This window comes from Toxorhynchites rutilus, chromosome 1 (genome assembly GCF_029784135.1).
Source record: "Toxorhynchites rutilus septentrionalis strain SRP chromosome 1, ASM2978413v1, whole genome shotgun sequence".
In the NCBI taxonomy this organism is placed as follows: domain Eukaryota; kingdom Metazoa; phylum Arthropoda; class Insecta; order Diptera; family Culicidae; genus Toxorhynchites; species Toxorhynchites rutilus.
Window position 1 is genome coordinate 105,357,151 of NC_073744.1, and position 72,089 is coordinate 105,429,239.

General features: G+C 41.7%; 3 protein-coding genes across 4 annotated transcripts; 2 read left to right on the plus strand and 1 right to left on the minus strand.

The window, feature by feature from the left end:
- Positions 1 to 16,202: 16,202 nt before the first annotated feature.
- Positions 16,203 to 40,710, minus strand: LOC129762451 (cytochrome P450 315a1, mitochondrial). The gene is made up of 9 exons (XM_055760707.1): positions 40,390 to 40,710; positions 39,745 to 40,041; positions 39,412 to 39,618; positions 39,152 to 39,345; positions 20,097 to 20,303; positions 19,902 to 20,038; positions 16,725 to 16,937; positions 16,445 to 16,660; positions 16,203 to 16,385 (listed from the first exon to the last, which is right to left on the minus strand). Exons 2-9 carry the CDS (start codon positions 39,897 to 39,899, stop codon positions 16,269 to 16,271), a joined length of 1,446 nt encoding a protein of 481 aa, XP_055616682.1. The 5' UTR covers positions 39,900 to 40,041; positions 40,390 to 40,710; the 3' UTR covers positions 16,203 to 16,268.
- On the plus strand, positions 32,652 to 34,226 carry LOC129762454 (uncharacterized). 2 transcript variants are annotated; one of them, XM_055760709.1, is made up of 4 exons: positions 32,652 to 33,124; positions 33,182 to 33,294; positions 33,356 to 33,631; positions 33,687 to 34,226. In XM_055760709.1, exons 1-4 carry the CDS (start codon positions 33,009 to 33,011, stop codon positions 33,755 to 33,757), a joined length of 576 nt encoding a protein of 191 aa, XP_055616684.1. In that variant the 5' UTR covers positions 32,652 to 33,008; the 3' UTR covers positions 33,758 to 34,226. The 2 variants fall into 2 exon arrangements, with proteins under 2 accessions (XP_055616684.1, XP_055616685.1); XM_055760710.1 differs by having other exon boundaries at positions 33,356 to 33,627.
- Positions 40,711 to 48,150: 7,440 nt separating the features above from the next.
- LOC129761269 (uncharacterized protein K02A2.6-like) lies at positions 48,151 to 49,326 on the plus strand. The gene has a single exon (XM_055758982.1). The coding sequence runs from the start codon at positions 48,151 to 48,153 to the stop codon at positions 49,324 to 49,326; it is 1,176 nt and encodes a 391-aa protein (XP_055614957.1).
- Positions 49,327 to 72,089: the final 22,763 nt, after the last annotated feature.

Genomic DNA, 72,089 nt, shown 5'->3' on the forward strand with positions numbered 1-72,089 from the left:
TAGACTACGCTCGTAACGAAAGGGGTAAGGCTTTGAGAATCAACTCATTGTCGTTTGCTCAAAAGATACCCCTCTAGGAGTCAGTTTTAAGGAAATTAGCGACGCACATGTTGCACCGTACGTTTGCTAAAAATGATTCGCTTGGCGGCGGCAGCGCTAATTCGGTTTACTTGGTTTGTCGTCGGCTGTTCTTGATATTCTCGGGAAATTACAATCTGTTAAGTTTTACCAATCTCATAGTTCTAATAAGTTCTCGACTCTGTTCCCTCACTGTCATGAAATTTTGAAGTATATTATAGATACATTTAATGAAATTTATCATTCATCGTGAAGAATCGTATTGTCTGTTTCGTCTGAAATGATTTCAGGGCAAAAGTACTTATGCAATCATGAAAAACGCTGACGTATACAATTTTTTTTTTATTTATTTTTTATTAAATCGTTTATTTTTACAGGCTCAGTTACATAAGTTTAAAGGAGCCAAACTCCTGACTGTATTGTTGCAAGTATATATAAACATTTTTCCTTAATTCTAATGTTAATGGTGTAGAAAACCGATTACTCGCGGTCTACTCGAGTTTAGAAGGGTGACATATTTTCTTCAGGAAAAGGAAGGGATAAAAGGATATGTTGACAATGTTCATTCTCACATTCACACTCACATTCATTACACTCAATTCTTAAGCCTATCTTATATCTAATATGTTTTTACATTTCACCTTATTCTATTGTTAATAAGAAGGGATTTGATTTCTCGCGAAGGAAAAGGAAAAGGAGAATATAAGGATATAAGGACAATCAGACACGAAGATCGATAACTTTTAGGAAGACATATATTTGGGACATGTAATCAAGGTCTAAACCAGCCAACACCTCTCTCACCGGCACATTGGGATGCCTTCCTCTAGCCCGAAGAGAGTTTTCTAAATTCGATCTGGCAACAAGATACTCCTCGCACGACCAAACAACGTGTTCGACGTCGTGGTAACCTTAGCCGCAGGCACAGATATTGCTGTCGGCAAGATCAAAACGAAAGAGTAGCGCGTTTAACGAACAGTGATTGGACATGAGTCGGGAGAAGGTGCGAATAAAGTCCCGACTCAAGTCCAGACTTTTGAACCATGGTTTGAGGCTAACCTTAGGGATAATTGAGTGGAGCCACCGGCCCAATTCATTTTCGTTCCATTTGCGTTGCCAGTTAACGATGGTATTTTTACGAACTAAAGAATAAAATTCATTGAAGGCGATTTGACGCTGATAAATTTCGCCTTCAATTGCACCTACCTTTGCTAATGAGTCAGCCCTCTCATTACCCGGAATTGAGCAATGTGAAGGGACCCAGATAAAGGTAATGACATAACAGCGTCTGGTTAAAGCACTCAAAATTTCTCGTATTCTCTCAAGGAAGTACGGCGAGTGCTTTTCCGGCCTCACTGAACGGATAGCTTCGACAGAGCTAAGACTATCCGTTACAATGTAATAGTGTTCAACAGGTCGTGAGGCGACGCTGTCCAGCGCCCAGTGTATTGCTGCCAATTCAGCAATATACACTGAGCAAGGATTCTGAAGACTGTGGGAGGTGCTAAAAAATTCGTTGAACACTCCAAATCCTGTGGACTCATTCATAGAGGACCCATCAGTGAAGTACATATTATCACAATTGATACGCCCATACTTTGCATTGAAGATCGTAGGAACGATCCCCGATCGATGATAATCTGGAATCCCATGGATTTTCTCCTTCATGAACAGATAAAAAAATACAGAGGAATTGATGTAGTCAGGAAAACAAACACGGTTGGGAATATACAAAGAAGGATCAACCTGCATGGAGATGAATTCATGATATGAAGTCATGAATCCAGAATGAAAATTTAGACCGATCAGCTGCTCAAAATTTCCGATCACCAATGGGTTCATAACCTTACACCGGATGAGGAACCGAAGAGATATTAAATTGAAGCGATCTTTTAGTGGGAGTACGCCTGCCAAAACCTCGAGGCTCATGGTATGCGTTGAGGGCATACATCCCAACGCAATACGGAGACAAAGATACTGAATTCGCTCGAGTTTAATGAGGTGTGTTTTGGCAGCTGATTGAAAACAGAAACTGCCATACTCCATCACTGAGAGAATAGTTGTTCGATACAACATAATAAGATCTTCGGGATTGGCTCCCCACCAGGTGCCGGTAATTGTACGGAGAAAGTTTATTCTTTGTTGACATTTTTTACTCAGATACCTAATATGGGCCCCCCAAGTACAAGATACTTGAATGACATAGCATGAGTGATCGATTTACCCAAAAGTTGAAGCTTTGGTTTTGCTGGTCTATGCTTCCTAGAAAAAACCACAATCTCTGTTTTCTCCGTGGAGAACTCGATCCCTAGCCCAATGGCCCAGGTTGAAAAATTGTTCAAAGTATCTTGTAAGGGTCCTTGCAGGTCGGATTCGTTTGATCCTACGACAGACACCACTCCATCATCTGCAAGTTGTCTTAGGCTGCAATTTTGTGTAAGGCAATTGTCGATGTCGCTTACATAGAAGTTGTACAAAAGGGGGCTTAAACATGAGCCCTGGGGGAGGCCCATGTAAGAGAACCGACTTACTGCCGAATCTCCGTGAGAAAAGTTCAAATGTTTCTCACAAAGCAAGTTATATAACATATTATTCAATAGAGGCGGCAGACCCCGAGAGTGTAATTTGTCTGACAAAACCTCTATTGAAACAGAATCAAAGGCCCCCTTTATGTCCAAGAATACTGAAGCCATTTGTTTTTTTCCGGCGTAAGCCATTTGAATTTCTGAAGAAAGCAACGCAAGACAATCATTCGTCCCCTTGCCCCTGCGGAACCCATATTGTGTATCTGAGAGTAAGCCATTCGTTTCAACCCAACGATCAAGGCGAAACAAGATAATTTTCTCCAACAATTTCCGTATACAAGACAGCATTGCTATTGGGCGGTACGAATTGAAGTCGGACGCGGGCTTTCCGGGTTTTTGAATAGCTATAACTCGTACTTGTCTCCAATCATCTGGAACAATATTATGCTCCATAAACCGATTGAATAAATTCAACAAGCGATGTTTCGCCACATCAGGGAGGTTTTTCAGTAAGTTGAACTTAATTCTATCCGATCCCGGCGCAGAATTGTTACATGAAAGGAGAGCAAGAGAGAATTCTACCATCGAAAACTCGGAATCAAGATCGCACCTATCTTGTGAAATATCTCGAACAATTTTTTGTACAGGAACGGAATCGGGACATACCTTCCGTGCAAAATTTAAAATCCATCGATGTGAATATTCCTCGCTTTCATTCGTTGAAGAGCGATTTCTCATGTTTCGAGCCACTTTCCATAATTTTTTCATTGACGTTTCTCGTGACAGACCTCCCACGAAATTTCGCCAATAAGCACGTTTTTTCCCTATGATCAAGTTTTTAAATTGATTTTCAAGGGATAAATACGTTTGTAAATTCTCAATGGTTCCACTTTTCCGAAAAGCTGTAAATGCATTCGATTTATCCTGATAAAGCTTGGAACATTGGCTATCCCACCATGGATTGGGAGGCCTTCGACGAATAGTGGAACCTGGGTGGATGGGTTTCGTTTGAGCGCGAACCGCGCTGTCATAGATCAAACGAGAAAGGAAGTTATACTCCTCCAATGGAGGTAAAGCATCTTTGGAATTGATGGCTAGAGCAATCGCGTCCGCATATATTTTCCAGTCGATGTGTCTTGTGAGGTCATATGCCATGTTCATAGATTCAGAAGAATTCGACCCAATGGTGATGGAAATTTCGATTGGCAAGTGATCACTACCGTTGGGATCCTGGATGACATTCCACTTGCAATCTAACGATAGTGAATTCGAGCAAAGCGAAAGGTCAAGAGCACTTGGGTTAGCAGGAGGTTTAGGTACACGTGTTGTTTCCCCAGTGTTCAAAACGGTCATATTGAAGCTGTTACAAAGGTCATATATCAACGATGAACGATTGTCGTAGTACTGTTCCCCCCAGGCAGTTCCGTGAGTGTTGAAGTCTCCCAAGATCAATCGTGGCTCAGGAAGGAGTGAGCACATGTCAACAAGTTGCTTGCGGCTAACCGCAGATCTCGGAGGCCAATACAAGCTGACTATACAAAGGTCTTTGCCTCTGATGTTTGTATGACAGGCAACAGCTTCGATCCCTCCAATAGGTGGAAGGTCAATTCTAAAAAAAGAGTGACACTTATTGATCCCCAATAGTATCCCTCCGTATCTGTCATCGCGGTCCAAGCGTATTATATTAAAATCGTGGAAAGAGAGATCATTTTGAGAAGAGAGCCAGGTTTCGGACAGTGCAAAAACATCACAATTGACTTTATGAATTAGAAATTTGAATGTATCCAATTTAGGGATAAGACTACGACAATTCCACTGTAAAACAGTGATATCTCCGACCTCTCTATTTAAATTAGACATCAAGAGAGGTAATCATTGCAAGGAGGGGCCATGTTTGCATCAATTGTTGCAAAATTGTCTTCAATACTGGAAGCATTGAGATGACAATGGTTCTGATGGAGTCGGAAACATTAAAACACTTGAAGATTTGATCCAAAAGGTCAGACAACTTTATAAATCCCGATTGGGAAGTTGAGCTGGACGGAAAAATAGGGACAGTTGGGGTTTTTGGTGTCCCCTCGAGTGCTGGGTCGTTCGAAGATGAACTATTCCCACGGAAACCAGGAGGAACCTGATTTTGCTTGTCCGCTGCACTCGATTTTTTAAGCAAGCTAACAGGGGGTATCACCGGAGGGACTTGTCCTTGAGCTTTGGGAGTGGTCACATTTTTGCGCCGGGGATTCCCTTTGGAAATAACCGTTGTGCCCCCGCTAGCTGTGTCCGCTTCTATTTCGTCAACTGGCAACGTAGCGAAAACATTATGTGTGTTGATTGGTTGTTGCTCTTGAGCCAGTGGAGAAGCGCCCTTCAAAATTTCCGCAAAAGTGCGCTTCGAGCGTTCCTTCAAAGAGCGCTTCTGTTTATCCCAGCGACTCTTGTAAGTTTCACAAGCTGAGAGCTCATGTGGGGATCCCCCGCAATATGGACATTTATGCTCACTCGCACTGCAGGATTTCCCCTCATGTTGCTTTCCGCAAGTGGCACAGCGCTCCTTGTTGGCGCAATAATCTGCTGTATGACCAACTGACTTGCATTTGTTGCAAGTCATGGGCTTTGGCACGAAGAGTCGCACTGGAAGCTTTAATTTATCCACCATAACGTAGTCAGGGAGGGCGGAACCAGCAAAAGTTACTTGAAACGAGTCGGACGGCGTGAATTTTTTTTCTTCCCCATTCTGGGAAACTTTTCCTAGTTGCTGGCAGTCCAAAATTTTAATTTGCTTCAAAGGGAGCTGTTTAAATCTGCCATCTCCCTCTTTTATTATTTCGCTCGTCAGACCCGTTTCTGTAATCACCCCCGCAATTTCTACGTTATGGCAGGGCACATATACGCGATATTCTATTACAAAACGATTGTCGACAACAATATCGTTAGCGTGCTTCCGATTAGCCACGACAACACGCAGTTTGTTCGGTCTAACCTTTCTAATTTCGACCACGGAGGAATAATATCTTGCCAGATCTTTAGAAATTTGAATGACATTTAGTGATTTTCCTTTTGGTTTGGGCCGGAAGAAAACAACCCATGGGCCAGATCCAGGTGAATCTTCTGGATAGACCTTGACACGAGGAGAGGAAACAACTGAGGGGGAGGACGAGGTCGATTGTTGAGCGGGATCAGGAACAGTAGGGCTGGGAGGCAAGTTCGGGAGTTGATCGGAAGCGGGAGCAGGAGATTGAGGGGGTGAAGAGGAAAGGTTTGCAAATTTTCTTGAGGGGGGCTTGTTTAGGTGACTTAACTCTCCCTCTAAAGAGACATCCGAGGGGGGAACGCGTTTAAGCGACTTTCCAGCTCCCGTAGATATGGAGGGGTAGACAGTGGATTCAATCTCCATGTCAACGGTTCCTTCTTCATCTGCCATTTAATGTGGCAGATGTACACTTTTTAGTTAATTTTTCAAATTTTTTTTTGTTTTTTTTTCTTAACCTAATAAAATTATTTATACTTATAATGCACACCACACCAGTGCGGATAATCTCCAACGCGTATCAATCCTTCGGTGCAGCTGAACCGGTGTATCGCACCACAGCACGATAATGGTGTCGATGACGAGAGGCGATAAATTCACCAGCACACAGCACACAGCGCCCGCGCTGCAGGCCTTCTTCCTCCTGCTTGTTGTGTCCGCTTCGATGCAATCCAGTTACAATCTAGGGAATCCCGTTATTGCGCACAATCACTTGACCAGTCACGAGAATAACGGTATCACTTCAACGATACACGATCACGAAATATATGCGTCCGGCGGCTTCGAACTTAGGAAGACGAATGTACAATTTATTGTTACCAAACAAAACACCAACAGAATGCAAAAGATACTGAAATACTGTCGTCGGCTACTGAGCGATACTATGCTCACGACATCACTGCAATGCGACCTATTTTGCGCACGTAATCACTGTGGTGACACCGGCAGTTAGGCGCTAGTTTGCGCACATAACCACTGTGGTTACGCCGGACGACAAAGTGTTAATGAATTACTCAAAAAATAGATCTAACGTCATGTGTATTGATATAAACTAAATATAAAAACTTTTAATGTATTAGAAATATGATAACTAAACTATGTAATACGATGATTAAAATATCTTTGATGTGATAAATAGAGATCTCATTTTTCAAAAACCTGTGAAATATTGTTGTATCCAAAAAGTCTGCAACAAAAATAAAAAGTATTTTACAGATATGTCTGTAAATTTACAAACATATCTGTTAATCTGGCATCTCTGATGATCTGAGAATTTATTGCAAGAAATCGCTTGAAAAAATCCATAAATTTGCTTGAAAATGAAGTGGATTGAGTCCGCACCACTTAAGGCCCATTTATACGTTGCTAGTAGCTGACTTGACAATGAGCAGCTACTGACCCGGTGGACTCGCTTGACAATTGGTTGACTCGCCTTGTCCGTTCACACAGTGTGAGCTGCTGGCGAGAAACTAGATACTACGGCACGGGTTTACCAGGGATGCCAGGCGACTTTTCAAATGTCCATCAAATAGTCAGAAACAGCAATCAGGTCCGAATTTGTCAAATGATTGGTCCAAAATCGACTTCTTTATTGGCAGTTTTCATCTTAGGTTTTCAGTTGAATGTATCATCACACAATTTTATAGCAAAACAAACGCTGATCGTGTTTAAAAATACATACTTTGTGCTGAATTTCTTTGAACTGAAGGTACTATCCGAAAAAGCAGAAAGAGAAAAGGATTCGGGCCAGGAATTAGATGCAAAGAAAAGGAGCAACAAATACAATATTGAAGGAACTCTACGATGAGGATCCCCGAGATTACAGAGCAGTGTTGATAATAACACCTGAACAAGTGAAAAAACTGTTGGATTTAATTGCTCCACGAATACAACGCCAAGATACAGTCATGAGGGATGCTGTACCTGCAAGAGTTAAATTAGAAATGACATTGATGTGCCTTTGTTTTGGAATATCGTTGGGATTGTTGTCGATATTTTTTAGAATCTCGAAAACATCCATAGCTCAGATAATTCCGAAAGGATGTGATGTTATAAATGGTAGTCTAAAAGATTTTTTTTTTAATTTTATTTATTTTGTGAAATGAAAATGATAGTCGATTTGCAGGTGCAATAAATACGCTTCAAAAATTTTAATAATGAATGAAAATGTACTTTTTTAAATCGAATATGTATTCTGTTTCTTAGAACAATACTTTTTTTTGTAAGTTGTGATCTGATAATGATTCTATATTAGAGATTCTCAAGAAAACTATCTCAAAAAGAAAGCGTGCCCCGCCAGCGTGCAAAACGAAATAACAATTATTTCGTTTAGAAACTATGAGGGTTTTATTTGTTTTTCCAATAATTTTCAAGTCTATAAATATCTTCACATATTTTCAAATATCTTAAAAATTGAGACATTTCATTACATTTGGCATCACTGATTCGAACGCTAAATTCTGTTTTTGACGTTGTGAAGCATGCAAGTGCGAGTAAATTCAAAAAACTTTGAAGTAGCTCGCACGCCGGATCACACATGACAATAACTGGCATGATGTGTTCACACGGTGTGAGTAGCTGCACTGCAGTAACTGACTAGACCGACTCGTATGCTTACTCGCACCGTCTGAACCCGGCTTTAGTTATACAGTGTCTCGCATATCTTCCCACTCTACATTCTTGTGCCATAACGGTACAAGAAAATATTGTCGACATCGGTACCGATATCGTGCCATTTTGTAATGATTTTATCAATCTATCCTTCGTACTTGACAATCAATAACGAACCAAAGCAGCGCCAATCTGGCACCGCGTGGTACCGAGTGCAGCGCAGCTTGGCTCTCATTATGGCTTCGTTCGTGTTCAAGAAAGTGTAAATAAAAAATGAAGAAAGAGAGCGTTGTTCACAAACAATAATTTTATTACTCAATCTCTATACACTCTGTCCAACTTCTATAAGACCAGGTTGCTGCTTGCTGCTTTGTGTTATTATAAACAAACAATACTTCAATTTATATTCTAGTGTGTAGGTATTGGTGACTACCATACATTGCATGATTTTCATAAGTGTGTGTACAAGCGCTGAGCGTGAACGAATGTTTTTGTATTTTTCAAATGTCAAGTTTCTATAAGACCAGTTACATTTTCTGTTGTTTATGTTGTTTTGATCAATAAGATTGGTAAATGCAGAAAAGAAAAGTACTCACGGAGAGAGAAGAAAGACAAATCGACGCATTTTACCAAGAAAATGTTGGTATCAGAGAAATTACTCGTCGGATTTGACGATCTCATCAAGTAGTACTCAATTACTTGGCGGATCCTCAAGGATACGGTAAGAAGAAGAGAGCTCCACGTAAATCGAAGCTCTCTGACCGGGATAAACGGGAAATAGCTAGAACAGCTTCAAATACATCAAAATCGCTTATGCAAATGAAGCAATATTTCAATTTAAATGTGACTCAGGTGACAATTCGTCAAGTTTTGGTAAAAAATCCTCACATAAAAAGGGCTTGAAAGGTTAAAGCTCCTAATCTTACACCGTCTCACATCGGAAGAAATCTAAGTTTTGCCAAATCTCACATGAACCGACAGTGAGACATGGTATGTTATGCCAAAGAATGTTTCCAAAATAATACGTTTTGCTATATACCATAACAAAAAGTTTATTAATGTTTAGATTATCTTCGCTGACGAAAAGAAAGTTCAATTTGGATGGTCCTGACGGTTTCAACGGGTACTAGTGTGATTTACGGAAGAAGGAACAGTATTTTTAACCAAGAATTTTGGTGGCGGCTCGTGCATGGTTTGAGCGGAATTCTGTGTAACCGGAAAACTAGAAAGAATTTTTTATTTCTGAGTTCCTCGAAGCTTCTCGTTTCTTTTTACGTGAGTTTAGCTCAAAGCTGGAAAGTTTATTTACAATATTCAGTACAAAGTTCAGGTTAAATCAATAAATTGTTCTCACAATTAGTCTCATTATTAGTTCATACATTCTCTATAGGTTTCCAAATTGAATCTAAATTCTAGCTGATTTTGTCTGAAATCTACTGTAAGTTTAGTTTTTCAATAATTAGACAGATCGATTAATTTCACCTCATAAGATTGGAATTCACGGTTTTATCAAATAATAACAATACGATATTTTGATTTGTTGCTCTTATCGCTATCTACTGACAATTCTTCTCATATGATATCTACGTCTACGTTTTGCTGTATTTACTTTATGGCTGTACAAGGGGTCTTTGAGCGGAATGTTTCACCGCAACATTCACCCCCTCGTGACGCTCGACCATGGTTCGAGGGCACCATCTCTGCCAATCTCTGCTTCGACTGCATCGTCTTTACGGCCTCCTGCCTCAACACTATCTTCTCCACGAACATCGTGAACTGCGAGCTTACAGACGGGCCTCTGCATAATTTCGCCAGATGTCTCCACGTCTGCCCGCCGAACCACTCCATCTTTCCTTGGATACACGATCTCGGATCGACTGATTGCGAATTTTTTCGTCCACTATCAAGACCAGTGCGTTCTTTTTGACCGCTGGGACGTCTTGGAACCATTTCGACGAAGTTTGTCGGGTCAGCTAGTCTATAAAAAAAAATCTGGCTGCTCTAGAAATATTTTTCTGATTTTTGCATAACCAAAGGCGCAATGAAGTGAGTTAACAAGGCAGCGGAAAACAGTGTTTTTGGGGTTAACGAACGGTGGCAACTATATTGCCATAAATTCATTCAGTTGCCTAGTTTTCACGGTCTTATGAAGAGTTAAGCTTTTCGATTACATGCGAGCGTTCTGAGCTTAGCAAGACCCTGTAACACCTATCTCCTGCTATCCACTTCCTGCATAATTCTATATTAACAACTGGCCTATAACAATTGCGGATCGAAGGAACGGCTCTGGTCATCGTATGAATCGACTCAGAGTCTCATACTTATGACAGACATACAGCTGTACTAGCGTTGTACTTAGAAAATTGTATGTCTGTCACCATGTACAGCGCTAGAACCATGCAAGCAACTCGGTACAATCGCTGTACCTGTACCGACCTATTTTTCCGCTGTACATGGCTACAGTTGTACTGTGCGCAGCGCCATAGACGGTTAGTGGTGGGTAGAATGAACAAAACGAATCAAAACATTTGGTATACATTCTTTTCATTGACTTTCTCTTGAGTTAATAATTCAGATTGGAAACGTATTTGTTGTGTCCGATAGTTTAGACGCTAAATAAAAACCTTTTTCATTGAAATATTGGGTAAAATACAATGCAATAAATTCAAACTTCTGATTGTCAGTTTGACAAGCGGTACAATGTACAACCAAAGTATGTGTGTCATGCTATCGTGGTACCTGTACAACGCTGTACACGTACAGCGCTAGTACAGTTGTATGTCTGTCCATGGTATCAGACTCAGAGATATTCGAGGAATTCGAAACGAAAGGGGTGTAAGTTACATCATCGATTTCTCTACATTGACTCTCTCTTTTTTGCCATAACTTAGTTGTAAACACATTCCCAGATGTATTTGACATTGTAGAAGATAGGTCAGAACCGAGATGAAAAATAGAAGGTGGGAAGATTCACGGGTTTTGCTTGTGTTAAACTTTGATTGTATTAGTAGCCAGGAAGATAAGAAATTCACACATCAGGCATAACAGTCAGTTACTCAAATGGTACAAAATTGAATGTGTCAACGAATAACGTTGAAAGAGGATATACAGAAAATAATTACATATTTCCAAAAAATATTTTTCGCGTTACATTCATCATTTGAAAAATAAACAGAACATGTCACGAACCAAAATGTTTCATTTTTGCTATTTCTTCTTATATCAGAATTAGTATTCTAATTTTTACTATGTTTGGATTTTAGAGCATCTTCATGGTAGTTTATCTCTTGTTAGCAATTGTAATTCCTTTTTCCACAATTAGGGTGCTGAACACTTAATTCGTCTAAAACTAGGACGGAAGCAGAAAACTTTTCGTCTCAATTTAGGTCATATGGAGTCTATTCAATTTATTTTTCAAGTGCATTTTACGCGGAAAAAAAACTTGCTACTTTTTTTCTCATGCGCTGTAAAATGTTTTCCGCCAAAGGAAAAAACGATTTTTTAACTCTGACTTTGTTCATTTACGTTTTTGGTCGATGTAACGAGAAGTAAAATAAGATTGAAATAAAGTTTAGAACACCTCAACAATACTGAAGTTTCAGTTTCTGCTAAAATTTCAGTTGGGCCCGTATGATTTTGAACGCTAGCATTGATTTAAGAAAAAATACTAATTTGTTCATTTCATCTGTTTATTTTTACTTTTAATAACAACACTTTTCCTATGTAGTGGACTATTATAAGAAAAGTAACATACATAAACAAAATCTGTGACGTCACAGATTTAAAAATCTTCCCACCTTTAATTTTCCATCTCGGGTCAGAACCTCATCTATCGGATATTCTATAGCAAACTCAAATTGGAACGTTTTTGCAGATCTGTGTTCGATTTTTCGATATGGGCTTGTGGTTAAACATTCTCCAATATAGTCGCTTAAAAACCATTTGAGGTTCTGCAATTGACTGGGCCAGCAAGAAGCTCTACTTTTAGGGGTTCAATCACATCTCACATTACCAACGGTTTTGTAATAGCTGATTGAGCACCTGATTTTTCCTCAGCGGTTCAATCAAAACGCGTGGCGAGATGATATGCGAGCCTAAAGCTCGCATTGCTTTTAATTTTTCGATTAGAACGATTAACGTTCCATTTTTTTTTTAAATTTGATTTTGGACCATGTCTGGAATGGCCTGAAAAATCAAACACGATGGATTGTCAGTGCGCGTAGGGCAACTCCAAGATGATCAAGCAACAACCAGATACCAGCAACAAGCTTCTCAGCATCATGAGAATGTTTACGGGTAAAATTGTTGTAAAATTCTATGTCATCAAAGGTGATCAGAGGAGTAAGTTGCCAAATAGGAAGCAAAAAGCCGATGGCAAATGTTGCTTCTGTGCCAATTTGCAATAATGATGCTGATCATAAATTCTGGTTATACGTATCAAAAATTCGTCCAGACGTCACCGTGGAATCGGTATCGGCTATGGTTAAGGCTAATCTCGGGATCGAGGATAATATTTCAGTGGTAAACCTCATTCCAAAAGGCAGAGAGTTGGATTCCCTCACTTTTTTGTCCTTTAAAATTGGACTGGACCACTCGTTCAGGGAAAAGGCACTTGACCCATCTACATGGCCCGAAGGATTACTATTTCGTGAATTCGAAAACTACGGTTCACAAAAATTTGGAGTTCCAACGAAGTACAAGAAGTCTACAACGCCATTGATGCCACCAGAAACGGTTTCTTCTCCAACCGCGACTATCATGAATTTGAGTTAGTTCACTGCAGCCCGGGACGCAATAGTTTGAGTCATTCGGAAGGCCCCTCTCCTCCCATCCCAGTCGTGCCCTTCTCGCCGTCGGTCAGCAGTCGTCCCGGACCTGCGTTTGGGCTTGGAAAAGGGGTCTTCCAGCCAGTTTGCACAGCCAGTACAGTTCCTCTGGATCTAATTTCGTTCCTGATTCTCGGTACGTTTTCAGTTGTATTTCTTCAATAAGTATGACAATGTCATACAGCCATTGCCCATTCGGCCAACCGCGGTTACTCCCAACGGAATGCACACAGAACAGCATGATGGAAGCTCCCAAACCACCCGGCACAGTCGAGCACCGCTGTCGTCTCTCCGCTGACTGCTCCTGCCACTCAAGACATTCCGTTCCTGTGTTCGCTGGTGAGGGAGTCTTCCAACTTGCTACCTCAGGCAAGTACGATTACAGTACCGTTCCTTCGCTTTCTGAAATCCGTCCCACTAATAGTGTTGCCTACATCGACGGTGCGGCTGATACCGCACCTAACTCTGATGCTCCCGTCGTTTCTGCTGTTTGTCGGTCATCATTCACCGAATCAGAGGATACATCGTCACCGTCACCGCTGACTGTTTCCAGCCGTCTATGGTTACTCCCAACGGAATGCGGGCAAAATAGCATGATGGAAGCTCCCAAACCGCCCGGCACAGTCGAGCACCGCTCTCGTCTCTCCGCTGACTGCTCCTGCCACTCAAGACATTCCGTTCCTGTGTCCGGAGCTGGTGAGGGAGTCTTCCAACTAGCTACTTCAGGCAAGTACGATTGCAGTACCGTTTCTCCGCTTCCTGATATTAGTCCCATTGATAGTGCTGCATACATCAATGGTGTGGTTGATGCCGAGCCGAACCTCGATGCCACTGTTGTTCCAGCTACCACAACCTCGCATTTCAACGCTCTTTCCTCCAACCGTCATCAGGAAATTAGTGTATATTACCAAAACGTTGGCGGTATCAACAACAAGGTCGACGATTTCCGGGTAGTTGTATCAGACCAATGCTACGACATAGTAGTTCTCACGGAGACTTGGTTGGACTCACGTATACTCTCTCACCAAGTGTTCGGCTGCGACTACGAAGTTTTTCGTTGCGATAGGAACGCTGATAATAGTCGTAAGGCTAGAGGCGGAGGCGTTTTAGTAGCCGTGAACTCCAGACTTGAGACGAGGGCTGTAGAAAACCAAAAATGGTCTTGTCTAGAGCAGGTATGGACGGCGATCACACTTGGCGACCGCACTTTATATCTATGCGCATTGTATATCCCTCCTGACCGAACACGAGAACGTGAACTTATCGAGATCCATTGCCAGTCAATCACGCAACGGTTTCCTTTATCCGGATCTGGGTCACTCAGCCCTCCATTCCAACGCGTCTTTTATGCTAGATACTTATAGCTTAGCCACTCTCTCGCAAATTAATCACGTCACTAACGAGAACGGCCGTAGCCTGTATCTTTGCTTTGTGAGTGCGCAGGATACAGCCCCATTCTTATGCGAGGCTCCCGCTCCTCTCGTGAAACTTACTCCTCACCACCCACCCTTGCTGGTTGCCGTTGGCACAAAACTGTTACAGGATATCAATATTTCACCTGTAGTCGTTTCTAACGACTTCCGTAATGCTGAACATCGTAGTATCAGTCAGTTGTTCTCTAGCTTCAATTGGGGCGACATATTAGATACCGCTAACGTCGAGTCTGCAGCTGTAACATTCTCCAACGTTCTGGCATATGTCATCGATAGACATGTGCCAAAGAAGAAGTGCCTCCATACGTCCCGAAAACCATGGTAAACACGAGAACTTCGACGAATGAAATCCATAAAGAGGGCCGCATTAAGAAAGTTCACCAGATACCGCACACAAACTCTTCAATGCCAGTATACGAGAATCAATTACGAATACAAACGTGTCGCGAAACAATCTTTCCTGAATTGTCAGCGTAGAATACAGAGGAAACTCAAATCCCGCCCAAAACAATTTTGGAATTTTGTCAACGAGCAGCGCCATGAAGCTGGCCTGCCTTCGTCTATGACGTTCAACGGAAATGCGGCCTCTACTCAGCAGGATATCTGCAACCTATTCTCAGAAAAATTCGCCAGTGTTTTCACCGATGAAACATTAACCGACGACTATATCAGGCATGCTGCTAGCTACCTCCCCCGTTCTAACCAAACTCTGAGTAGGTTCGACATCAATACGGAGATGATTTCAAGGTCATTCTCAAAGTTCAAAACGTCGTTCAACCCGGGACCCGACGGTATTCCTTCAGCTTTTCCCAAAACGCACATGAATGACCTATTGTTCCCGCTGCTCCACATATTTCAACTCTCTGTAGCCACCGGTGTTTTTCCGACCTGTTGGAAACTATCGCATATGTTCCCAGTCCATAAAAAGGGAAATAGACGAGATATTAACAATTATCGCGGCATCACTTCGCTTTGCGCTTTGGCAAAACTATTTGAGCTCGTTATTTTGGAACCGCTAGACGCTCTCAGCAAACCGTACATAAGTACTGACCAACACGGATTCACGACGGGCCGCTCCACCACCACAAATTTACTGTGCCTCACTTCTTACATCACCGACAGCATGTTGAAGCATGCCCAAACGGACGCTATTTATACTGATCTGACTGCAGCCTTCGATAGATTAAACCACTGTATAGCTGTCGCCAAACTGGACAGGCTTGGGATTAACGGCAACCTTCTACAATGGTTTCAATCATACCTCACTGGCCGTCGACTAGCCGTCGTTATAGGTGATTGCCAATCCCCTTTTTTCGCTGCTACGTCTGGTATACCACAAGGTAGCCATCTGGGCCCCTTGATATTTCTGATATACTTTAATGACGTAAATCTGGTAATTGAAGGTCCACGGCTATCATATGCTGACGATTTAAAAATTTACCTTCAGGTCAGCTCGATTGAAGATTGTCGCTTCCTTCAACGACAGATGGATGCTTTCGCCGATTGGTTAACCGAATGGAGGTTAACCCCGCTAAATGTTCTGTCATCTCGTTTTCGCGCACGAGACAGACCATATTGCACAACTATGTCCTGTTCGGCACGGAAATTGAGCGTGTCAGTGAAGTCAAGGACCTGGGTCATTTTAGACGTGCAACTCTCTTTCAAACCGCACATCAAAAATAATAAAAATCTTTTTTTCATATATGTTTTGAATACAAAAAATATATTTCTTGACTTATAACATTAAACAGTAAATGAAATCTTAATTTTATTCTGCTATAGTTTCAAAGACCAGCCTGATGTTTGCATTTGGTACTGTAACCATTTTGAGTTCTGCATCGACTTGTCCCTTATTGAGTACTGATACTTGATAGTATTTGAGAATCTGTAAAAAATAGTTTCAAAGAACATGAAATACATCAACGACATAAAGAAATATGTTACCTTGGAAATGAGAAAATGCATTTGGTATTGAGCAACCTTTTGTCCAATGCAACTACGACTTCCAATGGCAAATGGTAAACTAGCATTTGCATTAAAAGGTGAAAATAGCTGCCTGTTATCGTCCCCACGTAACCATCGTTGCGGTAGAAACTCGTGAGGAGAATGAAAATTTTTGCTGTCCCTTCCTGCGCTATATAGGGAAAGTAACGCAAGAGTCTGAAAAAGATTTAAGGAATTGAGACTTTTTCAGCATTTGCGCATTTGCGCAGCATTCCCTTACATGTTGAGGAATATTGTAGCATCCAATTTTAGCATCTTTCTCAAGAATTCTGCCAATGAAGGGCGCAATTGGAAACAGTCTCAATGTTTCTTTAATCGCTCCACGTACTAATGGTGATTCTTGATAATCATCTTTGATGCTGCTACGAATGTGAGATTGAATCTTTTGGTTCTCAGCCAACAGATACAAACACCATAAAGTTGCAAACGAGGTCTAAAATAATAGAAGTCCATTATAAATATTGAAAAATTTCCATAACGACTTTTCATATGGTTCTAGAACTTAATGTTAATCATTGAGATAATTGAAATTGAAAAAAAGGACAGCGTATTTAGAAAATCGATTCAACTATTATTTGTTATTTTGAGTTATATGACTAACCTCAAACAAACGGCCTAAATAAATGCCCAGGTTTACAAGTACCTCATGTACTCTAGTACATTACGTCTTCCAATACCTTCTCAAGTCCTCTAGTTTTGGTCGTGAGCAGTGTTGCTAATGGTCACCATCGTATGACTGTTCATGGAGACGTATGTGCTGTGTCATTAATGAACATCATAAAATGAACAGTCAAACAACCGTCGAACTAAAAATGTCATATGACATTTCGGCTTTTTTTTGTCCTATACATTTGATATCCATCACCCCGTAATTAAACAACAGTGTTCACGGGGAACGCTCACCGCTGAAAACGTTCATTCAACACATTTGCACTTGATAGGGGAGAGTTCAACGGTTGCTTTGATATAGCAATCCGTCTGAATACCATCCATCGTGTATAGATGTGTGAGTGAGCAGGTGGATGTATATGTGCAGCTACGCTTGAATACAGAATAAAGGGAGAAAAAGAATGCACACCACTGCAGTTTTAATGTCAAATGACATTAAAACTACAGTCATTTAGCCGGAATTGAGGGATGGTTATGAGCACGAATGGTAGAATGGAAATAGCATATTTTCATCGCTCTTCTGGGTACGGTCGACAGAAAGAGAAAACATATAAACGTTCAATTGATAGTCGTGTTTGCGGCCGTGCGTTTATTTCTGATGTGACTGTTAGAACCGAGCAATGCATTCTTGGTTACATTCGCAATACATATTGAGCCGTAACTCTTGAGCAAGGGCAGTATGTGATGGTTGAGAGAAATGTCGACCGTTTACAACACTGGTCGTGAGTAACCAGTCTTCCATGTTTCACAAAAAACACTGCGTCCGGAATAAACATGTCCACGCTGCTGTTCATAGTTTTGTGTTTGAGTACAAACATGATTTTTTCGTACCTATGTTAGAAAATGTGACATTCGTGGTATGTTTGGACATACGATGTTTAATCCCAATGTTTCACATGATGTTCGAACATGGTGTACAGTTTCTCTTGCATTTTCACCTCAAGCACCGGCAGTGCGTAGAGTAGAAGAAGCAAATCGGACACCACACCACCACCACTCAACGCGTGGTGTGTTGGTATGTTGACATGGAAAAAATGCTTTCCTTTCATGACAATGGATGCTTCGTCTAAAATATTGGGCAAATAAAATAAACCTCTTTCTGTTCTGAACAAAATAAACATCGATTAATATCAGAGTTTTTCACATTTGATATCATTATTTAGTGCACGCATCAATTTATATATTGAATTCATGTAACATTCGCTATTATTAGCTATTTGAACAAGTACTAAAATTGAATTATTCAGCAGTGACATGTTAGGCGTGACGCTAACCACTCGACCACGGGAGCAACAATTTTGGCTGGATCTTTGAATACAAATAGCCAATACTGCTTGTTCGCGACGATAGCGACCCGAGCTATAAAACGAGCGGAGAAAAGGAGAAGAAAGGATGATGCAATCGCATGCACACATAGCATATGTAGTGCAGTGTAAGTGTAGCTTTTAGTTTTTTCCTTCATTCAGTTTGTGATAACATCGAGAAATTAATGGTGTGTTTTAGCCGCTGAAATTTCTCTGCTGGTTCTGCTGTGTGCCGCTGAAGGTTGCATCTAAAACTAATTTTTGGGTATTTATTTTTTTGGTCAGCATTTGTACGACGTCGCCCGCTATGCAGTCGGCTCCCCAGACTTTAATTGCCAACATGCACGCAAAAAAATAGAAAGCTTCTTTCTATTCAGAGAGTGTTTTCTTTGAACGAAACCAAGGATTATTTAATCAGACTTGCAAAATGTGCATGAACGATCTATAAACTTTTACTTAGTCGCGGCAATACATAAACACACTCTTTACAGATACACGGGCCGAAGGTTGTGCAGTCCACTGATGATTCAACAAGAGCCAAAGGTTGTACCGCTCATGACAACTCTACACGAGCTGATGATTGCGCCGGATAGTGATCATTCTATCCTGGATTCCTCGAGTCGAAAAAGATTATGAGAACACTTGTAATACTAACCTCGAGCCAACCGCGAGTAATCGGTTACATATTACTAACATAGTTGTAAGCAAACATTGTCAAAATATTGAACTCCCGACCCCGTTAGGCTGACGCCATTTGAGCCTTAATAAACATATATATTTTGGTGCATGAACTCATAGCCTCTTAGTTCGTGCAATTTTTGAAATGCGAACTAAATTTCAAGTTCGTTTCTGTGAAAAAGTATTCTACGAAGAAATGTTTTGGGATGAATAATTTCTTTCCGTGTATGAAAAGAAACGAAACGAAAGCAATGAATACTGTGACATCGGGTGATATGTTTGTACATGATGTTCTTGAATTATAAACATCGTGTTTGTTTTCAAATGTTTATGTTTGTGTATCATTGTTCGTGTTTGGGATAGACATTCAACACTAGCGAAAATCATATTCGAATTCGAACAAGAACATGGAATTTTCACATCGCGTGGACATGTGTAAGTGTTTTTCGGAAGACTGTGAGTAACTGGTTTGTATGTGAAATCGATTTAAAGAGGATTTATCGGTACTTTGATTGAGTTCCACAAAAAAGGTTTTTATTATTTTTCAGAACTGGAAGTAACAGAACAAATGCAACTAAGCGTAAAAACGAGAAAGATGCGAACTGAAAATCACGCTGCGAGCTGCTCGATAGTTCCCAAATTTCCCCCAAACGCATCCATTAGCGACAAATACTACACGCTTCCTTACCCCACCTCAACTTTGTATAACATACACATAATTCAGAGAATAAATCAATTCTATTTACCGTGTCTCCAGCTGCAATGATAAAGTCTGCAAATATTCTCTTTATGATTTCACGTGAATGAATGCAATTTTGCAATTCCGATAATAATCCATCACTACGTTTGATTTCGTCCAATGCGATATCAATAATTCCATTTGCTAAAAATAACGCTCACATCGTGTATTTCAAAATTCAATATACTTCGTAGATAAATACCGATGTCTAAGGTCTCCGGCACTATTCTTTCGAAACTTTTCCATGCGTCTAACTGTAGCCGATCAGCGAGCGCAGGGGGTATGACCATTAATTTAGAGCTGTACAAAAATATTTGATATACTATTTGGGAGAACCTGTCAATTAAATCATCCAGTTTGTCAACATTTCCTTGGTTATAGGAACTGCCAAGCATCAGACTGAGAATTACTGAAAAAATGAAAGATAATTGTATGTTTGTGATTATAAAATATAAAACAATCGATTGAGTGTATCTCCGAGTGGATCTCTGCGTATCCCCGTGCTTGCCCCAATGAATAAGGTAAATGATGTTGGTTTGTCCAGTCGAAAATATGATCTTGGTTTGTCCACTTTTTGAATGCTCTGGTTTAGCGCACCTGTATGTATATAAAATTGTCTTTTTATTGATGATTTACAGTAGATTTATAGGATATTTTTTACCGGTTCACATGTTTTAAAGATTTTTAAAATCCACCTTCTATGGGTGTCAATACGCCCCTCATTTGAGGTAGCTTTTATTCAATCACCAGATGATTATTTGGTACTTATTCAGACCTCTTCTTTTCTTTTTTTTTATTAAATCGTTTATTTTTACAGGCTCAGTTACATAAGTTTAAAGGAGCCAAACTCCTATCTGTATAGTTACAAGTATATATAAACATTTTTTATTAATTCTAATGTTAATGAAGTAGAGAACCGATTACTCGCGGCTTGCTCGAGTTTAAAGACCTCTTCTTGATTATACCGTTTGTATCAAATTTATATACGAGGGTCGTTCAAAAAATATGTTTCAGGGCCTCAGGAATCGCGGAAAAATAAAGTTAAGACAAGAAACAAGATGATTTTCGTAATCTACGTTTTATTTTCTATTTTACTACATAATCGCCGTAACGTTCGAGGCATTTTTCATAGCATGGCAAGAGTTTTTGTATTCCGAGCTTCAAAAAGATGGACGCTACGCACTTCGCGCTCGGAATAAAAAAACTCGTCCCACGTGCTATGAAAAATGCCTCAAACGTTACGGCGAAAAATAGATTACGAAAATCCCCTTGTTTCTGAAACTTATTTTTTGAACGACTCTCGTATCTAAATCATGTAATTAATGCATCTCGATGACCCCAATTCTAATCATGATTTTTCCGATTCACTGATGTTGGTCTACCCACATGGCAACCGCTTAGCGCGCTGTAGTTTGTTTGTTTTTTTTGACGTAGAGCTACGTCTTTCATTAAGGGCGTCAAATCAGAAAACAGGTCACGTTTTTATGAAATAAAGTTAACGTTAATAACTATTTTTGCCGCGAACGGATTTTGGCGATTTACATACTAAATGAATCGGAAATTCCGTAAGATTTGTTTAATATGCCATACATTAGAATCCCCTTGTTAGTAAATGGTTAAAATTCATGAAAACTTTAAGTGTTTCTATTTTCCCATACATTTGTTCTGTCCATTTTAGTGCTTTCCCGAACAGAGCTATCAATAACGAGCAACTTATCGACGACCAACGGAGGGGAAATCGTAGGATTTAAAGTCTCCGTGAACAAAGGAAAAGAAGAAGAATGAAGGGGAATACTTGCCTAGAGTATAAACAGTGGATCTCGCTGAGGCAAACTTTTTTTTGAGTAATCCAGTTCACTTTGCTTTCGCTGCGCTTCGATCTAAGATTGGACCCCACCAGTGGTAATCCAATTTGGAAATCGTCGTTTGATTTTTCTGTTCGTTTTTCACGTTATTCGTATCGTGTGTTCTTCTTTCCGCGTCATAAATTGGATGCTTCGCGTAGTGTGCGATGAGCAAGAAGAAGAGGAAGGCAGGCTCGAGCCCTGCAAAAAACGAACGCATTGCCAGGGGCAATAAAATTTCGAGGTAAGCGTCATCTAATGATGCACGCGGTGTTGGTGCAGTGAAAAGCGCTCGCACTGAACTGAAGTAGGCGATTTCGGCGCGTCGGTCGAAAATGTAAACGGCCAGGCAGCAACCAAAATCAAGCTCCCCCCGCTGGTGGTGAAGGCGGTCGCTCTTGACAAACTCATCAGCGAATTCGCTTCGATGGGTGTTACAGCAGAGTACAAGCTGTGTGGCATAATTCGGTCTTTTTCCAAGCAGTTAACATTTTTTATTTTCCGTCTTCATAAGGGCTTCGTTTGTGCCTTTGAGAATGCATCAATGCATTAAACTGACATTATGGCGAAGCAGACGTTAAGGTTGTGCACCAAAAAATATTTGGGAATACTAAGCATCTTGAATATCTTACTGGAATGTTATAAGTTATTTGGGTTCGCGTGCCAGTCGCAAAACTGCCTTCAACTAGGATTGCATTTGCGCTAATATTGATCATAATGAAGCATTGCTACTGTTTTCGAGGTTGTTATTAACAAAAAGAGTTTATTTCTCTTGTTTAGTCATCAAGAAAGTAAATGTTCTGGAATTTTGTATGTGATTAGGTTTTGCTTGTCAGTAGCAAAACTTCCTCCACTAAGGGTGACAGCTGCGCTTCTCTCGAGCATGAGAAAGTAATGCAACTCTTTTCGAGGCCAGTAATATTCACAGAAGCGTTTCTTTTGAGAATAGCTCAAAATGATGAGAAATGTTTATATTGCTAGTAGTTTCAAGCCACCAATGTATGGCTCTGTATGCATGCTATGGTGAACGCTTGTTTGGCGCTTGGTTTACGCTTAGTTTGTACGAACGATATCTAGAGGTGCGATTCCTTTGAGGCAATACTAAATAACATGTAGCATGATATTTGATACATGCGGTGCCAAAGATATATTGATGTAGTTATGAGATATGGAATAATGGTGCTGGTGCAACATGTATATAATCGACTGTAGCCGAGTCTATGTCAATTTCGAAAAAGGCCACCGGAATAGCCTTCGAGGTAAATTTTCAATGCATAGACATGAAATAAATTGCGACATACTATTGTTTTGCGAGGGCAAGAATGAATAATCAATCAATTATCGTCAACTGATTCTACAATGAAAAAATCATTTCAGAGATTATTCTACTAAACAGTTGTTTCTAAAATTTCACAGCATTATAAAATAATATCCGAAGGTATAAACAAGCGACTTATATAAAATAACAGCGTAGTTCTACGTCAACAATGCGGTCGTATCTTGGACACAACCTCCTATAAATTTTTTTCAAAACCACGAGTACTAAGTTTTCTAAATTGGAACCATTCCATAAAACACGGCGCTTTTCAGGGCCATTAAACCTTCCAAAAAAGAGTTTACGAAATACAGTTCAATGCTTTCTAAAACAATATCCAAAATAATAATAAAACACAAATTGATTTTTTCATAATTTGTTTGCCAGGATATGATTAGTATGAGAATTTGGCAGTTGTTCTGAGCTTATTGATGGTTGGGGACTTTCCCGATTATTCAATTTTCACCAATTCTTAAATTGCTTCTAGATTGTACAGTCGACATTTAGCTAATTGGACGGACCGTAATGCGACATATTTATTTGGACATTTTTGTAAACATAGAGTTCGGGGTCCAAATTATGACCCCACATTGAAAGTCGACGCTGTATCACTGTCATCGCAAATGTTCAATTACAGGTTAAAATAACCTCCAATCCGACACTGAGTGGTGGTAATGCGACGTGCTATTGAATGTAATTTACTGTAAATATGTCACAAGCTGGATGGGAAGGAATTTTCCAACTGTGAAAGCTGTGGCGAATGGCAAATGCAATCGCTAAACAGAAAGGTTTAGCCGAACAAGATGGGGATATCGAGTAATAACAAAACAATAAACTCTTTAGATTGAAGATAATTTTGTGATCCTGAAAAGGACCCTTTTTAGCCTGCATGTGAATCCAACGAGCGAACAAATCGTAATGAATGTATTTTTTGCCATCGCTCCCTTTTAACGCTCATTCGTTCGTCTCGTTGGACTCGCCCCTCTGGCTGAGTCTGCCGATTTGTCTCTATCCTGTGAGTGTGTACCGCTAGAGTATAAAACACGCGAACCCCTAAAAAATATCTTATTTTCTTTCAAACCGTAAACCCGTGTGGTTGTACGGCATCGGCATCGTGGACGTAATACTTATGACAGACATACAGCTGTACTTGCGTTGTACTTCGAAAATTGTATGTCTGTCACCATGTACAGCGCTAGAACCATGCAAGCAACTCGGTACAATCGCTGTACCTGTACCGACCTGTTTTACCGCTGTACATGGCTACAGTTGTACTGTGCGCAGCGCCATAGACGGTTAGTGGTGGATAGCATGAACAAGCAGAATCAGAATCGTTTATCAAGAAAAATCACTTGATAAACGTTCTTTTCATTGACTTTCTTTTAAGTTAATAACTCAGATTGGAAACTTTTTTGTTGTGTTTGATAGTTTAGACACTAAATAAAAACCTTTTTCATTGAAATATGTGGTGGAAATTGGAAAAATATCTGATTGTCAGTTTGACATACGGTACAATGTATAACCAAAGTATGTCTGTCATGGTACGATGATACCTGTACAACGCTGTACACGTACAACGCAAGTAAGCTGTATGTCTGTCCCTGGTATAACAAAGGAGGACAAGTTAAGGGAAAGGCAAAGTCCCACTCGAATCGTGCAGGTGTGCAGTTCCCCGTAGGTGTATCCGCCAATTGCTTCGCAAGGGTAACTAGGCCGAACGGATTGGTGCCGGAGCACCAGTATACCTAACAGCGATTATAGAGTTTCGGCCGTCGGAGTGCTCGAGTTGGCTTGCAAAGCTGCTCACGACAATTAGAAAACCCGCATCAAGGACAGAGCAGCTTCGGATCGGCGCTTGTCAAGGCAACAATTAGTTTCAGTGAGTGGCAAAGTGTTTCTCCGGCACGTCGCATCAAATGTAATTTACTGAACAACATGTCACAAGCTGGATGGGAAGAAATTTTCCAACTGTGAGAGCTGTGGCGAGTGGCAAACGCAATAGCTAAACAGGAAGGTTTAACCGAACAAGATGGGAATATCGAGTGATAACAAAAACACAACACCAAAGGTTCTTTTCAGAACCATCAACATGTTCATAAAGAGTAAACAGTAAACTAATCCATTTTTCAGGTAGATAGGTAGTGAATACCTAGCAGAAGAAAATAAAACAATATATTTAAAATATATATTTAACAAAAGCTGTCCCCTTTGTATAGTCCTACGTCACTCCGGTTATGTCCCCGACATTACCCACCCGTCTTTTTTTTATTACAGAGTCAGTTTAGCACTGACTCAGTTTTAAAAACGAATTCGCTATTAGAAACGACATTGGAAATAAAACAGGGTTCAATTCCACTTTCTACACGGCGTTCATTTTTACACTTCACGATCAGTGGAAACGGGAATAGGTGCAAAAAAGTGAGATGTAAGCGTAGTGGAAACGAAAGCGTATGTGGATACGGGAACAAAGCCCAATATTCTGAAGAAAGCCTAAATTATTAATGGATTAATATGATAACAGTAAACTCAAGCAATGAGAAATGCAACATCTTCTTGATAATTCGAATTTTTACATTCAAAAATGGCGATTTCTAAAACCGGAACCAAGATCATTTTTCGGACAAACCAAGATCAGAGGTGGACAAACCATGATCATAATTTCTCTTTGAAGAAAACCGTTAAAAAAGTCACAGGATGGTTGTGTGAATGTTTGTTTGAAGAATTACATTGTTAAACTCTTCGATAGTGGTTTGGTGGCCCTGAAAAGACCGTTTTGTCTGGTTGTTAGTTCTTGTTTGTTTACTCCACCAATGCCCATAACCGAGTGATAATGATAGAAAGATGGTGATTAGTCATTTGATGGTGCGTATCACGATAGAAGATGCCTAAGTGCAATGAGATATGATGAAAGCCGCCCTCTGTGGCCCTAAACGAGCTGGCTCCTGTGTTATGTATGGATGAAATAAAGAAAAAAAAACAGGAAATGGGTTATATCTATGGTATAACCGCAGGGGTGACGTAGGACTATCGTTGATTTAGAGATCATTTGTATGAAGTTGAATCTGAATTCATTCTGAATGAATGAATATTTGGAGAACTTCGAAAACGAGAGCGTTACGTTGGAGGCACAAGGTTTTATGCATCCAATATTGGATACGGAAATATCCTACTGATGGGGAAGAATAATCTTCAGAAGCTATCCTGTTGATTGCGATTGATTGAAAAATCACAAAACCTAATGTATTTGGTCACAGTGTTACATGGATAGAAAACATTAAAATAAACTCTTTCACATGAATATATTTTGAAAATTCCCAAAGGAACTGGCAGATTATTTTCCAGCAATGATTAGATCTTTCCGGAACTTTCTCGATGCTGAATGGCATCCTAACGGAAAGAGTTCTGCGCGTGTATGTGTCGATCCTTCGCCGTCCACCTCCTCCAGCACGTTAGGCAACGATGTTGTCTTGTCGATGTCCTCACGAAAAATGAATGTGTCTCACCACCAGAATATCGCTTAAGTATGCTTTTTGTGTGTGATTGAATCGAGAGAAGGTGTGGTTTACGATGGCAATTTGGAAGGCAAACTAGAGGGGAATGAACTCTCTGAGCTCGGAACTTTCGGCGACTGAGCAATAATCGATTGCGGGCGCATACAATATTGGATACGGAAATATCCTACTGATGGGGAAGAATAAACTTCTGAAGCTATCCTGTTTATTGCGATTGATTGAAAAACCACAAAACCAAATGTATTTGGTCACAGTGTTACATGGATAGAAAACATTCAATTAAACTCTTTCACATGAATATATTTTGAAAATTCCCAAAGGAACTGGCAGATTATTTTCAGTAACGATTAGATATTTCCACATTTTCCTCGATACTGGAAGCCCACCAGTGGTTAATGCCAACTCGATAACCACCTGTTAATAGCACTTGATTGAAACATATTTGGTCACAGTGTAACATGGATAGAAAACATTCAATTAAACTCTTTCACATGAATATATTTTGAAAATTCCCAGAGGAACTGGCAGATTATTTTCAGTAACGATTAGATATTTCCACATTTTCCTCGATACTGGAAGCCCACCAGTGGTTAATGCCAACTCGATAACCACCTGTTAATAGCACTTGATTGAAACATATTTGGTCACAGTGTAACATGGATAGAAAACATTCAATTAAACTCTTTCACATGAATATATTTTGAAAATTCCCAGAGGAACTGGCAGATTATTTTCAGTAACGATTAGATATTTCCACATTTTCCTCGATACTGGAAGCCCACCAGTGGTTAATGCCAACTCGATAACCACCTGTTAATAGCACTTGATTGAAACATATTTGGTCACAGTGTAACATGGATAGAAAACATTCAATTAAACTCTTTCACATGAATATATTTTGAAAATTCCCAGAGGAACTGGCAGATTATTTTCAGTAACGATTAGATATTTCCACATTTTCCTCGATACTGGAAGCCCACCAGTGGTTAATGCCAACTCGATAACCACCTGTTAATAGCCGCGCGTGTATGTGTGTGTAGCGATGTCTTCCCAGGGAACCGTTTGTGGCATCACTCTCCTCCTGATAGATTCCCTTCTGGCCTAGGGTGCACAAACAGGCTCTTGGTGACACCGTTCATCCGCGCTTTCATGATAAATAAAGAGCTTCACCGCAACAGCGACAACATGCTCCAATCGCTGTTCAATTAGAACTGAGTGGATTTCCGAGCGGCGCTCGCTTATATACCGATTGGTGATTTCAATAGCCTGTTTTGAAAGCAATTTTAAGACTATTGAAACAAGTTTTTGGATCAAAAAGTAACAAGTATATAACGCGTAGACATTTTATCTTTCGAATGAAGTGTTTATCATACCATTTCGTTCAGTTGTTTAGGAGCTATTAACACTGAAAATCTCGGTCTCCGGCGTAACGCTTTCGTTTTCGAAACTTTGATTTTACACCCCGGTATAGAAATGAAAGACGTAGTCCTACGTCAAAACAGGAAGTGGGTTATATCTATGGTATAACAGATGGCGACTGAGCAATAATCGATTGCGTACGCATACAATATTGGATACGGAAATATCCTACTGATGGGGAAGAATAATCTTCAGAAGCTTTCCTGCTAATTACACTTGGTTGAAAAATTACAAAATCAAATGTATTTGATCGCTGTGTTATATGGTTAGAAAACATTAAAATAAACTCTTTCACATGAATGTATTTTTAAATTCCCAGAGGAACTGGCAGATTATTTTCCAGAAATGATTAGATCTTTCCGGAACTTTCTCGATGCTGAATGGCATCCGCGCGTGTATGTGTGTGTAGAGATGTCTTCCCGGGGAACCGTTTGTGGCATCACTCTCCTCCTGGTGGATTCCCTTCTGGCCTAGGGCGCACAAACAGGCTCTTGGTGACACCGTTCATCCGCGCTTTCATGATAAACGAAGAGCTTCACCACAACAGCGACAACATGCTCCAATCGCTGTTCAATTATAACTGAGTGGACTTCCAAGCGACGCTCGCTTATATACCGATTGGTGATTTCAATAGCCTGTTTTGAAAGCAATTTTAAGACTATTGAAACAAGTTTTTGGATCAAAAGACGGGTGGGTAATGTCGGGGACATAACCGGAGTGACGTAGGACTATACAAAGGGGACAGCTTTTGTTAAATATATATTTTAAATATATTGTTTTATTTTCTTCTCCTACGTGAATACCTACCTATCTACCTGAAAAATGGATTAGTTTACTGTTTACTCTTTATGAATATGTTGATGGTTCTAAAAAGAACCTTTGGTGTTGTGTTTTGTTATCACTCGATATTCCCATCTTGTTCGGTTAAACCTTCCTGTTTAGCTATTGCGTTTGCCACAGCTTTCACAGTTGGAAAATTTCTTCCCATCCAGCTTGTGACATGTTGTTCAGTGAATTACATTTAATGCGACGTGCCGGAGAAAAACTTTGCCACTCACTGAAACTAAGCTGCTCTGTTCTTGATGTGGGTTTTCTGATTGTCGTGAGCAGCTTTGCAAGCCAACTCAAGCACTCCGACGGCCGAAGCTCTATAATCGCTGTTAGGTATACTGGTGCTCCGGCACCAATCCGTTCGGCCTAGTTACCCTTGCGGAGCAATCAGTGAATGCGACCAACAGGGAACTGGAGACCTGCACGGTTCGAGTGAGACTTTGCCTTTCCCTTAACTTGTCCTCCTTTGTTACGTCCACGATGCCGATGACGTACAACCACACGGGTATACGGTTTGAAAGAAAATAAGATATTTTTTTGGGGTCCGCGTGTTTTATACTCTAGCGGTACACACTCACAGGATAGAGACAAATCGGCAGACTCAGCCAGAGGTGCGAGTCCAACGAGACGAACGAATGAGCGTTAAAAGGGAGCGATGGCAAAAAAATACATTCATTACGATTTGTTCGCTCGTTGGATTCACATGCAGGCTAAAAAGGGTCCTTTTCAGGATCACAAAATTATCTTCAATCTAAAGAGTTTATTGTTTTGTTATCACTCGATATCCCCATCTTGTTCGGCTAAACCTTTCTGTTTAGCGATTGCATTTGCCACTCGCCACAGCTTTCACAGTTGGAAAATTTCTTCCCATCCAGTTTGTGACATATTTTACAGTAAATTACATTCAATGGCACGTCGCATTACCACCACTCAGTATCGGATTGGAGGTAATTTTAACCTGTAATTGAACATTTGCGATGACAGTGATACAGTGTCAACTCTCAATGTGGGGTCATAATTTGAACCCCGAACTCTATGTTTACAAAAATGTCCAACTAAATATGTCGCATTACAGGTCCGTTCAATTAGCTAAATGTCGAGATAAGTGTAAATTACTGTACTTTCAATCTAGAAGCAATTTAAGAATTAATGAAAATCAATAAGCTCAGAACAACTGCCAAATTCTCATACTCATCTTATCCTGGCAAACAAATTATGAAAAAATCAATTTGTGTTTTATTATTATTTTGGATATGTTTTAGAAAGCATTGAACTGCATTTCCTAAACTCTTTTTTGGAAGGTTTATTGGCCCTGAAAAGCGCCTTGTTTTATGGAATGTTTCCAATTTAGAAAACTTAGTACTCGTGGTTTTGAAAAAAAAACCATTTCGAACGCCCTCGATGCCGCCTTGTTCTGGATTTGCCACCAAAGCAGTTTGTATAAAGAACAAACTTTTTTCTTCTGCTACCTGATGCCGTTTTGCGATTGCGTTTGCCACTCGCCACTCGCTGCAACTGCCTGTTGTCTTGATGTCCACCGAACCGAATGTGTTCTGTTCCGAATGCGGGTTTTCTTATCGTCGCGAGCAGCTTTACCAGCCAACTCGATCACTTCGGCGGCCGAAACTATATAACGCCGGCTAGGTGGACTGGTGCACTGGTACTAACGCGCTCGGCCTATCTACCCTTGCGGGGAACTCCAGATCAACACGGTTCGAGCGGGATTTTGCCTTTCCCTCCACTTTTCCTTCCTTTACCATGTCCAGACATGGCTGCTTGGGTTGGTTTGTTGATGTGTTGTGATGCGAACCGATGTGGTGTACGGTTTGAATGAGAATGATCGTTACGGCAGCGGAGCGGGGATTTTTTAGCTGACTGGCTGGCTCGAGAATTACGCATGTGTGAGACTGCGACCAATGTTTCGTTCATTTTTTTCTTTTTCCTTTCCAATCGTGCTTCATTCTATTTCGCTGCTGCTCTGGTTGCCCGTTTTGGTCGGTACGATTTGAGGCGCACATAATGGACCAATCAAAAATGGGCGCATAGTGCGTTTTGACAATGCTTGATATTTCACAATTATTCAATTATTTATCTCAAGAAAAATGAAATGTTATTCGTTATGATAGATGCGTAGATATATTTCCTATCAATTGATGCAAAAACCTTTGCAATCTATTGAGAAATGCTCGAGTTATAAGCGTTCCAAATCTTGCATTTTTTTCCTACTTGTTCAGTGCCTAGATTTCCATTTCACCCCCTATATCTTCCGGTTAGACGTAGTCCTACGTCAAAAAGTAACAAGTATAGAACGCGTAGATATTTTATCTTTCGAATGAAGTGTTTATCATACCATTTCGTTCAGTTGTTAAGGAGCTATTAACGCTCAAAATCTCGGTCTCCGGCGTAACGCTTTCGTTTTCGAAACTTTGATTTTACACCCCGGTATAGAAATGAAAGACGTAGTCCTACATCAAAACTCATCAATGTAATATGAGACAATTATCATTCTCAAACACAATTATCCAGTTTTCTCACCAGAAAAAAGTGTTATTTTGGGGCTGATTCTCGAATACACTTCACGGTGAAAACAAAATTGCAAAATTGCCACGCCATTGAACTACTTTCCACGAGTTAGTGAATCATCATAGATAATAATGGGTTTTCAGGCAGAATGAGCACTTTTCAAATAAAAATTATCAATGAAAATTAACTTCTCCGTTTCAAATTAGTGTTCAATGTGAATGGAAAACTTTGTTTTCTTCATGTGGTAAAATAATCTCAAACAAACAAACAAACATTTCTGAAAATAATTTGTTCTTCTAATGATAAGTTTTAGTGGGAAAATAGTATCGTATCCAGATGTCGACACCGTACTATTGTCATGGCGGATACATTTCATTTCGTTTCATCGTGAAGTGTATTCGAGAATCAGGCCCTTTATTATAGAGAAAATATATTTGAAATGGAAAAGATAATTTCATTTATAATGTTTACTTTCTGAGTGTTTACTCAACTCATTTCCATTTTCGCTTTGAACCCAACGGAACACGATGCTACATGCCTCAATGCGAATTTCAATTAGACATTGATTTGAAATTTCCGAAGCAACCAACATAGAAGTTCCAATTTTAAATTTTATCAAACATAAGTTCTATTCAAGTTCATGGAAATATCATTCTTCAATTAATCCATCAAAAGATTCTTATTGGAACGAAAATAAAAAAAAAACTCATTCATCACTCCCTACTTATTCGCCAGCAAGTATGCAATCAGCGATGCCCACGCTAGTTACAATGAGTTGTGCGCAGGTGTATAACACGATTATCGCTATCTCACTCTACCTACCGTCACCGCCTATCTCACTATCCCTCTGCTGTAAAAGTTCATCATCGACATCACGATATGTCAGATGGTGGTAAATTGGTAATTCGCGATAACATCGACGTTGGAGACGAATGAACTGCAAAGTTTAAAGCCTCTTAAAAACAAAGAAACGAAACATCGACGTCTGGTGGCGACTTCAAGTTAGAGTCATAATTTGGGTCCCAAAATCGTTAGTGTAATCTCTATCAGATTAGAAGACACGAAGCAGGTTTTAAAATTTTAAAATTTGAATGACAATTTTCACATTATGTTATTTAATTATTAGAAACACGTATTTCTGACTTTCATTCAACCATATGGTCATACAATTCCAACATCGTTGCTGATTTTTTTCTTTATAATATAAAGTTGTCTTCATAAACAATTTTCGTATGAGACTTTTTCCCCACCTGCAAACAAAAATGTTTTTAATTTGAACATAATACTAATTTGATATGGGAAAGCTAATTTTCATTCATAATTTTAATTTTGAAAACGTTCACTCCGACTGAAAATTAGCTGTTCTTTGACGCTCCCCTAAACTAGTAAACGAAGCTCACTGCCGTCAACGCGGATCGCTGTTTTGAAGAAAACAAATACTTCTGACGTGTGAGATGTTGGCATCAAAAACATGGCGGGTGCCATACGGCTGGTTGTGCGCGTCGTTAGTTAAACTATCGATCACGAGGGTATTTACATGCTGATTTCCCCCAGACACCTTGGATTTGAAATCTCCGTTGGGGAATTCATGTCGGTGGAAACAAAAACTCCCCCTACTTTCATGTAATTGCAATCAAGGCGTTATACTATAGGTGGACCGCAATGTCAAAATGGCTGTTCGGCCATTGCTCGTGAAAAAAACAAATTTGTTTACAAAACTAATCATATCTTGTGGTGACAAATGCATTCGTTGGCAAAATAGCTGCTCGCGCTTTACTGTAGGCAGGTAATTTTCTGGATTTTTTCGTATAACAATTTCTCATAATTGCTTCTACTTTTTCAGATATCTACAATCAGCGATCGAATTAAAAACAGTGCAGAAGGATGTTTTGAGTATATTTTACCTTCTAGCCGCGCAATCAATGCTTTTCTTTCCAAGCAAGCAGCGTTTTAATCGTATGTGGTTTTATTGAGCATTTAAAAGAGAGTGTTAATTTTTTTTTTGTTTCATCACCAGGGCAAAATCATGAAATAGAATCGTACGTGGTACGAATTTATCGGCACAATCTGATCAAGGACGGAGGCATAATCAAACGGAAACCACGCGAGAAACTTTTCGATAACATAAAACCGCGCCGCAACACTCGTGTCAAAATGGACGAGTTGGGCTGGGTGCTGATGAACCACGATTTGATAACACGTAATGAGCCAATCCAACAGCATGCCAATGGTAATCGACTAAATCATTTTAAATTCAACATGGAGCGGTTGCGAAACCTACTGGAGCTGGTAGGTCGGTTTGATATATTTATTCCGCTAAAGAATGATTATATTTGTTGATTTCTCAGAGTTGACACCAAAAAGCAAAACAAATTCCTGCGTATGCTGGATGCAATTTTACAAAACGACAAAGTTTTGAAGGAAATTAAAGAGATGGTTGTGGCGAATCGACTTCTATCGGAAATTCGTTATGTGACTACGGTGGAACGTATGCTGAAACACGATTTGGACCCCTCTTTGCGCTGCTGCTTTGTATGCCGAGAGTATTTCCGCACTGCCGATGAGTATACCAGTTATTTCGAAAAATTGCACGGTGAAAAATTTCTTATTGTTGCGGCGGTGGATCGATTTCAGACTAGTCAAAAGTTCAACGTTCTACATCACTACAATGACCTTAATCCGGTGACAATATTCACGATTTGCAATGTATACCACACAGCCCTAATAAAAAAAAAAAACAAGAAAAGACGGGTCTAATATTTTACAATAAAGAACAAATCTACCACTTTCCACGAAAATCGGAGAACCACTATATCGGTTCGACATGGAATGGCTGATACATATAAGGCAGAAAAAAGGTTTAACTTTGGAATTCAACATCCTATATTTCCTCGTACCATTAAGTTCATGGCGCATTTGATGGCGTCATCGTAGCTGCTGCTATGGAAATGACGTGAGCATATACCTTGATTTATCTGAGGTTTCCAATCCTTCGATTGGCCACAGAAAAGTATCCATTTATGAAGTCTATCTCCATCTCGGAGAAAAGTGTGGTAAACAATGTCCGGGTTATTTTTCGTTAAGGCTGATTTAGACGATGCCTGTCAGCGCTCTAGTTGAAGTATCCAGTGAACAGAGAACAGACACACACTCTGTTCAAGTTACTTGTACCAGTATCGAACACGTAATTGGCCTCTAACTTGAACAGAGTGTCTGTTCTCTATTCACTGGATACTTCAACTAGAGCGCTGACAGGCATCGTCTAAATCAGCCTTAACGAAAAATAACCCGGACATTGTTTACCACACTTTTCTCCGAGATGGAGATAGACTTCATAAATGGATACTTTTCTTTGGCCAATCGAAGGATTGGAAACCTCAGATAAATCAAGGTATATGCTCACGTCATTTCCATAGCAGCAGCTACGATGACGCCATCAAATGCGCCATGAACTTAATGGTACGAGGAAATATAGGATGTTGAATTCCAAAGTTAAACCTTTTTTCTGCCTTATATGTATCAGCCATTCCATGTCGAACCGATATAGTGGTTCTCCGATTTTCGTGGAAAGTGGTAGATTTGTTCTTTATTGTAAAATATTAGACCCGTCTTTTCTTGTTTTTTTTATTAGGGCTGTGTGGTATACATTGCAAATCGTGAATATTGTCACCGGATTAAGGGCATTGTAGTGATGTAGAACGTTGAACTTTTGACTAGTCTGAAATCGATCCACCGCCGCAACAATAAGAAATTTTTCACCGTGCAATTTTTCGAAATAACTGGTATACTCATCGGCAGTGCGGAAATACTCTCGGCATACAAAGCAGCAGCGCAAAGAGGGGTCCAAATCGTGTTTCAGCATACGTTCCACCGTAGTCACATAACGAATTTCCGGTAGAAGTCGATTCGCCACAACCATCTCTTTAATTTCCTTCAAAACTTTGTCGTTTTGTAAAATTGCATCCAGCATACGCAGGAATTTGTTTTGCTTTTTGGAAGTCAACTCTGAGAAATCAACAAATATAATCATTCTTTAGCGGAATAAATATATCGAACCGACCTACCAGCTCCAGCAGGTTTCGCAACCGCTCCATGTTGAATTTAAAATGATTTAGTCGATTACCATTGGCATGCTGTTGGATTGGCTCATTACGTGTTATCAAATCGTGGTTCATCAGCACCCAGCCCAACTCGTCCATTTTGACACGAGTGTTGCGGCGCGGTTTTATGTTATCGAAAAGTTTCTCGCGTGGTTTCCGTTTGATGATGCCTCCGTCCTTGATCAGATTGTGCCGATAAATTCGTACCACGTACGATTCTATTTCATGATTTTGCCCTGGTGATGAAACAAAAAAAAATTAACACTCTCTTTTAAATGCTCAATAAAACCACATACGATTAAAACGCTGCTTGCTTGGAAAGAAAAGCATTGATTGCGCGGCTAGAAGGTAAAATATACTCAAAACATCCTTCTGCACTGTTTTTAATTCGATCGCTGATTGTAGATATCTGAAAAAGTAGAAGCAATTATGAGAAATTTTTATACGAAAAAATCCAGAAAATTACCTGCCTACAGTAAAGCGCGAGCAGCTATTTTGCCAACGAATGCATTTGTCGCCAAAAGATATGATTAGTTTTGTAAACAAATTTGTTTTTTTCACGAGCAATGGCCGAACAGCCATTTTGAAATTGCGGTCCACCTATAGTATAACGCCTTGATTGCAATTACATGAAAGTAGGGGGAGTTTTTGTTTCCACCGACATGAATTCCCCAACGGAGATTTCAAATCCAAGGTGTCTGGGGGAAATCAGCATGTAAATACCCTCGTGATTGATAGTTTAACTAACGACGCGCACAACCAGCCGTATGGCACCCGCCATGTTTTTGATGCCAACATCTCACACGTCAGAAGTATTTGTTTTCTTCAAAACAGCGATCCGCGTTGACGGCAGTGAGCTTCGTTTACTAGTTTAGGGGAGCGTCAAAGAACAGCTAATTTTCAGTCGGAGTGAACGTTTTCAAAATTAAAATTATGAATGAAAATTAGCTTTCCCATATCAAATTAGTATTATGTTCAAATTAAAAACATTTTTGTTTGCAGGTGGGGAAAAAGTCTCATACGAAAATTGTTTATGAAGACAACTTTATATTATAAAGAAAAAAATCAGCAACGATGTTGGAATTGTATGACCATATGGTTGAATGAAAGTCAGAAATACGTGTTTCTAATAATTAAATAACATAATGTGAAAATTGTCATTCAAATTTTAAAATTTGAAAACCTGCTTCGTGTCTTCTAATCTGATAGAGATTACACTAACGATTTTGGGACCCAAATTATGACTCTAACTTGAAGTCGCCACCAGACGTCGATGTTATCGCGAATTACCAATTTACCACCATCTGTCATATCGTGATGTCGATGATGAACTTTTACAGCAGAGGGATAGTGAGATAGGCGGTGACGGTAGGTAGAGTGAGATAGCGATAATCGTGTTCTCTATTCACTGGATACTTCAACTAGAGCGCTGACTGGCATCGTCTAAATCAGCCTTTATGTGAACCTTGTTTCCACATTCTTTTACTGCACAATAAAGTGCGATTCACATACAACATCCACGTCACGTTCACGTTCCGTCACGTCACGTTACGTCAGTTATTCTACCAAGCAATTATTATGAAAACATTCACATACACCGGCAACGTAACGACCCGTCAGCATATGTTCAACGAAAACGACCGGCAGGATTTGTAGAAAAGAATAATTGACGGAGACGGACAGCTCGTTTGGTTTTTGTCTGGGCTTTGTGTCACGGCTTTTGTTTTGATTTTGGTTGTACAGTAATTTACATCTAATTTAGCTAATTGGGCAGACCTGTGATGTTTAATTAGATATTTTACCTCTAATTGGACATTTTTGTAAACATTGAGTTCGGGGCCCAAATTATAGCCCCATTTTGAAAGTCGCCACCTGTCGCAAATGTCCAATTACTGGTCAAGATTGCATTATAAGTAACATATTGTACTTTTTATGCCAACATATCTCTTAGTTCCGAATTTCGGAGTGAAAATAATTCGCGCCTAGCTGATACGGTTTGCTAGGCGTACGATTAGTTATTCTATATATTATTATTGTTGAATAAGGATCGGACTACGGGGTTCAAGCATTTTAATTCAATGATTTTCATTGAATTTTTCAAAATTTAGGACTGATTCTAGGCATGCTGATTCGAAAGAGGGCATTGCAATTTAAAATTGTTGTAGATGGCGACACCATGAATAACATTAAATAAATCATTCGTTTGACATTTGACGTGACGGGCTGGTGGAAGTATTGACTGCATGTGTGAATTGGTGGGGACGTTGATGGAACGTAGACGTTCTTCTCCGTAACGATCTATGTGAATCGCACATAATACGGCATCTGAAGTAAATAAAATATTTACAATATAATTTTGGCATGATAGAGAACCGCGAGATGAACGATTATCTGTGGAGTAGTTGGACAACAGATTTCTTAGACTTATAGCACTTTTATCACACTCACAAGCTCATCAAATCCTCACTGTCCCCAAAAATATTGAATAATATATAATATAAATACGTTATTGCAGCTATCGTACACTATTTTTCACGAATATATATTTGTTTATTTCTTCCTTCAGTTGTTTTCCTCAGCGAGTTGATATGAAACCATAACCACACAACCAAACAAAAAGTAAATAATTCAGAAAGCTACGTCTCGCTACTCGTCTCACGTATTGTCAAGAAAGTGTCAAGAACGAAACACCTATAGTTTAGCATCTTGATTGCAATGCCGATTTCCCTCAGCCAGCATGGTTTAGATGTCTCTGTTAGGGAATACACTTCGGTGGGAACAAAAGTTCCCTCTACTTTGATGTGCCGATTTCTCCGTATCTTCAATTTCGACCAATCAGAACGAGGTATTTCCTTTTGGAAATTTTTTCTATTGTTTGCTAGTTAGTTTCATATGATATATTATTTTATCAATTGTGATGGATTGTTATGGAGTGCTCAGATTGATTGATGCAAATAACTCGTAAATCCATCAGGAAATAACTGACCAATAATTATAAGTACATAAGCCGCTGCATGTGTCGTCAATTTCGACCAATCAGAAGTGGGTATTTCCGTTAGGATAGGGATTGAGATTTTCCAATTATTCGATAGTTAGTTTCATGACACACATTATTTGATTCAATGTAAACAATTGTGATGGAGTGCCGAAATTGATTGACGCAAAAATCTCATCAATCCATCATGAAATGACTGTGCAATAAGCGATTGAAATTGGACAATTTTCACGATGTGCTCAATTTTCGATTTTCAATTTGTACTTCAATATGTTCCCGAAAGACGTAATCCTATGTCAAAACATAAAAAAAATGAACAATTTGAACGCTTTATGGTATTATTAGCAACTAGAGACTTGTAGAAACCCAAACTCTTCTTGATTACATGTGATTTGAAGAAAAATCGATATACATTTACTAGTTGCGTGAAAACACTCAAAATCGTACAAACCAACATCATTTACCTTACAATTAAGGCGTGTTATCTCAACAAGTTTCAAGTTGCAAAATCAGTAATATTCCAGTTTTCCCTGAACTGGATTCCTTCGACAAAGAATATTTCATGAGATCAACGCTTGTCCGTTAGCCGATGAAGATGTTGGAAGTGAAAAATATACCTTCCCATCGCTTCCACTTAACGATAGACTCATTTGGATATTCAAATCACACTTCATCGACAGTTTCATTTACCATTGGCACACCGTATAATCATACTCACCTTCTATTGACCATTTATACAGAATTGCCTCTATATTATCTACGGTAACCGATCCTCTGCTGGCGCCTTCAGCTTCGAATAGATTTTTGGCTGTTTTGTCACAAACTCGCTTGATAGGTTCCACCATCCAGCTGGTATCTCGCATTAAGGGACGATTCAATAATTTTCTGTATATAAACCATTCTTCATCATCCCTAGAAAAAATAATTAATGCTCGGATGGAAAAAAAAATAGAAATATCTGTGACAAGAAACACTTACATGAAAAACAAACCACGCTTACAGTTATGCTTATTATTGAAGTATGTCCAAGCTGGTGGTAACGGATGCTTCGGATATTTGCCCTCGTGTGCAAATACATTCCTCATCATCGCAGGATCTTTTATAAAAATAGCGTTGGTGTCAGATATTTTCAGTCGGACGATCGATCCATACGTCTCGTGGAGTTTTGATATCGTTAGATGCAACCTGGGATTGAAAAGTGTCTTATTTTTGGTTTTGAATTTTGAAAATTTTTGAAAAGAAGAAAGGACTCAAAAACGATGCAGGATATGTGATATGAAAATTTCAAAAACACTCTTGATTCATACTCACTTTTTTGGATTACCAAGGTGAATGATGTCATTTAAGCTCCCAATCAAAGGTATTCTAGGAGGACCAGGAATACTTTCGAATGATCGGCTTTCTAAACACGCTGCGTTGCTCACGAATTTCACGTGAGACCTTAATGTTTTCATACATGCACACATGCTCGTCAGTTGTTATTCCTTCTGCAGTTGAAACCGGACTGTTTGTAAACCATATCACTTTTAGCTGTGACCCATCCGCTAGACACTTCCTTCTGTTGTTCTTCTTTACGATGATATGTCTATCACAGCGGCATGAGATAATCTGGAAAGAAAGATAGAGGATTCCTGGCCTGGCTCAACACAAGAATTCTAACGCTGTTGGTGTTAGTTTCGTTTAAGTTTTCATACATAAGGCACAAATTATATGGCACGAACAGTGGGAAAAAGCATATTTTATATAATGGTCTTTTTTCGAATCACAACGCCATTACGTTCTAAAATAATAATTTTAAGACAGATAATATTATTCGATATGCATATTTCTACTTTCTGAGTATGGTTCAACATAACAAGCGAGTGCGAGTTGTCCCAAACCTTGTGAGAATGTAAGTTGTAAGTTTCAAAACTTGAAACACAGTTTTATCTTACTAATTTTGGAATACAAACTAACAATCAAGAAATATACGAAAGATGTATGCATTTGCGATACGAATGCATTCAAGTGTAGTTGAATTGCTGATAAGTGTGAATACGGCAAAATCTTCATTCTCGTTTACATGCCGTTTTATGATGTTTCTCTAACTGAATGACTACGCAAGCGCAGGGCGATAAAAATATGATTGTGCCGAAAACAGCTGCTGTTTTATTCCACACATTCGGTTGAAAGACAGGGATATTCAAAATATATGATGAATATTCTGAGCGTTTTACTGATCGGTCCGAGATTTATTTCAATATACACATTTCAGCCTTGAATGATTTATATCTACGTAGTTCAATTCTCGTTTCAACGATAAGATTTGGAAGGATGTTTGTATGTCTGTATGTCCTGCATAGATTCGAAGGCTACTGAATCGATCGACGTGCAAATGCGCATAGAGAAACGCGAGGAGAGAGCAAATCAAAGATAGAACATGTACAGTAGGGTGACGATTATCCGCGAGCAGATGATTTTAAAAATGCCAATTTCTTCTTCGATGGCAAGTGAGGGTAAATTTCTATACAAAAATATATTGTATCCATTCACTTATTGACATAGGACTATGTCTTTGATTTCTATATAGGGGGGTCACTCTACGAAAAATGTAACGATTTATTAAGAGTTTTCAAACGCATATTACTCAAAATGGTTATTGCGACATATGTTGTGTTTTATATCATTAGAAAGGAAATTTATCCAGATTTTTTGACGTAGGACTACGTCTTTCATTTCTATACCGGGGTGTAAAATCAAAGTTTCGAAAACGAAAGCGTTACGCCGGAGACCGAGATTTTGAGCGTTAATAGCTCCTAAACAACTGAACGAAATGGTATGATAAACACTTCATTCGAAAGATAAAATGTCTACGCGTTATATACTTGTTACTTTTTTATCCAAAAACTTGTTTCAATAGTCTTAAAATTGCTTTCAAAACAGGCTATTGAAATCACCAATCGGTATATAAGCGAGCGGCGCTCGGAAATCCACTCAGTTCTAATTGAACAGCGATTGGAGCATGTTGTCGCTGTTGCGGTGAAGCTCTTTAATTATCATGAAAGCGCGGATGAACGGTGTCACCAAGAGCCTGTTTGTGCACCCTAGGCCAGAAGGGAATCTATCAGGAGGAAAGTGATGCCACAAACGGTTCCCTGGGAAGACATCGCTACACACACATACACGCGCGGCTATTAACAGGTGGTTATCGAGTTGGCATTAACCACTGGTGGGCTTCCAGTATCGAGGAAAATGTGGAAATATCTAATCGTTACTGAAAATAATCTGCCAGTTCCTCTGGGAATTTTCAAAATATATTCATGTGAAAGAGTTTAATTGAATGTTTTCTATCCATGTTACACTGTGACCAAATATGTTTCAATCAAGTGCTATTAACAGGTGGTTATCGAGTTGGCATTAACCACTGGTGGGCTTCCAGTATCGAGGAAAATGTGGAAATATCTAATCGTTACTGAAAATAATCTGCCAGTTCCTTTGGGAATTTTCAAAATATATTCATGTGAAAGAGTTTAATTGAATGTTTTCTATCCATGTAACACTGTGACCAAATATGTTTCAATCAAGTGCTATTAACAGGTGGTTATCGAGTTGGCATTAACCACTGGTGGGCTTCCAGTATCGAGGAAAATATGGAAATATCTAATCGTTACTGAAAATAATCTGCCAGTTCCTTTGGGAATTTTCAAAATATATTCATGTGAAAGAGTTTAATTGAATGTTTTCTATCCATGTTACACTGTGACCAAATATGTTTCAATCAAGTGCTATTAACAGGTGGTTATCGAGTTGGCATTAACCAATGGTGGGCTTCCAGTATCGAGGAAAATGTGTTAATATCTAATCGTTACTGAAAATAATCTGCCAGTTCCTTTGGGAATTTTCAAAATATATTCATGTGAAAGAGTTTAATTGAATGTTTTCTATCCATGTAACACTGTGACCAAATACATTTGGTTTTGTGGTTTTTCAATCAATCGCAATTAACAGGATAGCTTCAGAAGATTATTCTTCCCCATCAGTAGGATATTTCCGTATCCAATATTGTATGCGCCCACAATCGATTATTGCTCAGTCGCCGAAAGTTCTGAGCTCAGAGAGTTCATTCCCCTCTAGTTTGCCTTCCAAATTGCCATCGTAAACCACACCTTCTCTCGATTCAATCACATACAAAAAGCATACTTAAGCGATATTCTGGTGGTGAGACACATTCATTTTTCGTGAGGACATCGACAAGACAATATCGTTGCCTAACGTGCTGGAGGAGGTGGACGGCGAAGGATCGACACATACACGCGCAGAACTCTTTCCGTTAGGATGCCATTCAGCATCGAGAAAGTTCCGGAAAGATCTATTCATGTGAAAGAGTTTAATTGAATGTTTTCTATCCATGTAACACTGTGACCAAATACACTTGGTTTTGTGGTTTTTCAATCAATCGCAATCAACAGGATAGCTTCTGAAGATTATTCTTCCCCATCAGTAGTATATTTCCGTATCCAATATTGGATGCAACGTAACGCTCTCGTTTTCGAAGTTCTCCAAATATTCATTCATTCAGAATGAATTCAGATTCAACTTCACACAAATGATCTCTAAATCAACGATAGTCCTACGTCACCCTTGCGGTTATACCATAGATATAACCCACTTCCTGTTTTTTTGCTTGAAACATGAACAGTGAATATAGTAAAAAAGTTAACAATTTCGTCGAATTTTTTTTGATGAACACCGTTACTGCAGATCTTCCAGCGCAGGACATCCCAGTGAAGGAATGGCAGATACCTAAGAACTTGGCGCTAGCAGATCCATCGTTCAACAAGTGTCAACAGATCGACATGGTTCTGGGTGACAAGCATTTTCACTCGTTCTTCCCTAGCACCGCTCGCCTTCAGCTGGCAGAAAATCTTCCGATTCTGGTGGATAGCGTGTTCGGTTGGATCGTCACGGGATCCGTTTGCACGGTTAACCCCGTCCAACAGTAATCAACTCGCGTTGTTGCTGTTTCGACGCTGACCCTCGAAGAGAGCGTGGAGCGGGTTTGGAAAACCGAGGAACTAACCATCGGTAACAATTACTCCATTGAAGAGCGCCACTGTGAAAATTCCTACCAAGCTACAACGTCTAGGAATGAAACGGGTCGCTATATAGTCCGATTACCTCGAAAACCTGACTTCAGCACGATGCTAGGGGAGACCAAAAACAGTGCTCTTCGACGATATGAGCAGCTTGAGCGACGATTGGACCGAGAGCCGATATTGAAGGAAGAGTACAACAAGTTCATGGAAGAGTACCTCTCCCTCGACCACATGCGGCTGGTCGAGACAGACGACGGAACAAGCGGTTATACCATAGATATAACCCACTTCCTGTTTTTTTGCTTGAAACATGAACAGTGAATATAGTAAAAAAGTTAACAATTTGACAATATGTTTTCTTTCAATTGCACTATCCACTCGCTTCCTCCCCGACGCAACGAGCAATCTTTTTGCCTGAATTCGGGTGTTAGCTCATAATGTGAGTTGATGCGTAAAATGAATTATTCTCCATTTACCGATAATAGGCATTTCATATTATATTGCATGTTGTCCAATCAATTTGTGCTCAATTCATGTTTTTATCGTGAAGGTCTCACTACTAACAATTTGTGTAATTGTGGATGTCATAATATCGAGTTTGTTGTTTGGTTATGTGAAAATGCAATAAATGGCTGCTGATTTAGAAGATCGAAAAGGTATACACGAAAATCAGATTATGATAGCTTGAGTAGTCGCGATCTTCCAGGGCTATAAAGTTATTACAAACAATGTTCCGGACAACATGGTAACGGAGGAGATAATGCTATTTTTATCTATAATTGTTGATTCTGATAATTACCATAGGGAAATTTTGAGAACACACCATAGCTTGTGCTAGCGATCGTGTTTTTAGACGAGATTTGATTTCTGTTTTCTGGCAACCCGGCAGCCGATAATGAACTCTCAAGATGACGCTTTCACAGCACGAGGTGTTGGCTTCAAGGAGGACTACCATGATGGTTGCTCTGGGTCGGGCAGAGGAATTTATTCTACACTACGACGAACAACGAGACCAAGCACAGGTGCCAATTCGACTTGAATACCTCAACAACATGTCCATTCGAACTCCGACGTTTCCGCAATCCAAAAGTTCCACTATTTAAGAGCGGTACTGAAGGGTGAGGCGGCACAGATGATTGAATCAATCGCAATCAGCTCCGCGAACTATAATTTGGCTTGGCAAACTCTTGTCGACAGATACGCTAATGAATACCTCTTGAAAAAGAGGCACCTTCATGCTCTTTTTGACATCCACTCGGCGAAGAAGAAAACAGCTGCATCATTACACGCGCTGGTGGACGAATTCCAGCGACACACCAAGGTCTTGTGTCAATTAGGAGAACCGACGAATTATTGGAGCAGCATTCTCGAGTACCTCTTGTGCACGAAACTTCCCGACGACACCCTCAAAGCGTGGGAAGATCACACATCGACCAACAACCACGCAAACTACGATTGTCTGACCGAATTCCTTCAGCGTCGAATGCGAGTTTTGGAATCGATTCTAGTGAATCATCATCAGTTAGCATCCACCTCGTCTGGGCCCTCGCCTGCTTCTAAACGACCATCTCACTTCCGCTTGTCATCGTGTGCTTCCACTTCCAAATCTGCCAATCAGTGTCCGGCATGAAACCAGGAACATCAGTTGATGAAATGTTCAAAGTTCACCCGCTTCTCTAATTCCGAACGACAACAACTCGTCTCGAATAAGTGTCTCTGTCATAATTGTTTGAAAGGTGATCACATCGCTCGTTACTGTCCGTCACATTTCAACTGCAAGCATTGCAACAAGCGTCATCACAGCTTGCTGCACTCCAACGCGGCTTTGAGGCCAATCAACGAAACATCCTCTGCTCGTACTTCCATGTCGACTCAAGCAGTGAAGTCTAGTACGCGCTCTACGATAGAATTGGATCCCGCTACTTCCGCTTCAGAAACTGAATTTGTTCCCCGGGTTGTTGCCAGTGCAGCTGCTTCACAGCTTCGTGAGGATGTATTTCACGAATCCTCACTATCCTCAATCCTCAATATCTCACTCCAACGCGGCTTTGAGGTCAATCAACGAAACATCCTCTGCTCGTACTTCCATGTCGACTCAAGCAGTGAAGTCTAGTACGCGTTCTACGATAGAATTGGATCCCGCTACTTCCGCTTCAGAAACTGAATTTGTTCCCCGGGTTGTTGCCAGTGCAGCTGCTCCACAGCTTCGTGAGGATGTATTTCTTTTGACGGTATTGGTGAAGATCGTCGATGCGTACGGTCAGGACCATATAGCTCGTGCCTTGCTTGACAGCGCCTCACAGCCGAATCTCATCACCGACCGTTTAGCTCGCAGGTTGCACCTACGGAGGGACCCTGTGAACATTACTATCCAGGGGGCTGGCAATCTGTCGAAGAATATCCGAGAGTCAATTTATGCTCGGATAAAATCATGAAATGACAAGTTCGAATGCGGCGTCGAATTTTTTTTGATGAACACCGTTACTGCAGATCTTCCAGCGCAGGACATCCCAGTGAAGGAATGGCAGATACCTAAGAACTTGGCGCTAGCAGATCCATCGTTCAACAAGTGTCAACAGATCGACATGGTTCTGGGTGACAAGCATTTTCACTCGTTCTTCCCTAGCACCGCTCGCCTTCAGCTGGCAGAAAATCTTCCGATTCTGGTGGATAGCGTGTTCGGTTGGATCGTCACGGGATCCGTTTGCACGGTTAACCCCGTCCAACAGTAATCAACTCGCGTTGTTGCTGTTTCGACGCTGACCCTCGAAGAGAGCGTGGAGCGGGTTTGGAAAACCGAGGAACTAACCATCGGTAACAATTACTCCATTGAAGAGCGCCACTGTGAAAATTCCTACCAAGCTACAACGTCTAGGAATGAAACGGGTCGCTATATAGTCCGATTACCTCGAAAACCTGACTTCAGCACGATGCTAGGGGAGACCAAAAACAGTGCTCTTCGACGATATGAGCAGCTTGAGCGACGATTGGACCGAGAGCCGATATTGAAGGAAGAGTACAACAAGTTCATGGAAGAGTACCTCTCCCTCGACCACATGCGGCTGGTCGAGACAGACGACGGAACAAGCTCTCAAACCTACTATATTCCACACCCCCCTGTGATAAAAGAAGAAAGTACGACCACCAAAGTTAGGGTGGTATTCGACGGAGCGGCTCGTACTTCTTCCGGGTTTTCTTTAAACGAAGCCCTATGTGTTGGCCCGGTGGTACAGGAGGACCTTCTTTCAATTATCCTAAGATTTCTCACTTATCCGGTGGCTCTCGTCGGAGACATCACAAAAATGTATCGGCAAGTGCTTCAACATCCAGACGACTATCCTCTCCTGCGTATTCTGTTCCGTTTCGACAAGACTACTACCGTTCTAACATATGAACTGCGGGCCGTAACTTATGGGCTAGCTCCGTCTTCTTTTCTAGCCACCCGTACGCTCCAACAGCTCGCAATTGACGAAGGTCACGCATATCCATTGGCAGGTCCGTCGTTACGAAAAAACTTTTACGTTGATGATTTCATTGGAGGAGCTAACACCGTCGAGGAAGCCACCCAATTTCGGAACGCCCTAGGAACTGTTAAAATACGTCTACTGGTTTCTAAGAGCAGAGTTGCACCCTTGAAACGGTTATCTATCGCGCGATTAGAGCTGTGTTCTTGCGTGTTAGCGGAACATCTACACCATCGTGTGAAGGAGTCCATCGGCGTAAACGTGTCGGCATCGTATTTCTGGTCGGACTAAGCGGTATGCCTGCACTGGCTTCGAGCACCACCAAGCACATGGAAGACCTTCGTCGCTAATCGAGTCTTGGAAGTGCAACACTACACACACGAAGGAAGATGTAACCACATATCCGGAACAGAGAATCCCGCCGATCTTGTCTCTCGTGGAATGTCGATCGATGACTTCATATGTAGCGAAGTTTGGAAGCATGGCCCAGCCTGGTTGGCACACCCGCAGGAAGCTTGGCCGATCTCGAACACATACAACGTACCTGAAGATAGATTAGAGGAGAAAATCGTCGTCGTTTCTGTCCAAACTACACCCAGCGTAAATTCATGGTTGCTTCGATGGTCGTCGTACACCCGTTTGCTTCACGTCGTTGGTTACTGCCTCCGTTTTATTACCAAAATTCGTGCTAAAGTGGTTGGGTACTTGCCACAACTCACGAGAATAACATCAACCCAGAAATACTTACTGTAGCAGAACTTGCCTCTGCCAATGCGCTTCTGATCCGCTTTGCTCAACAAGATGCGTTCAAGAAAGAAATCAGAGAACTCCAGTTACTGTTATACGACTTCAATATCGTCTACATAAATACAACGAAATTTGGTAACGCCGATATTCTGTCACGGTTGATCAATCAACACGTCAAGCCGGAAGAAGATTTTGTAGTAGCCAGCATCATAACTGAAAACGACGTAAGATCAATTGCATAAGATGCAGTTACCGCTCTTCCTCTCAAATTCAGCACAATACAGCACTCCACCCGTTACGATCCTGTTCTTAGCAAGGTCTATCGTTTCGTCCAGCAAGGATGGCCGCAGTCAAAAACGGCCATTCGAGATCGTTCACTTCAGCAGTTCTTCGATCGGAGTGGTTCACTGTCTACGGTTCAAGGGTGCGTGATGTTTGCTGAACGTTTAGTGATCCCGAGCGAGTTTCGGGCGCGTTGCCTACAACATCTTCATCGAGGTCATCCTGGCATCCAGCGCATGAAGGCGATCACGCGCAGCTTCGTCTACTGGCCGTCGATCGATTCGGATATCGCTGCGCATGTCAAAGCGTGTCGTAACTGCGCAGCTGCAGCCAAGAGTCCACCCAAAGTACCGCCGCTGTCGTGGCCCAAGTCAACGCATCCGTGGCAGCGCGTTCACATTGACTACGCAGGGCTCGTCGATTCATACTCCAAGTGGGTCGAAATCATCAGAACGAAGTCGATCACAGCATCTGCAATGATCGGAATTCTACAAAGTCTCTTCGCTCGCCTCGGTGTGCCAGAAACGCTTGTAAGCGACAACGGTACGCAATTCACTAGTGCCGAGTTTGCACAGTTTCGTCTTGAGAACGGTGTCGACCACGTGACAACGGCACCGTTTCATCCGCAATCCAACGGGCAAGCTGAACGGTTCGTAGACAAATTCAAGCGAGCGATCAAGAAGATTCGAGAGGGAAGAGGACCAATCCAGAACGCTTTGGATATTTTTCTGATGACTTATCGAACAACACCAAACGTGTCAGCACCAGGAGGCAAATCTCCGTCCGAAGTTATGTTTGGGCGCAGAATTCGTACCAGTTTGGACTTACTTCGTCCACCAACTGTTCGGGAAACAATTAGTGAAACTGTTCCGAGGTCGTTCAAGAAAAGTGATGCGATCTACGCCAAGGTGCACTCCAAGAACTCATGGAGATGGGCACCAGGGGTCATTCTAGAGCGGGTTGGACAGGTGATGTTCAACGTGTGGATTGAGAGTAGCCGGATGATTCGTTCGCATATCAACCAGCTTCGAAGCCGAACAGAATCTGGCGCCAAAACTTCTAGCTCGATGGTTTCCAAGGTGGATACATGTCAGTTGCCTCTGGACATCTTGCTGCGAGCATGGAACCTGCACAAACCGAGCCAATCACAATCAACGGGTCCGTCTACACCACCAGTACCATTGCCGCAAGCCGCGCTGGTTGCATCAACGCTGTCCATGCTCACAACTCCGGCTGAACATTCAACACCATTGAAGAGCTTGCCATCCACGCCAACTTCACCAAGGTTACCGCTTCTGGGTTACACCAGAATCAACAACAGATAGTCGTCAGCCTTCTTCCACCATGCCTACATCCAAATCTGTAGTTCCTTTGTCCCCTGCAACGACTGCTCTATCATCCAGACCTACTGAAGTGGAAACAGCTGTACAGGTACCTCGTCGCTCTTCACGTCTGCGAAGACCGCCGATAAGGTTTGACCCGTACCAGCTGTATTAAGAGGGGAGATGTTGGGAACATGGACATCCCTAACAACCGGTATCAACATCAACACTGCTGAGCTCACTGGTGGCAGCTAAGCTGTCACCCGTAGATGCGCGCAACAGCATAATAAAGAGTGCAAGTCCGTTATCGTTCAATGTATATAGTATGTTTTTAGTCCGTTCAGTAATATAGTTTTAATTTGTTATGTTTACGTTCGTGCGTGTTTTATTTGTACATCATGTACACGGCCACCCCGAAACCGCGAACGTAAAAGTGGTTATGGAGAAAATTCGGTTTCGAAACATTCATCCACTTGGCGCCCAGTGGGCATTATGCAAGTTGGAGGTCGGCTCAATCTCGCTCAGCTACCCTACCAATCGAAACATCCTGCCCTCCTCCCCAAAAATCATCCATTTTCACGGCTGATTAGCGAATATTATCACCGGAAACTTCTCCACGGCGGCGGGCGTCTTTTGCTGTCCGCAATGCGCGAAGATTACTGGCCACTCGATGGCAGAAACCTGGTCAAAAGTATAGTTAGGAACTGCTTTCGCTGCTCCCGCCATCGTCCTGTCCTTTTGCAGTAGCAAATAGGCCAATTGCCAGCTTCGAGGGTCCTCCAAAGTCGTCCATTCTCGGTCACAGGAGTCGACTATGCCGGTCCACTGTATCTGAAACCGATTCATAAGCGCGCCTCCCCCGCAAAAGCTTACCTGGCAGTCTTTGTTTGTTTCGGCACCAAAGCTGTCCACTTAGAATTAGTGGGAGATTTGTCGACTCCAGGATTTTCTAGCCGCCCTGCGCAGATTCATATCAAGACGGGGAATCCCAGCCCACATTCATTCGGATAATGGCAAAAATTTTGAGGGAGCGAAAGGAGAACTGATAGAGTTATTTGCCAGATTTCGCAGTCAAAAGGAACAGGAAGAAATAGCCTCCACATGCGCCCAGAGTGGTATAACGTGGCACTTGACACCCCCAAAGGCACCACACTTCGGTGGCCTTTGGGAAGCGGCAGTCAAAATTGCCAAAAAACATTTATTTCGCCAATTAGAAAACACTCGCCTTTCCTTTGAAGGCTATTACACTGTATTGAGCCAAATTGAAAGCGCAATGAACTCTCGTCCTCTGCTGCCCATGTTCGACGACCCAAACGACCTAGCAGCGCTGACACCGGCACATTTCCTAATCGGAACATCGTTCACTGCCCTGCCCGACCCAGACTACCAGCATCATCCAATCAGCGCTCTCGGGATGTATCAAAATTGGCAGCTGCTTGTCCAACGATTCTGGAGCCACTGGAGAAAGGAGTACCTACAGGAGATGATTCAAGGCACGAAATATGCCGCCCGAAATAATGAAATCCAACCCGGTCGCATGGTGATTCTCGCTGATGAGTCACTGCCAACAATCCGTTGGCCACTTGGTCGTATCGTCACCGTTCATCCTGGAAAGGACAATTTAATACGCGTTGTTAGCCTACGAACCGCGAAGGGAATCATCACGCGGCCAATCAACAAAATATGCCTCTTCCCGCAGCCTGACGAAGATCGAAGACACGAAGACTTACCTGGCCTGGTACCGCAATCCACGACAGTTTTTTGAAGAAGATCAACGGGTCCTGGTTCCTGAAAAGAAATAACCTGAAAATAAGAAGAAAAAGCTAGAAAATTAAGATAAATAACTACCTGTACAATGTGTTATAAAGATTAAGTTTATTGTTTACGTTCTGTTGATAGTTCATCAAGGCGGCGGGTATGTTGATTCTGATAATTACCATAGGGAAATTTTGAGAACACACCATAGCCGACTCAGTTCCATTTCGTATGTAGAGCAGCCCAGTAGTAAAAATTCGAGTGTATAGTTATGGTTGAATAGAAATAGAAAATAAAATTGTGTTTCATGTGAAGAGATTTATGAAGAGAAATAAAAAGTGACTTACCTGGACTTCGCTGGAATCGCCGTTAGTACGCTGCTGCTTGCTTCCCTTGCTGTACGCCGTTGCTGCTGCTGCTGAAGGACCTGAAAAGGCTTATATTTATGTAGGTCTTAACTATTTAGACTTGTGTTTAAAAATGATACATGATGACGCTTTGTCTTCTTCTGCATGATTGCATAAACAGAAGAAAAGGATAGAAAATGGTGATAAAATGCGGTACCGAATCCTACCACGTTATGTCATCTAAACCGTTTAAAGGATACAAGTACATACAGGAAACGGTTTTTCCAGGGCATCCATTTGAGGTATCAAAAGAGAAAAAAATACAGATTTTGAACAATGAAAAACTCAATTTTAATGCAATTACTACACAAAATCACAGTCCTATGTCAAGATCCCGTCCGTGCCTCTAGGCTCAGACCCATCAACTTTTGACGTAGGACTACGTCTAACCGGAAGATATAGGGGGTGAAATGGAAATCTAGGCACTGAACAAGTAGGAAAAAATGCAAGATTTGGAACGCTTATAACTCGAGCATTTCTCAATAGATCGCAAAGGTTTTTGCATCAATTGATAGGAAATATATCTACGCATCTATCATAACGAATAACATTTCATTTTTCTTGAGATAAATAATTGAATAATTGTGAAATATCAAGCATTTTCAAAATGCACTATGCGCCCATTTTTGATTGGTCCATTATGTGCGCCTCAAATCGTACCGACCAAAACGGGCAACCAGAGCAGCAGCGAAATAGAATGAAGCACGATTGGAAAGGAAAAAGAAAAAAATGAACGAAACATTGGTCGCAGTCTCACACATGCGTAGTTCTCGAGCCAGCCAGTCAGCTTAAAAATCCCCGCTCCGCTGCCGTAACGATCATTCTCATTCAAACCGTACACCACATCGGTTCGCATCACAACACATCAACAAACATCATGAAAGTTTTGAATTTAATGGTATATAGTAGAGCTGAAAAATGGAGAGGTTTATTTAATGAATTAATCCTCCTTGGTGAGTGTGGCTGTAGGAATAGGAAGTTGATTAAAGTATAATGTAATGGATAGAAGATAGATGTGGGTATGAAAGTATATATTATATTATTTGTTATTTATTATTATTGAATGCGTGTATATACATGTATGGATTCCTTCCTTCCGACCCGTACATACATGTGTATACACACATAAACACGCATACATGACTGTGAAGTGGCGAACTTTAATAAGCAATTTCCAAGGTATTTAGTATTTCGATTTAGATTTTACCAAAGAAGTCGGTTTCTTTCAGAAACGCAATTAAATTGGTTTCTTGGGTCTCGTCTCTACTGAGGATATCTCGGAGACTCTGACCTATGTTGTGTCGGACTCGAGCATCTTTGGTATGTTGACATTCAAGTAAAAGATGGCTAACGGAAACCGGAGCTTCGTTGCAAGCACATTGGGGTTTTTCGGCTCTGCAGAACAAGTGTGAATGGGTGAAGTTAGTGTGCCCAATTCGAAGACGGGTAAGGACTTGCCTTTCCCTACTATTGAGACGGTCCTCCCAAGGGAGAGTGGAATTTTGAATTTTATGAAGATGAGTGGGACGGCTGTTTATCCAACCTATGTCCCAACTTTCACGGACTTGCTGTTTTACCCAGCGGACAATGTCAGATGGAGGACAGGGCATGTCTGGGGGTTCTATTTTGCTGCCCTTGCCGGCCAGTATGTCGGCGGCTGTGTTTCCGCGTATTCCTGAGTGACCAGGAACCCAGCAGAAGGAGATGTTTTTATTTGAAGCAGCCTCTTCTGTTTGCTTAATCCATGGGTGTTTGCTGTTTCTACTTAGAAGATCGTGGAGACAGCTAGCTGAGTCTGAGAATATTGTGGTAGTAAGAAAATCATGGGTGCATTCTTGGGTAGCTATTAAAAGGGCGAAAGCTTCCGCACTGAAGATGGAGCATTGCGGTGGAAGAGAAAAGCTACCAGTGTATCTACTCTCAAAGATTCCACATCCAACTCCATCGGCACTGACTGAACCATCTGTGTATACCTGGTGATTAATTTGAAAATTGGATGCAACGAGGTTATTGAAGCAGGCTTTGACTTTTGGAGAAGGGTCTCCCGCCCGAACTGCCTTGAGAAGTTCAAGGTTAATGTTCGGCGGTTTGACGTTCCAATTTCTTCCCGTCGCAGATGAACGTTCACATATATCGGGAAGATCTTTGTTCGTGAGATTTTTGAACCATGTTTTAGCCCTATGTATTAATGGGACATTGTGGTCGCTTTCGGGGAGTGACAAGTGACGGATGGCTTTATTAGTGATGGCTTTTGTTACCAGGTGGGTGAAGGGAAGTTGCCCACTTTCTGCCATTACAGCAAGAGTAGGACTGGTGGGAAAAACGCCAATTGCGAGCCGAATTGCTTTATTGTAAACTGGTTGAATGGTGTTTAACACCCTGTCCCCTCCACGGCTGAAGGTGCCTATTCCGCAAAGGATTTGTGGGACCAACCAAACATTTACAACATTTAGCAGCGTCTTTCTATGGCCAGAGGCTAGGTTGCCTGCGATAGCCTTGATGATGTTCAATTTCTTTCTGGTGGCTATTTTGGTCTTTTGGAAATGTGATAGGAAGTTGAGTTTCTTGTCGAAAGTAACCCCTAGTATTTTCAATGTCCTCATTGTAGGGATCGGGATTTTGTTGAGCTGAAGATAGGTTCTCCTTCTGAGAGCTTTTCCGATATGTATGTGTTTGGATTTCTCCGGGGAAATTTTGAAACCTGTTTTTAGAGCCCAGTTTTGGATGGAGTCTAAGGTTTTTTGAAGCCTCTTTCTCTGAATTAAGCCGAAGCAGCTCGTAGAGATAAGAGTGATGTCATCTGCATAGACTATGATCTTTATATGGTCCGGGATAATCTCGAATAGAGATTGCATGGCAATGTTGAAGAGGGTTGGTAAAAGTGCTGAGCCTTGTGGGAAGCCGTTTTCTGGGATTTTTAGAGAAGATTGGTGGTTGTTAATAACGGTTTTGAAAGACCGGTTTTCTAGAAAACTTTTAATGAAGAGACCTAATCTCCCACGAATCCCCCAGTCGAAAAGGCTTTTCAGCACTGGATACCTCCATGCCCGATCGAAGGCCTTGGATAAATCCAGGGAAACAATATCAATGTGATGTGATTTTTCAGTTGCGTCGTCTAGGATTTTTTCGATTGCTACAAGGCAATCTTCTGTACCTTTTCCCGCACGGAATGCGAATTGTCTGGGATCAATCAGCTTATTTGACTCTAGAAAAGTCGTTAAGCGTCGATTGATCATTTTTTCCATGACTTTCCCAACACAACTTAGAAGAGTGATGGGGCGGAAATTGTCAAGAAGATGGTTGTTCATGTCTGGTTTCGGGATACAGATCATTAAACCCTCTTTCCAGCAACTGGGGAGGGTTCCACTGTCCCAGACTTTGTTGAGGAGCTTCAGAAGTGCTTTTTTCCCGAGATGGGGTAGATTCTTAAGCATAGGGTAGCTGATGTCATCAGGTCCTGTAGATCTTTGTTTGACTTTGTTCAGTACCCAATCGAACTCTTTGAGGGAGAGGTTTTTGTTGAAGTCAAATTCCACATCGGTATGAAAATCGATGGGAATTCTTTCGCATTCCGTTTTGTGGGTTAGAAAGGTTTGGTCGTAGTTTTGATTGGAGGAGGCGGATGCAAAGAAATCTCCAAACGCCTCGGCGATGATTTTCCGGTCATTGGTGTATTGACCGTTAATTAGAAGATTATATTCTTTGCTCCTTTTCTTGCCATGAAGCCTGCCAATCTTACTCCATAACTCCTTTGTTGACGCGTTGGGGTTAATTTCGCTGACGAATTTAACCCAACTGTTGTGCTTGGATGTGTTGATAAAAGACGGGTGGGTAATGTCGGGGACATAACCGGAGTGACGTAGGACTATACAAAGGGGAGAGCTTTTGTTAAATATATATTTTAAATATATTGTTTTATTTTCTTCTCCTACGTGAATACCTACCTATCTACCTGAAAAATGGATTAGTTTACTGTTTACTCTTTATGAATATGTTGATGGTTCTGAAAAGAACCTTTGGTGTTGTGTTTTTGTTATCACTCGATATTCCCATCTTGTTCGGTTAAACCTTCCTTTTTAGCTATTGCGTTTGCCACTCGCCACAGCTTTCACAGTTGGAAAATTTCTTCCCATCCAGCTTGTGACATGTTGTTCAGTAAATTACATTTAATGCAGCGTGCCGGAGAAACCCTTTGCCACTCACTGAAACTAATTGTTGCCTTGATGAGCGCCGAACCGAAGCTGCTCTGTTCTTGATGCGGGTTTTCTGATTGTCATGAGCAGCTTTGCAAGCCAACTCGAGCACTCCGACGGCCGAAACTCTATAATCGCTGTTAGGTATACTGGTGCTCTGGCACCAATCCGTTCGGCCTAGTTACCCTTGCGGAGCAATCAGTGAATGCGACCAACAGAGAACTGGAGACCTGCACGGTTCGAGTGAGACTTTGCCTTTCTCTTATCTTGTCCTCTTTTGTTACGTCCACGATGCCGATGCCGTACAACCACTCAGGTTTACGGTTTGAAAGAAAATAAGATATTTTTTTGGGGTCCGCGTGTTTTATACTCTAGCGGTACACACTCACAGGATAGAGACAAATCGGCAGACTCAGCCAGAGGGGCGAGTCCAACGAGACGAACGAATGAGCGTTAAAAGGGAGCGATGTCAAGAAAATACATTCATTACGATTTGTTCGCTCGTTGGATTCACATGCAGGCTAAAAAGGGTCCTTTTCAGGATCACAAAATTATCTTCAATCTAAAGAGTTTATTGTTTTGTTATCACTCGATATCCCCATCTTGTTCGGCTAAACCTTTCTGTTTAGCGATTGCATTTGCCACTCGCCACAGCTTTCACAGTTGGAAAATTTCTTCCCATCCAGCTTGTGACATATTTTACAGTAAATTACATTCAATGCGACGTGCCGAAGCGCCACTCAGTGTCGCATTGAAGGCGATTTTAATACCAGGGACAGACATACAGCTGTACTAGCGTTTTACGTGTACAGCGTTGTACAGGTACCATCGTAGCATGACAGACATACTTTGGTTGTACATTGCACCGCATGTCAAACTGACAATCAAAAATTCGACCAATTTTCACCACATGTTTCAATGAAAAGTTTTTTATTTAGCGTCTGAACCATCAAACACAACAAACAAGTTTCCAATCTGAGTTATCCATTCAAGAGAAAGTCAATGAAAAGAATATTTACCAAGTGTTTTGATTCGGTTTGTTCATGCTTTCCACCACTGACCGTCTATGGCGCTGCGAACAGTACAACTGTAGCCATGTACAGCGGTAAAATAGGTCGGTACAGGTACAGCGATTGTACCGAGTTGCTTGCATGGTTCTAGCGCTGTATGACAGTGGTACAGTGTCGATTTTCAATGTGGGGTCATAATATGGATCTCTATGTTTACAAAAATGTCCAACTAAATAAGTCGCATTACATGGCCGTCCAATTAGCTAAATGTCGAACTAATTGTAAATTACTGTACTTTCAATCTGGAAACGATTTAAGAATTGGTGAAAATTGAATAATCAGGAAAGTCCCCAACTATCAATAAGCTCAGAACAACTGCCAAATTCACATACTCATCAGATCCTGGCAAACAAATTATGAAAAAATCAATTTGTGTTTTATTATTATTTTGGATATTGTTCTAGAAAGCATTGAACTGTATTTCCTAAACTCTTTTTTGGAAGGTTTAATGGCCCTGAAAAGCGCCGTGTTTTATGGAATGGTTCCAATTTAGAAAACTTAGTACTCGTGGTTTTGAAAAAAAAACCATTTCGAGCGCCCTCGATGCCGCCTTGTTCTGAATTTGCCACCAAAGCAGTTTGTATAAAGAACAAACTTTTTTCTTCTGCTACCTGATGCCGTTTTGCGATTGCGTTTGCCACTCGCCACTCTGCAACTGCCTGTTGTTGTCTTGATGTGTTCTGTTCTGAATGCGGTTTTTCTTATCGTCGCGAGCAGCTTTACCAGCCAACTCGATCACTTCGGCGGCCGAAAATATATAACGCCGGCTAGGTGGACTGGTGCACTGGTACTAACGCGCTCGGTCTAGCTACCCTTGCGGGGAACTCCAGATCAACACGGTTCGAGCGGGATTTTGCCTTTCCCTTCACTTTTCCTTCTTTACCATGTCCAGACATGGCTGCTTGGGTTGGTTTGTTGATGTGTTGTGATGCGAACCGATGTGGTGTACGGTTTGAATGAGAATGATCGTTACGGCAGCGGAGCGGGGATTTTTAAGCTGACTGGCTGGCTCGAGAATTACGCATGTGTGAGACTGCGACCAATGTTTCGTTCATTTTTTTCTTTTTCCTTTCCAATCGTGCTTCATTCTATTTCGCTGCTGCTCTGGTTGCCCGTTTTGGTCGGTACGATTTGAGGAGCACAAAATGAACCAATCAAAAATAGGCACATAGTGCATTTTGACAATGCTTGATATTTCACAATTATTCAATTATTCTGGCCTTTCTTAATTTGCGAAGGGCCTTACGTCGACCTTTGATCGCTGCCTTCACCTCAGGTGACCACCATGGGACGCATTTCCTGCCAGGAATGCCACTGGTTCTGGGGAAGTGCACCATTGCAACTTCTAGGACAACTTTGGAGAATTCCTCGGCTGTCCAATCTCGTTTAGCGGAGAGGCGGTTTTCAATGTCAAACTGATAGCCAGCCCAGTCAGCGTATTCAAATTTCCATCTTGGCCTTGTTGAAAACTCTGGAGAAGTTTGGCCGAAGGAAGTGAAGATTGGAAAATGATCGCTTCCGCAAGTATCATCGTGGATGTTCCAAGAAAATTTTGAAGATAGTTTGTCTGATACTATAGTGAGATCGATGGCTGAAGTAGTACCAGAATAATGGATTCTGGTGTGTTGGCCGTTGTTAAGAAGGAGAAGAGAATGGTCGGATATGAAATCCTCAATGATGGACCCTTTTCGATCGAGGTATGCACCTCCCCAGGCGTATGAGTGGGCGTTGAAATCACCCATAAGCATGATTGGGGCGGGAAGTTGGGCGAACAAGTGGTCCAGTTGGCCGCGTAGAGTGTTCGGATCGGAATCATTAGTGATGTAGATGCTAACGACGGTGATTGGAAAGGGGTGTTTAATGCGCACTACCACTGCCTGAAGATCAGTGGTAATGGGAAGAAGATCATGTGGAGTGCCATCTTTGATTGCGATTGCAACTCCGTGTTTTGAGGGGTTGGGACCCTCTTTGAAGTATGTGATGAACTTTGGAATGAAATTTTTATCGAAGTTGTTTGGTGTCATAGTTTCCTGAAGGGCTATGACTGTAGGATTGGAGCTCGAAATAAGCATTTTCAATTCTAAAATATTTTGTCGGATACTTCTGATATTCCATTGTATCCCGAATTTCTGTATTGGAGTGAATGTGTTAGAGTGATGTAACTCTAATTCCTAAGTCTTAGTTGTGTTGTGTTTGGACTATCCAAAGAGGATTAGTTCGATTGTCCTTTACCCTTGGAAAGAGAAGCTTTCTTCGGGGTGTTGTTGTTCTTGTTTGGTGTGGAGGTCTTTGGGGTGTTTGTTGTGTGTGTGTTGTTGTTGTTTTTTGATGTATGTACGTTGTTGTTGTTGTTTTTTGTTTGATGTGCGTTGTTGTTGTTGTTGCTGTTTTTTGTTATGGTTGTGTTGTTGTTATTCGTTGGTGTTGTGGTTCTTTGTTCATTTTTTGTTCTTTTTCTTTCTTTATTGATTTGGGTTTCATCTTCAGATTTTTGTTCTGATTCTGAAGATGATTCTTTATTTATTTTCCTTTTGTTTTTTTTTTCGGGGCTTCGGATGTATCCATTGAAATTACCGATTCGCTATCTGATTCGGTTGTCGAACTTTCGGTAGACGATTCGGTCATGGTTGTGTCCATAACTGAGGGAGTGCTTTCGCGACTAGAAGCGGATGAAGCGGCCGAGGCGCAGCTGCATTTGCACTTGCAGCCGGCCATTGGTGCCCGAATTTTGTTAAGTCTGTCTTGTAAGACGCTTGAAAAGGTTGGACCGTTGTTTTGGGTGAGTAGATTCTTGGCTTCTCTGTAAGAGATTCCTCGATCTATTCTTGTCCTAGTTATTTATTTTATTCAAGCCATTTAGGACACTTCCTACTTGAAGAGGAGTGGTTACCTTGGCAATTGATGCAAAGTGCTGGAGAGTTGCACATCTTAAAATCGAAGTCTTTGGGATGTTCTTTGCTGCAGTTTCTGCATAGCGGGTCCTCGCGCTTGCATCTTTTGCTGGTGTGCCCAAAATTAAAACACTTGAAGCACTGCATGGGGTTCGGATAGTAGTTCCGAGTCCCAGCGCGAATGAAGCCAAAATATATGAATTCGGGAACCACGGTTCCGCGAATTGTGAGGATTAATGTTGGTGTAGGAATAATGGATTCTCCGTCTTTTCTGACTATGCGCTTAACGTCGATCACTTTCTGATCGGGAAGCTCTTTCGCTAGTTCTTCGTTTTTTAAATCGATTACGTCTCTACATGTTACCACGCATTTGCGTTGGTTCAAAGTTGGGTGGAAGATCACCTCTACAGGGGTGTTGTCTATTAGTTTAGTAATAGAAAGCAACTTACCGACAACATCCTCGTCCCTAGTTGTCAAGATGTATTGCAGTTTCTTCTTTTCATAGCGCTGTGGTTTTGCGCTGTTGAAATCTTTTGCAACTGCATTGATGGTTTTGCTCACGGTGAAGGGGTTCGTTGGAAGCACCTTGTCTCCTGTAGCTCTGAGAAGCAGTATTTGAAGGTTGCCATTTGAGGGGTCCGCCCATAGTGGAGCGGTGGCTTCGGTAGGCCTGCCCTCGTAGAAGTTTGTAGCCCGGCCTCCCGGAGGCCCGGAGCTACTAGAAGCCATGCTTCTGCTTGACTATATCACTGATATAGTCAGCAGAAAAAAGTGTGATAATCACAAAAAAAATCCTTACTGAGGGATCTTCACTAGTGGGATATGTACCCGAAAGTTCACTTTGTTCCGGTAAAGCACTTTAAAACCACCAATTGACGCGAATCACTATAAAAAATCACTTGTTGTGATAATTGTTTCAGCCACTTCACTGTCTGTATGCGTGTTTAAATTCTTTTTAAATATATTTTTTATTTTAGCAACACTACAGTTGAACTGCCAACACTGCCCGAAAAGGGGGCGTGGCGTCTATGACGCCAAAAAGCGCGCGCTTTTCCGGTTTGCCGGCAAGCGCCCGCTCTCCACAGTCGACGCGAGCTGTTGCTTTCTTCCACTCTTCTTCTGCTGCCACTTAAAAATAATTAAAATTAACTCCTTCGGAATCGCCAGGGGGAGACGTCCTAGTCCGCTGTCCAAAACGCCAAACTGCCGAGCTGAAAGAAAACGCGACCTTCTCGGTCGGAGGTTAAAATCAGTATGATGTATTTTTTTGCCATCGCTCCCTTTTAACGCTCATTCGTTCGTCTCATTGGACTCGCCCCTCTGGCTGAGTCTGCCGATTTGTCTCTATCCTGTGAGTGTGTACCGTTAGAGTATAAAACACGCGGACCCTAAAAAAATATCTTATTTTCTTTCAAACCGTAAACCCGTGTGGTTGTACGGCATCGGCATCGTGGACGTAACAAAGGAGGACATGTTAAGGGATAGGCATAGTCCCACTCGAACCGTGCAGGTGTGCCGTTCCCCGTAGGTGTATCCGCCAATTGCTCAGCAAGGGTAGATAGGCCGAGCGCGTTAGTACCAGTGCACCAGTCCACCTAGCCGGTGTTATATAGTTTCGGCCGCCGAAGTGATCGAGTTGGCTGGTAAAGCTGCTCGCGACGATAAGAAAACCCGCATTCGGAACAGAACACATTCGGTTCGGTGGACATCAAGACAACAGGCAGTTGCAGCGAGTGGCGAGTGGCAAACGCAATCGCAAAACGGCATCAGGTAGCAGAAGAAAAAAGTTTGTTCTTTATACAAACTGCTTTGGTGGCAAATCCAGAACAAGGCGGCATCGAGGGTGTTCGAAATGGTTTTTTTCAAAACCACGAGTACTAAGTTTTCTAAATTGGAACCATTCCATAAAACAAGGCGCTTTTCAGGGCCAATAAACCTTCCAAAAAAGAGTTTAGGAAATGCAGTTCAATGCTTTCTAAAACATATCCAAAATAATAATAAAACACAAATTGATTTTTTCATAATTTGTTTGCCAGGATATGATGAGTATGTGAATTTGGCAGTTGTTCTGAGCTTATTGATTTTCACCAATTCTTAAATTGCTTCTAGATTGAAAGTACAGTAATTTACACTTATCTCGACATTTAGCTAATTGGACGGACCTGTAATGCGACATATTTAGTTGGACATTTTTGTAAACATAGAGTTCGGGGTCCAAATTATGACCCCACATTGAAAGTTGACACTGTATCACTGTCATCGCAAATGTTCAATTACAGGTTAAAATTACCTCCAATCCGATACTGAGTGGTGGTAACGCGACGTGCCATTGAATGTAATTTACTGTAAAATATGTCACAAACTGGATGGGAAGAAATTTTCCAACTGTGAAAGCTGTGGCGAGTGGCAAATGCAATCGCTAAACAGAAAGGTTTAGCCGAACAAGATGGGGATATCGAGTGATAACAAAACAATAAACTCTTTAGATTGAAGATAATTTTGTGATCCTGAAAAGGACCCTTTTTAGCCTGCATGTGAATCCAACGAGCGAACAAATCGTAATGAATGTATTTTTTTGCCATCGCTCCCTTTTAACGCTCATTCGTTCGTCTCGTTGGACTCGCCGCTCTGGCTGAGTCTGCCGATTTGTCTCTATCCTGTGAGTGTGTACCGCTAGAGTATAAAACACGCGGACCCCAAAAAAATATCTTATTTTCTTTCAAACCGTATACCCGTGTGGTTGTACGTCATCGGCATCGTGGACGTAACAAAGGAGGACAAGTTAAGGGAAAGGCAAAGTCTCACTCGAACCGTGCAGGTCTCCAGTTCCCTGTTGGTCGCATTCACTGATTGCTCCGCAAGGGTAACTAGGCCGAACGGATTGGTGCCGGAGCACCAGTATACCTAACAGCGATTATAGAGTTTCGGCCGTCGAAGTGCTTGAGTTGGCTTGCAAAGCTGCTCACGACAATCAGAAAACCCGCATCAAGAACAGAGCAGCTTAGTTTCAGTGAGTGGCAAAGTGTTTCTCCGGCACGTCGCATTAAATGTAATTCACTGAACAACATGTCACAAGCTGGATGGGAAGAAATTTTCCAACTGTGAAAGCTGTGGCGAGTGGCAAACACAATAGCTAAACAGGAAGGTTTAACCGAACAAGATGGGAATATCGAGTGATAACAAAAACACAACACCAAAGGTTCTTTTTAGAACCATCAACATATTCATAAAGAGTAAACAGTAGGAGAAGAAAATAAAACAATATATTTAAAATATATATTTAACGAAAGCTGTCCCCTTTGTATAGTCCTACGTCACTCCGGTTATGTCCCCGACATTACCCACCCGTATTTTTTTTATTAATTGTTATTGATTGTTATTATTTAAGTTAATTGTTTTTAACAGTATTTTGCCCTAATGTAGCTGGATGTTAATCTGGTGAACAGACGATGAAAACCTGAAACGGCTGAGTTGTATCCATAGCTGGTTCGACACAAAGGAACGCCTGGTCCCGTAAAGCTCGAGGTTGAATTAGAAGGTTGATATCCTCCAAAATTACTCAGCATCCTGTTTGAGTCAATAAATCATCGTACATAACTATGGCGCGGTTTGGATCTAGAATTGGGCCAAACGGCGTAGGGATCTGAATAAATCGGTACCAAAGAATCGATCCTTGCTAAATCGAGCTTCGAAAAATTAAAAGTTTCTGTTTTCGATTTATCTGCTTATTCTATATAAATGTCGTCTTTTCGTTGAGTCGGTCCCTAGGAGTCGAAGTTGAGCTTTATGGTAGGAAAGCGCTGACTGACTGGGACTGACAGTTACAAAAAAAGAACAAAATAAAAATATATATGGTTTGTTTGGTTGTGCAAAAAGTGAACACTTTCTAGTCGAATTTCTGACTTGGTTTATTTATACAATAAGTAGCTTCGGGAGCTGGGACCGACACTGATACTATGCAAATGCTCTAGATGCAGGCTGGATGGAAAGCGCAGCAAGAAAAATTCATTTTATATTTCTTTTCAAACATCAAAAGCATTTTATTTTGTTCCTCAGCATGAAGGTCACAGCCACAGGACATTCATCTTGTGCCATCAGGCAGTCGTTTTAGTCTTTTATAGACGGATACCTAAATTATGAAAAAAGAATTTCAAAACAGTATCTTGTGAATGTTTTGAAATGATAGACTCATTGTTTCCTTGTTTGAAATGTATTATCAGTTCAGTTCCTTGGCTCTTAAATCTATTATCACTTTTTTAACATTCTACATTCACAGCATGTCTTCAAAACAATATCGTTGGAAATATTTATTACGTAAAAAGAATAAAAATATGCCAGGAATTCGTCTAAAAATGCCACAAAGCGGGTAAATTTCTGTTTGTTTATCTTTTCTTTCCTAAACAAGCCAAGACAAGATTCAAAATGTTAGTGTTGGCACAGCCGACAAGACTTCGGACCACCGTTTAGCAAACTCGTTTGGAGGTTATTTTGAGTTGCTTTTAAGCTGTAATTTTTATTTGGTTTTAATATAATTCATGTTTAATTTATAAATAATTACGTTTTTAGTCCTGCTTGTGTTAGATAATCTGCTGTCCAACTAAAGGTGCTAATATTTGTATTTTAACTAGATTTGAACTGTGCTGCTTTTAATTATACGTCCAATGTGTTCCTTTGTGATTTGTTGTTTTTCTGAATGTTTACATGTTATTTTTTAGATATTTTAGTATTCATATGTGTGAGTGAGTGTTTGACAATTGTGTGCTCATGATCTGTCAATCTATTGTTTTTTCGTCTGCAATGTCTTCAGTCACGGGATCCTGTAACGCTGGATAACCCACTGGTAATTTGTGCTCGGTGCTGTTCGGAACATCCCCGACCCGTATTGCTGCGAGTTCACTCCAGTTGTACCTGCTACTTCCAGAACTGCCATTTTGACCACTGGGCGATGGATGACTCCCGAAGTTGTCTTCACTACCGCACTGCGTACTCGACCATCTCGACCTGGGAATACTCGTAGTACACGTCCTCGCAGCCACCCGTTACGAAGATGTTCTTCAACTAGGACTACGAGATCCCCCACCTGAATTGGTCGGCAGTCGTTGAACCACTTCGTCCGCTTGGTAATTGTTGGGAGGTATTCCTTCACCCAACGACTCCAGAACTGGTCTAAAAGTTGTTGGCATGTGTTCCAGGTTGAGTATGCTCCCAACTTCTCGTCGTCGATGAAGTGCCTCGTTGGTTGATTTACTCCACTCGTACTCAGCATCAAGAAGCAGTTCGGTGTCAGTGCTTCGTGCGCCTCTGATTCTATTGGTAAATAGGTAAGTGGCCGCGAATTCACGATCGACTCCGCCTCGACCAACAATGTCAAAAACATTTCATCGCTCGGCTTACGAATTGTAGACAACGAAGCCAAAGCACTCTTGATTGACCGGACCATGCGTTCCCAACACCCCCCCATATGCGGTGAAAGCGGAGGGTTGAAACGCCACTGCGTTGCTGTATTAGTGAACGTTGAAGCCAGACTTGTGTACATTTGCTGCAACTCCTTCTTCAACTCGTTGTTTGCACCAACAAAGTTGGTTCCCTGATCGCTAAATATTTCGGCAGGAGCCCCCCTCCTGTCGATGAATCTCCGAATTGCCAGTTTAAAGGACTCCGTGGACAAGCTGTGCGACACCTCTAAATGCACAGCACGTATAGTGAGGCAAGTAAATATCGCCACCCACCGCTTCACATCACTGCGTCCTTGTCTGATTAACATTGGTCCAAAGTAGTCCACGCCAACGAAAGAAAATGGACGAATGTAGGATGTGGTCCTCTCTGGGGGCAAGGGAGCCATCCTAGGTACTGCAGGGACCGCTTTGTAGATCTTACACCATTGGCAAAGTTTTCTGACCTGTCGAAACGCCGCTCTCATTTCTGATACGTGGAATCTCTGACGCATCTCGTTCACTGCTGTCTCTGCGTTCCGATGTTTGAGTTGACGATGGTACCAATTTATCAGCAACTGAGTTCCATAGTGGCCTTTCGGAAGGATTACAGGAAACTTGAAGTCTGTTGACAAGTACTCGGAAATCGAAGCTCTACTGTCCATACGAATGACACTGTGCTTATCCAGGAAAGGTGATAACTTGCGAAGCTTGCTCGTTTTCTCCAAACCTAGTTCTGTTCTGCTAGCTGTTCCATCGGTAGCTGTTTATTTCTAATGAGTGTGATGATTTCATCTCCGTAAGCCTCTTGCTGGATTTGCTTAAAAATCTCTGACTCTGCCTTTCGTAACTCGTCCTGATTCAACCAATTCGTCGTTCCTGCAGTTTGCTTTTTGACTCTGCGGCGCAGTTTCCAAAGATATCTGAGAACATACGCTACAGCTCGCACCAAGTGTTCCCATTTTGAGAACCTTCCGAACACGATCAGCTGCTCAACTATTGCAATTTGATGGTGAATGTGGATGGGGCGAAGCTCTTCTGGTGTCTCTGTAACACGTAGATCTTGATGAGGCCATAGATCAGGATGCTGATAGAGAAAAGCTGGTGCTTGGAACCAGCGACTACTGTTGTTGATAGAAGGTCCCTTGCCCCACTTCGTTGCTTCTTCCGCTACGTTCCAACGAGAAGGAATCCATCGCCACTCGTCTACCTGAGAATTCTCAAGAATCTCAGTCACCCGGAAAGCAACAAACTGTCGATATTTTCTCTGGTCTGAACGTTTCCACGAAAGTGCGGTGCTGGAGTCGCTCCAAAATACTCTGCGTGTAATAGCTAGGGTGCCCATATCGATTCCAATCTAGGAATCGATATGGGCTTTAGTGGAGCAACCTTTGTCTTCGCTGAAACAAGAAGCGAACTGTTTGTTGTTCGATGATTCGGAAATATGCGACAGCGGCAAAGGCCTCCTCACTGGCATCCACGAAAATATGCAGCTCAAGTGAACGATAGATCTCACTTGAACTGCCAGGAAAGTAACTTCGGGGTATTTGTATTTGCTCAAGTTGCTGCAACAGGGTCAACCAGCGCTCCCATTGACTAACTAGCACATCGGGTATACGCTCGTCCCATCCGATTTTCGAACGCCAGATGTTCTGAATGAGCATTTTTCCGTGGACCACAAAAACAGCTACCAATCCTAAGGGATCAAATATGCTCATCACGATCCGAAGGTCTGTCTCTTGGTTGGAATGTAATTACACTGGATCAGCGGTAGCATTTCTTCGCGAAACAACCCTTGGAACACGAAAATATCTGGATCTGGTTTCCAAATCATGCCGAGAACTCGTTCACTAGTAAAGGGTGTGTCACATCAAATTGCATCACGAAAAAAACGCTGTAGAAATTTAATTTTTAGGAATTATATCTTCAGCTTTCGCTTATAATCAGATAAGAGTGTATAGATCACGTTGGCCATGCTTCACTGTCAATTTTTCGTAAATTTGGAAAAATGTCGTCGAACGAAAAAGAGCGTCGTGAATTAATCCTGTGCACTCATTTCGAGAATCCGGAGTTGTCACATCGGGACATCGGTAAGATGCTGGGAATCGTCCAATCCACGGACAGCAGAGTACTAAAACGACACTTCGAGAACCTAACCATCGACCGGAAGGTGAAGAACGGCAAAAATGGATGCTCCGTCAGTGAAGAAGATCACAAGCGCGTAGTTAAGCAGTTTAGACGTGATCCGAGAAGTTCGGTCCGGGATGTCGCCAATAAGCTGAATTTGTCAAGTTCATTCGTCCAGCGGACCAAGCAGTGGGAGGGCCTGCGTACATACAAGGTTCAGAAGGCTCCTAACCACGACGAAAGGCAAAACATGGTGGGGAAGACGCGAGCCCGGAAGCTGTATACCGAAATGCTGACGAAGCCGCATTGCCTGGTAATGGACGACGAAACCTACGTCAAAGCGGACTTTCGTCAGCTGCCGGGCCTGTTGTTCTTCTCCGCAGAGGACAAATTCAGCGTTCCGGAGGAGATTCGCAAGCAGAAACTATCCAAGTTTGCCAAAAAGTACATGGTGTGGCAGCGATCTGCTCTTGCGGAAAGCGGAGCGCCCCTTTCGTGATGACCGGCACGGTAAACGGGCAGGTTTACCTTAAGGAGTGCCTACAGAAGCGCTTACTACCACTATTGAAGCAGCACGAGGGCCCGACCATCTTCTGGCCGGATCTCGCTTCGTGCCACTATTCAAAGGACGTGTTGGAGTGGTACGAAGCCAACGGGGTCACCTTCGTGCCAAAGGAAATGAACCCGCCCAATGCGCCGGAGCTTCGCCCAATAGAGAAATATTGGGCGATTATGAAGCAGGCCCTCCGGAAGAACCCAAAAGTTGTCAAATCGGAGGCGGACTTCAAGAGAAAGTGGCGTTTGTTCAAAAAAAACTACAACCTGACGTTGTACAGAACCTTATGGACGGGGTAAAGAGGAAGGTGCGAGCATACGGGCTTGGGCTCGAAGTATGAATAAAAAGAAAATGCCAAAAGTTGTTTAATAGTTTTTATTTTACTGTCTAAAATTTTCAAAAGGATCGGTCTACTGGGCGAATTTCTACAGCGTTTTTTCCGTGATGCAATTTGTTGTGACACACCCTTAGTTGACTTGGTCGCTGCGAAGTACTTCGACGTTTCCACGTTCCTTTCCCCGACCCGTGTTAGAAAGTCGCTGGAGTTCGAGAGCCAGTTACGGATATGGAAGCCAGCTTTTGAGTGGATTTCCTTCACTTGTTGCGCAATTTGTACCGCCTCCTTCATCGTGTCTACACTGTACAAAAAATCATCCACATAGTGATGTTTTAAGATCGCTTCAGCCGCTTGTGGAAACTGCTTAGAAAATTCTTGAGCGTTTCGATTTTTTATGAATTGTGCTGCGGATGGGGAGTAGATCCAAACGTCGCCACTTTCATTGCGAAAACCTCAAATTGTTTCGACGGATGATCTCTCCAAAGAAACAGCTGCGCCGATCGATCTTCCGGTTGTATCAATATTTGGTGGAACATTTCCGAAATATCCGCTGTGATGGCGACTTGGAATTGTCGGAATGGACAAAGTACAGCGGGAAGCGGAGTAAGGAGATCAGGACCAGCTAGTAGATTGGAGTTTAATTACTGACCCTGGACCTTGGCTGCAGCATCCCACACTAAACGTAATTTGTTTGGCTTTCTTGGATTGATTACGACGTTCAACGGTAAGAACCAAGTCCTATTCGCGTCTAATGCGGCTAGTTCCACCTGGCTGAGTTTGTAGGCATATTCTTTGGATTGATACTCCTTCATCTGCTCTCGCAATTTGTCGTAAAGCTCTGGTTTGGACGCCAAGCGACGTTCAAGGCACTGGAGTCTTCTTTCCGCCATTGGTCTGCTGTTTGGAAACTGAATATAGTCGTGTTTCCACAGCAAGCCCGTCTGAAATCTCCCCGTAGGTGTTCGAACCGTAGTGCGCTCAAGTATTGCACGTGCACGAAAGTCATCGTCGCTTTCTACGATCGGTGAAATTGAACCAACGCTTTCCAAAGCGAAAAAGTCCTTCACGAGATCATGGAGCTCCTGATCGGGCGAACGAGCACAGATGTGAAACTGTAACTGGACCTTAGAGTCAGGACCAGCGTTGATGGCTCCATAAACCGTCCAACCTAACCGAGTTTTGGAAGCAATCGGTTCATTTCTGGAACCTTCACGACATTTCAGAGATGTTTTTAAATATGAGTTGTCTAAACCAATTAAAATGGTGGGAACTGCACTTTTATAGTTACGGACTGGTAACCCACGAAGATGAGAAAATTGTTGACTGATTTCCGAATAATTCAGTGACTGAACTGGTAGATTCATTTTTTCAACTGTGTGGATCCTTCTTAATGGATGCCGTTTCGTATGACCATCACCAGAGATTTCCAGATTAATCAGTTGTGACTCGTTTTCTGTACGCTCGATGTCATTTGTCCACTGAAGACAGAGTGGATTTACGTCGTCTCTCACTCCCAATTCCTTTGCGATGTGGGATTCCACCAGTGTGGTGGATGAACCGTCATCTAGGAACGCATATGTATCAATGACTTTGCCATTCCCATGCAGTGTTACAGGCAGTATCCGGAAAAGGATAGTTGGTTGGAGTTTGCGATGCACAGTAACCATACTAGTTGTCTTCGGAACTTCAACGATCTGTGACACCAGTGGCTTTCCAGGATGAAGAAGTTTATGGTGACGTTCCTCACATCCATTCTCACCGCAAGTGGACGTTTTACACGGAAATTTTCCATGAGATACCAGACAACGGCGGCATAAATGTTGCTCTTGGGCGAGTTTCCATCGGTCGTTCAAGGTCATATTTCGGAAAGTGTAGCAGTCCTTAGCTTTATGCCCTTCCTTTTGGCAGACTGGACACGGCTTCGGTGTAACTCCTTTGTGGTTGACTATGCTGATATTCGGCTTATCCTTCGAAATGTCTGTAGCGTGTGCGTTCACGTACAACTTTTCTTTGGGTTTGGGTTTCTCGTGCCTGCTCACGCGATGCTCATCGGCTTCGTAAGTGAAGGTGACGTCACTGACCGCCGTTACTATGTCGTCCATATAGCTACCGAACGTAGTGAAATCTACGACTCGTTGTTGTCGCTTGAAGAGGGACCAATTCAATTTTATGTTCGCAGGCAATTTGTTCACCAGTTCCTGTAAAAGCATGGGGTTCGACAGTTGATCGTTAAGCCCAGCTGCTCGAAGATGTCCGCAAAGATTCTTGCAGGCCAGCCCAAAGCTTATCAACGTGTCCAAGTTCTCGGGTTTAGGCGTTGGGGTTGCTCGTATCTTAGCTAACAACGAACTGATGATCAAATCTGGACGCCCATACAATGTTCTCAGTGTATCGATGATCGAAGGTACTGACGACGGAAGCATCAGATAACTCCGGACCGCTTCCAATGCGTTTCCCTTAAGGCAAAGTTGAAGACGCATCAAATTCTCTCCATCTGAATATCCACACATCTCTGTAGAATTCTGAAAGCTGCTCAGAAACAACGGCCACTCGACTGGATCGCCCGAAAAGATAGGAAGTTCTCTGGGAACGACTTGTCTGGCAGAGAGTTGTTGTGAACTGGGACCACAGAATAACTGTCTCGAAACGGTGGCGGGATTGGAAATAGGTGCGATAACCATCGGTGAAACGATTGGTGATAAACAAGCGGACACTGTATTTGCGGAGGGGGGGTGGAATGCGATGCTGCGGAGTACTCATAAGCGACGGAACGAACGACAAGGCAGGGGGGGTTTGGCATGAACCGGTCGAAGTGGGAGGTGCATTATAATTTATTGATTCAACTGGCATTGTACACGGCGGGGTTTTATCGAAAATTGAAATGCTTGTTGTATTCGTTAACACACCTCTCTTGATAGTGTCTACTGGCTTTGAGCACGTCTGACTTACCGTACTGCTAACAAGTTCATTACCCTTGTACTTTGGAAACTCATACTCAGGAATTCTGTTGCTAACAATCTGCGATGCCGACAGATTGGGTGCTGTGACTGGTAGTGTGTTCTGAGGTGGATCTTTCGCCAGCTGCAGCTGTAGACCATCCATTCGTTTTCGCAGCTCAAACAGTTGCTGCATCAGATCATCGGTATGCTGCGTTGCAGAGATAGAAAAATCCACCTGGGGATTCTGCCGGAACGGGTAGTTGTCTAATCCTCCAATGGCTTCACTTTGTAAACCACTAGCGTTGGTTGTGTTGGAAAGCTGCATACCCATATTGCGAGGAACAGACACTCCAGTATTGGCTGGAGCTATATTGTTGCATACGGTACTGACTGGATTAAGAACGGTGGGCTGCAACTGCACATTTTGTGCGGTGAGCTCGGATGTGATTGGCATCACTTGCGGTGCTGGTACTGAAAGGATTTGTTTCGGTAGGGTTCCGGTCCGAGACGGAATACTAGTGGGGATTGGTAACCCGGTACTGACACTCGTAGTCGGGACTAACTGCTGAACCCATTCCTGTATCCTTTGTGTACTGCGACGCGATCGACGACTTCTGACACTCCCGTTTTCCTCTTCGTCCAGTTGAGCTTGGAGAACATCGTACTTTTTGGCGAGATACCTTTTCTCCACCTCCTTTTCCTCCTCCAGACGTTGAAGCTCAAGCACTGCTCTGGCTCTGGCACTCGCTGTTGATCGACTGGATCTTGAGCATGCGACACTTGGGAGCTGTACAGCCGGCGGGATGCAGGCCGCACACACGAAATGTCGATCTTCCGCTTCAATGCTAGCTGTCACGTTAGCACAAGTGTAGTGGTAGTATCGGGTGCAGCGCTCGCATTGTACCATGTTCGCTTCAGCTTCATCCGGACGACCGCATGAGCATCGTTCATCGGCAGCTGGAACCGGATTCGAACCAGCGGGAGCGTTCTTCGACCTTGGCATCTAGCAAGATTTTCGCTTAAAAACCTTAAAAGTTTGTTGGCACAGCCGACAAGACT

Coding starts and splice junctions, on each gene's coding strand:
- LOC129762454 (XM_055760709.1), top strand. CDS start 33,009: ATGGCTGTTCGGCCATTGCTCGTGAAAAAAACAAATTTGTTTACAAAA. Junction 33,295..33,355: donor AAGCAAGCAGCGTTTTAATC/GTATGTGGTTTT, acceptor TTTCATCACCAG/GGCAAAATCATGAAATAGAA. Junction 33,632..33,686: donor AAACCTACTGGAGCTGGTAG/GTCGGTTTGATA, acceptor TTGATTTCTCAG/AGTTGACACCAAAAAGCAAA.
- LOC129762451 (XM_055760707.1), bottom strand. CDS start 39,899: ATGTGTGCATGTATGAAAACATTAAGGTCTCACGTGAAATTCGTGAGC. Junction 39,346..39,411: donor AAGCGTGGTTTGTTTTTCAT/GTAAGTGTTTCT, acceptor TATTTTTTCTAG/GGATGATGAAGAATGGTTTA. Junction 16,386..16,444: donor TGCATTTTCTCATTTCCAAG/GTAACATATTTC, acceptor TATTTTTTACAG/ATTCTCAAATACTATCAAGT.
- LOC129761269 (XM_055758982.1), top strand. CDS start 48,151: ATGTTTGCTGAACGTTTAGTGATCCCGAGCGAGTTTCGGGCGCGTTGC.